Source organism: Molossus molossus, unplaced genomic scaffold (assembly GCF_014108415.1).
Source record: "Molossus molossus isolate mMolMol1 unplaced genomic scaffold, mMolMol1.p scaffold_m16_p_17, whole genome shotgun sequence".
NCBI lineage: Eukaryota > Metazoa > Chordata > Mammalia > Chiroptera > Molossidae > Molossus > Molossus molossus.
Window position 1 is genome coordinate 52330371 of NW_023425352.1, and position 70061 is coordinate 52400431.

At 53.6% G+C, this 70061-nt stretch overlaps 2 protein-coding genes across 2 annotated transcripts in view; both read left to right on the top strand.

Annotated features, from left to right (window-relative positions):
• The first annotated feature begins 567 nt into the window (after window positions 1–567).
• SLC29A3 (solute carrier family 29 member 3) lies at window positions 568–41368 on the top strand. Its single transcript, XM_036265651.1, has 6 exons — window positions 568–606; window positions 4723–5021; window positions 24634–24716; window positions 30527–30753; window positions 35739–35901; window positions 39994–41368. Coding segments are annotated over exons 1-6 (1428 nt in total). The 5' UTR covers window positions 568–605; the 3' UTR covers window positions 40649–41368.
• Window positions 41369–66968: 25600 nt separating this feature from the next.
• LOC118632089 (cadherin-23) overlaps window positions 66969–70061 on the top strand; it is a 335260-nt gene continuing 332167 nt past the window's right edge. The window contains exon 1 of the mRNA XM_036264847.1: window positions 66969–67365. The gene's annotated coding sequence lies outside the window, so the exon portion shown is untranslated. The remainder of the gene's footprint in view (window positions 67366–70061) is intronic.

The window sequence follows — 70061 nt, forward strand, 5'->3', positions numbered from 1 at the left end:
GGCGTGGTCCTGAGGGCTGTGTGCAGCAGCCCAGCTGGCCCTGCCTCAGAGAGGATGACAAGGAGAAACTTCCTGGTGCTGGCCTGGCACAGAAACCTGACGTGAGCAAAAGCTGGGTGGCTGGGGCCAGCTCGGGCTCTGGGCTCCGGGGCAGGAGGGGGTCCCTGAGGCGGCACAGGAGGGGGGATAAGCAAGGGGATCAGGGAGGAGTGGGGGGACTGCAATCAGTGGGAGTGCTCTGCGGGACTCTGGGGGCGGGGGGCAGGACAGGGGCCAGAGGGGTAGGGCTGAGACGATGGGGTCCGGCTGCAAGGAGGGGGAGGGGCGCGCTGCGGCGCCTCATTTCTGCACCTGTGAAATGGGCAAATGGGCGCGGGGAGCGGAGAGAAGATGAGTTTGCAAATCCGGAAGCGCGAGCTTCGGCGTCGGGGGCGGGGCGAGGCCGGGCCGGAGGCTGCGCGGGGGCGGGGCCTGGGGCGGGGCCGGGAGGCGGGGCGGGGCGGGGCCGGGCGCGGGGGCGGAGCCCGGCCTGCGGCCCGGCGGAGCCCGGAGTCGCAGTGGCCGCGGCGGCCGGGGAGGCACGGCGGCGTCGGCGCGGTGGCGACAGTAAGTGCCGGAGGTCGGGTGCGGGCCTGGCCACCGACCAGCTCTTTAGGGTCCCGGTCGCCCCTGGGCTCCCGCGCTTGGCGCCCGCCCCCCACCCCACGGGCCCTTCTGGAGGCTACTTCACGGGAGCTCGGGATTCCACCGGGCCCTCCTCTGCACACCCCCCGTTGTGTACCCCGCAGCGTCCCTCCGCTTCGTCCCCGCTCTCTGCTGCCCCACTCCCACTGTCCTCTCTGGGTCTCATCTTCTTTCTCTTCCAGATTCTCTCCCCTCCTCCTCGTGCATTTCCTGAAACTGGACCTCACCGTCTGGATGTGGGGGGCCTGGGAGTGGACAGCTCAGCCCAAAATACCCACAAGGTGTTTGACTCTAGGGCCAAATTGGGGAGCCTGGGCCTGGGAGTGTCCACAACCCCGAGGCCAGTTCTTCCTTGACCTCAGGGTGGCGCCTTGTGTGGCCCAGCAATGCTTTCCCAATAGGTTAGCTTCCGAGCCCCCACCCCACTTCACAAAGGAGGACAATGAGGCACAGAGGGGAGTTTGACTCAGCCAAAGTCAGAAACCTGCTCGGAATCAGCACCCAGCGCTATGGTGGTCTGCAGGGGCTCCAGGCCCCACAAGTTGTTGCTGCTTGGTTTTTTGTTTTTTTTTAATCCTCACCCAAGGACATTTTTGCATTCATCTTCAGATAGAGCCGGAAGGAGAGAGGGAAAAAGAGAGAGAAACATGGATGTGAGAGAGACACATTGACTGGCTGCCACCCACACGACTCCAACCGGGGCTGGGGACAAGCTGCACCGGGGGTACCTGCCCTTAGTGGAACCGAACCTGGAACTCTCTGGTCCACGGGCCAACGCTCTAACCGCTGAGCCAAACCGGCCAGGGCAGTTGTTGCTTCTTTGTGTGGGGGCTGCCCCTTGCCCCCTGTCACCCAGTAAGGGAGCAGGGCCCAGTGTGGCCAGCCCCTGTGGGTGCTTGAGAGACACACCAGCCAGTCAGCTCTTCCTGGGGATGCTGGGGCTCTTCCTCACCTTCCCTTTTCTTTTCAATCTAAAAGCCAGCAGCTAGCTTTTATAAAGAGTAATGAGACTTTGCTCACTCCAGTGCTCTGGCCTGTGACCCGCATTAGAGAAAATTCCTGGCTCCTTCAGAATCTTGGTCAAGGCTGAATGATCCTGGACAAATAGATACCTGGAGCTGAGAATTGGCCCTGCCAAGTGTGAGCCCAAATACCCCTGCTGTTGGCCCCTGCACCCGCCCTTGTAGATGGAGCATCTGGAAAGAACCACTTGCCCTTTGTCTACTGTCCTACATGAATCAATTTTTAAACACTAATTGAGAAATTGTGTGTGTGTGTGTGAGCACTGTCTGGTTAGTTAGTGCCGATGCCCTGTGAATCAAGGCTGAGAAAAGGCTCTGCTCAACCAGGGGAGTTTAAAATAGACCGCCTGCTGGCTTCAGGGTACATGCCACCTCAGGTGACAATATCCTGGCTGCACAGACTACATTCATTCAGCAAACATTGAAGAAGGTGCCCTGTAGTGCTGCCTTCCCCGCAGCTCAAAGCTCTCTTGCCAGAGGCCTTCCTGAAGGAGGCCTGTCTGCATCTGGCGCCTGCAGACCCAGGTTCACATTGCCAGACAGCCTGCTCCCAGGGAGGCCCGGGAGGCCCGTGGACCTCAGACTGTTTGGCTGTGTAACCTCTTGCCATTCGGTAGCTGTGTGACCTTCGGCAAATACTCGACGTTTCTGAGCCCTACTCTTCATCTGTTAAATGGGTCTTAGAGTAGTACCTGCCATATTATTAGGCTGTTGTCAGGCTCAAGTGCTAGGCACAGGCCTTAGCATGCAGGACGACTGGATTTAATTTTAACTATTGGGAGTTCTTGATGTTTAAATGTGGGACAAATCAAGTGTCTTTAAGGCCACATTCTTTGCATCTGAAAAAAAAAAAGGAGGCAATAAAACCTGTCCTGCCTAATTCCAAGAAATATTGTGAGGCTCTCTTGAAATAATAGGGCATTCTTATCTCACCAGGAAAGAAAGGCCCCAATCTGCCTGGCTTGATGCTCTGAGTTAAGGCTCAGCTTCCCATGTGAGCCGAGACACATTTATTTATTGATTAATTGGGGAGGGAGGAAGCTACTGCAGAAGGGACTAGAGTATCCCATCGTCAGCTTTGTGGGAGTATTTTCCATTTATCAAGCTATTGCCACATTCCGAGTGCTATATAGAGCATAGAAGCTACCTTGTAGTCAAATTCAGCAGCCAGCCAGCCAGGTGACAAGCCCATGATGGCAGGGAACATGCTGACCTTTGTGTAACACCCCTACCATGGGCCAGGCATTGCTGGTCAGTTGGAGTTACATAACCATTGTAAAAAAGCTGAGGCTTTTGTTAGAAAACAAAACCAGCCCTGGCCAGTTTGGCTCAGCGGTTAGAGCGTTGGCCTGCAGACCAGCGAGTCTAATTAAGGGCATGTACCTCATTTGCAGTTTTTTGTTTTTTTGTTTTTTTAATGTTTTTTTTTAAATCCTCACCTGAGGACATTTTTAATATTTTGTTCAGATAGAGTGAGAGGGAGAGAGAGAGAGAGAGAGAGAGAAACATCGACGTGAAAGCGACACATCGAGTGGTTGCCACCCACACGACCCAACCAGGGCTGGGGACAAACTGCAACCAAGGTACGTGCCCTTAGCGGGAACCGAACCCGGGTCTCTCCGGACCGCAGGCCGACGCTCTAACCGCTGAGCCAAACTGGCCAGGGCTCATTTGCAGTTTGTCCCCAGCCCCAGTTGGGGTTGTGTGGGTGGCGACCAGTCGATGTGTCTCTCTCACATCGATGTTTCTCTCTCTCTCGCTCCCCACCTCTCTCCCTCCCACTCTATTTGAAGATAGTGGAAAAAAAAAAAACCAAAAACAAGATTTGCTGATGGGGAAATTGAGGCTCAAAAGCGTGGTAACTTGCCCGAGGCGATGTAGGTCACTGTTACTGGCAACCTAGAACCTTCCCTTTGTCTCAGGAGCTACCACAGATAAGGAGTGGCTGTCTCCTGGATGTGATGACTAGAGGAGGGCCCAGACAGGCGTTTTAAACCCAGGCTTGGCCATTTACCTGGCCTGTGACCATCCACTCTTTGGACCTCTGTTTCCCCACAAATGAAGTGAGGGAGTGGACTATTATGTGTCGCCAACTGGCTTCTGGAGGCTCTAGACACCACGGGCTTTTTTTTTGTTTGTTTAATTTTTTTTCTTTATTGATTTTAGAGGAGAGGAAATGAGAGGGAGAGAGAGATAGAAACATCGATGAGAGAGAGCATCGATTGGCCGCCGCCTGCATGCCCCCACTGGGGATCAGGCCCACAACCTGGGCATGTGCCCTGACCAGGAATCGAACCAGCGACTTCCTGGTTCATAGGTCGACGTTCAACCACTGAGCCACATCGGCTGGATCACCATGGGCTTTTAAAAGAATATTGTTCAATTTGAATGACTTTATTTTTATTTGTAGTTTTATTTTTGAACCGGTAGTACATTTACACACTTCAAAATCCAAAAGGCACAAAAGATGTGAGGTGAAGTCCCCTCCTTCCCAGTCCCCACCCTTCCTCCACAAAGGCAGCACTGAAGATATACAGATGTGTGTATCGTCTCCCTACCCACCCTAACCTTGCTTTTCTGCACAAATAGTAGCTTATTCTACACCTCTCCTGCTCCTTACTTTTCTCACATAACGTTGAAAAGAGTTAAGAGAGCATTCTTTGTCCGTCAAGGGTCCTAGTACCTTCTTAGGGCTGCATAGAAAGCAAATGCTTGAGACCAGCTTGCCTTTCTGGATTGATTGCCACAAGCCCCACTATGCCACATTGCCTTAGTCCCCGCCAGCCACACACTTGTTTGCTACCTGTGTGCCCTGCCTGGGGTGGGGGCTGACCCCTGAGGTCACTTACAGTCTGACATCTTATCTTTCTCCCTGATCCTTAAATCTGAAACTCTCTAACCACGCTTTGGTGACTCTGGACCCCAGGATGGACACATGGTCAGCTTTGTAGGATGGGTGAGTCCCCCGCTTCAGCTTCTGATCACCTGCCCTATCTCTGTCTCTCTGTTTCAACAGTGGCCTTGATCTCCGAGGACAACGTTCATCAGAGTTCAAACTCCACCTATAGAACCGCAAGCAGCTCTCTCTCTGCTGATCAGGAAGCGCTGCTTGAGAAGCTGCTGGACCGCTCACCACCCAGCCTGCCGAGGCCCAAGGACCGCTTCAATGGTGCCTACATCATCTTCTTCAGCCTGGGCATTGGCGGCCTTCTGCCATGGAACTTCTTTGTCACTGCCAAGGAGTACTGGATATTCAAACTCCGCAACTGCTCCAGCCCAGCCCCAGGGGAAGAGCCTGAGGACTCGGACATCCTGGTAAGGGCATGTTGTTCCTCCTGGGAGGCGGGGGGTGCATGTGGCCTGGATGGGGCAAAGGGCAACTTTACCTGGGTGCACCACACCAGGAAGGTTCGTGGCTTGCTGAGGATATACGAACTAGGGAACTACATGGAATATAGTAGAAAGAATTCAATTCAGTCCTAAGACATGCTTTGTGTTGTGCATGAGGCCTTATGCTTCACCTGACAGGAGAAGATGGAAATGGATAAGACATAGCCCTAGCCTTCAGATGACACAAACGATGATTCTCTGTAGTATGGTAAACCCAAGAATCCAGGGTCCATGCCTCTAGAGGTTTGATCTGGATCTACTGGCAGGTTCAGCTGTGAGTTGTAGAAAATTCCAAAAGAGCAGTGGCTAAACAAGATGGAAGATACTTTTTCTCTCATGTTCAAGTCTAGACGGGGCAGTCCAACCCTTGTACGATGTTCCATGTTGTCAGGAACCTAGTTGTTTCACCATGTGTAGCTTCTGTGTGCAAGGTCACTTCACAGTGCAAGATGGCTGTTGTAGCTCCAGCCATTACATCAGATAGAAAGAGGAGGAGAGGCATAAGGAAACTCCTGGAAGTAATGCACATGGTGTTTGCTTACATTGTATTAGTCATGTGACCACATGAGTTGCAAAGTTGGGAAATGTAGTCTTTTCCCCAGAGAACCATGTACCTGCTAAAGCGAGTGGTTGTATAGTTATGGAAGACGGGGAGGGGGGTGGAGGATGAAGACCTAGGGATAAATAATCTTGTCACTGAGAGAGAATGCTGTGAATCAGAGCAGGTGGATTAGCAGAATAGGGAGAATACATTCCAGGTGGAAGAAAAAGCCTGGGCAAAGGCAGGGTGGGAGAAAGTTCAGGTGTGTACGAGGAACAGTAAAGCATCTAAGTTTGCTGTATGTGAGATGCATGAAAGAGAAAAATAAGGCTTCAGCTCATTGCCGGGGCGTGAAGTCGTTGCCTGGGCCTTGAATGTCAATGTGAGGAGTCTAAATTCTGTTTGGTTGGCAGTGGCACCAAGCCCTGTCCCGCCACCTAGGGCTGCTCACTTTGTAGGGTGACTTTTCCCTTGGGAGGAGTGTTAAAGAAAAAATTATTCTGCCAATTGAGGCTTTACTCATGACTATTGCAACAAAGGAGAGAGATCAGGCTCAACTCCAACTACTCAAGGACAAGTGGGGATTTATAGCCAAGGAGCAGAGTGAGGGGGGCGGTCAGTGGATGGAAAATTACTAAGAGGGGCCACAAGGCTAGGGAGGGTTCTTGCTAAAAGCAGGCCGAGGACATATACACCAAGGTATGGGGTGAGGAACTTGATCAAATATCAAGGGAGATCAGATATCAAGAGTGGGGAATTCTCAGTAAACTGACTTAGCAGGAGTCTTGCTAAGACTGGCTGGGCAGCCCTGGCCGGTTAGAGCGTCGGCCTGTGGTCCAGAGAGACCTGGGTTCGGTTCCCGCTAAGGGCAGGCACCCCGGTTGCAGTTTGTCCCCGGCCCTGGTTGGGTTGTGCGCGTGGCAGCCACTCGATGTGTCCCTTTCACGTCGATGTTTCTCTCTCTCTCTACCTCCCACTCTATCTGAACAACAACAACAAAAAATGGAAAAAAAACGACTGGCTGGGCAAGCAGAAGGCAGGATGGGGGTGGGGTGGAGGCAAGGGTGCTCTCTTGAAAGCTCTTGGATGGGGAAGTGGGGACCTCTCTGAAAGCATGCCAGACTGGGGGGTTGCTAGCTGCTCCTCCCTTCCAGGGGTGCCCCAGGAGATAAGAAGAAGTTACCCTAACAGACCTTAGTCATACCCTCCAACTGGCCAGGAGGTGGCTTACCTCCCCTTCCTGAAAGCACCTTTGAACTCCCCAACCTAACCCCAGGAACTTCCCTCAGTTTGGAGGATTGAATGGGACACATCGACTGAGGTCTCCCTGTTTCAAGGATTCTGCCAGGGCTTCACATCAAAATCACCCAGGGAGCTTTCAAAAAATCCTAATATGGGCCCCACTGCAGAATTATGATTGAATTAGTTCCCTTAATTCCGACACCTTATGAGGGCCTGTTTCTATTAAGCGAGGAATTCATAGCTGCCTCCAGGCCAGAGCAGTGCAGAGAAACCCGTTTCCACAGCTGCAGAGGTGTCGTGGGAACAGTGCAGTTAGAGCCTCCTACCCAGGTGTGGTCCTTGGACCAGGCACGCCTGGAGCTTGTTAGTGACGCAGTCTCGGGCCCCATCCCAGGCCGCTGAGACAGGAGCTGCAGCCTGACAGGCCCCCAGGTGGCTGACGGCCACCTAGGGTTGGAGAAGCACCGGAGTGCATGGCTTCTGGGAGCAGCCCGCATGGTTCCACTCTGCCTCGGGTAGTGCTTAGCTCTGGCCCCCTGTGCTGCCTCATCTTCCTGGTATGTAACAGGAAGATAGTATAGCAGCGACTCCTTAGGGTTGCTGTGCGGATTAAGTAAATTACTCTGCACATGAAGCACTTAGAACGGGCTGGCACCATTGCTGTGAGTGCTGTCGAAACATTATTATCGTTATTATCATTCGGGGGATGCAGCCCTGGTGTATTTCCAGATGCCTGGCTCACCCGGCTGCTTTATGATCCACTTTTATTTACCAGTGACTCAAGCGTCCCAGCTTTCTGCTGGCCTCAGTAAATCACCCAGCCCACTTGGGCTTCCTCCACAAGGTCCCTGTCTGGCTGGGCGGGTACCAGCCTAGGGTGGCCCCTAGAACCAGATTATGTGTGCACCTGCCCTGTCCGTCACCCGTGTCTCCACCTCAGCCACTGGAAGCAGGATGTCCCCGAGCAGAAGAGGGTGTGCAAGCACGTCTCTGGGAGCCGGCCCAGCCTGTGCACTGTGGACGTCCGCTGCCCAGCACACGTCTGCCGTGAGCTGTTTTCACTGCAAGGCGATCCCTTCCCAGCTGCAGGCACTTAGCATTCCAGGCCCTGCTACGATGCTTTATTGCCTCTTTCCAAGTGCTGGCAGGTGCAAATGTAGTACCTGCGGCTGCCCAGAGCTCCTGGCTCTTGGCATCGGAGATGAGAGACCTGTCACCCCTCGATTCATGGCCGGGTTTGGGAAGCAAGCATGCTGGGGCGTTTCTGCATTTTGCAGGCCATTTTTCTTTGCCTAATTCCCCATTCCTGCCACCCACCTCCCCAATTCTTTTCTCCTCTCTCCCTGATTTCCCTGTGAGAGGTGGCTGGTCTGCTGTATCACCTGAGGGCCACTTTGGGGGAAGAAGGGGGAGAGTCAGAGTCAAATGGGTTTGTCTCCAGCCGCCACCTGCAACTCAGTTGGCTGTGGGTCTGGATGTTGTTTCTTTCCGTACTTTCCTTTTAATATTCCCAGGGATGGATGCCATTGGCTGGCCAGTTTGACTCGGTAGAAATGTTTGCACAGACCCCCTCTTCCCAAATTGTGTCACTGTCAGGGTCACCTGCCATCCCAGGCTCATTTCCTCTGACTGGAATCGTTTGGGGGATGCTTTAGAAAGCATCCTGTTCACTGAGCCCCTTTGTCTCTTCTCTGGGGTAAGGACTTTGAATGAACCCACCACAGGCCTGTGGACTCAGAGCCAAACAAATTACCGCATAAATGAGGAAGAATTGATATGAGAAATGGTGCAGAGGAGCTAGGACAGCCTTTATCTTCTGAGCCCCACTCTGCGTCCACCGTGCTGGGGGCATTTAACACATTGTCTGTAAGTAACCTGTTTCCGACAAGAGGCCAGAGCTCGGAGAGGTTTAGTGACCCGCCAGTCACACAGCGAGGAAGGCTGGAGAGAACCTCACGGAGAGTTTGCATGGATAGATGATTATAAAACCGGTCACGCTCAGAGAGTGATGTGGAGGGGACTGTCCTGGAGACAAGGGCCCACACCTCGCCCCACACGCTGACTCTGCCAAACACTCTTTCTTCGTATGGAGAGCCTGCCCTTGGTCTACCACCCTGGAAACCCAGTGCCTTGGCTCTACCCCTGGATTCTGGACCCAGCTTCCAAGCTGTCAGCGTCTCTGAGCCCTTCCCGCCACCACCCCCGCCCCCAGGTCTGGAGGCCATCCCTGAGCCTACCGTCCCCTTGCCCTCTCCTGGCCTCGTGGAGGCCTGTGTGGGCTGCCCCTGGCCCAAGGGCTGTAAGCTGGAAAGCCGCCTCTGTGCCCAGAGAGCAAAGGGACTTCCTGGCCATTTCCTGCCACAAGGCCTCCACGGCCCCTCCCAACATGTTCTTCTTCTGTACGTTGGCCTGTCCAGGGCTCCTCTCTTAGGACGCTGCGAGACATGGCCAGGTCATGGGTGGGACTCACAGCCGCACGTGGTGTCAGCAGGGCCAGAACCCAGGCTTGGCAATCAACTGCCGTCCCATCCATCCCATGACCAGAGGGGCCTCAGAGGCCTAGTCCCAGGGCAGGGGCAGATGCCTCTCTTACCCCTGGGAACTTCACTGCTGCTACTCTCTGAGCTAGGGGCTCCCCTCTGGATTCCCGGGCCCACTGTACTTCCCCATTAGGGTCTCAGCACACAGCTCATGGCACTGAGCACTGACTGGGGGGCACTGCTCTCAGAGCTTTGGCAACATGATTGTATGAACCCGCAGGAGCCCGTGAGCAGGAACTGTGCTTACCTGTGACATCAGTTCCTGTCCACGGTGAGCACTGCTAGCTCTCTGGGGCTGCGAGTCCGGCGTTCTCATTGCGTCCTGCACCACCGCGTCAGTTACTGCAGGGCTGGGAGGAGAGCCCCAGCCAAGGAGAGGGTGACGCCGGCCGGTGTGGCTCGGGTTGAGCGTCGGCCCTGCACCAAGAGGTCACTGGTTCGATTCCCGGTCAGAGCACACGCCCAGGTTGTGGGCCAGATCCCCAGTGGGGGGCATGCAGGAGGCGGCCAGTCAGTGTTCTCTCTCATTGATGTTTCTGTCTCTCTCCCTCTCCCTTTTTCTCTCTCTAAAATCAATAAAGAAGAGATATTTTTAAAAATTTTAAAAATAAAATGGTGGCATGGCTCTTCAAAGGAACAAAAGAAGATCTGGGGGTCACAGTGGCCACCCCCCAAAGAGTTTTGATCTTTTAGGTGGGTTGGCGTAGACATGAAGTGGGATTCCTACAATAAGAAGGGGACCCAGGTTGACCTGGTACAGCAAGTGGGGGCCTACCCTCATTTGCAGCACCTTGCTCCTGGCTCAACCCTTCAGTCCCCCAAAAAAGCAAGACAACATGACTAGGGAGCTATTCTTATGACTAAAACCAGACATCCCAGTTCGGAGAAGAGGGGCTAAAAGAAACCAGGATGAACTAGTTTAGAGAAGAGGAGACTGGAAGACAGATTATCAGAGGTCTTGGCAGTGACCTGCTGGGACCCAGGTGAGCCCTGGGGGAACTCGCTGCAGTGCAGGAGGGTCCCTCCTGGAGGATCAGAGCCGTCTCCTGCTGGGAATCCGAGGAGTGGCTCTCCTTGGCCTGGGCTATTGCAGAGCGGGGGCTCCTCACCGGGACCCTTGCCACGTAGTGAGCGGGCTCTCGTGCTTGTGGAGCCTGAGTGCTGTGGGCTCGAACCCCGCGCCGTGGCTGGGATGATTTCCTCTGCTAAATGCTCCTTTCGGGGGAGCTGTGGGCTCCAGAGCCACCTTCCTCTTCCTCCCTGTTGGCCAGACTCCTGGAAAGGAGCAGAAGGGCCACTGGGGCCCCGAGGTGGATGTCCTGGCACCTGGGGTGACACAAGCGAGAGACAGGGAAGCCCTGAGGACAGGAAACCCTCTCGGGAGGCTCCTGGGCTCTGCTCCTTCGTGCTGCTGTCGCTGGGAGGACCCGCCAGTAGCCTCTGTGCTGGGTCAGGCTGTGGACTGAGACCTGCTCCAGGAGTTTCAGGAGTGATGGGCAATTTACTTTTTAAAAGTTCTGTGCCCAGGCAAAGCTGGATCTGTCTGTCTCACGGGACCACAGAGTAGCCGGCTGGGAGAGCCCAGATGGCCACAGGACTTCATTCGGCTCCGTCCTAGCAGTGCCCTCACGGCTGTGTGGCTTGGGCTGGGCCCTGTGGCCCCTGGGCCTCTGTGCAGACTTCCCCTGGCAGCACTTACAGAGGCTCCAGACACCCTGGGAGGGAGTTCTGACGTTTACTGCTCTCCTCCACGAGGCAGCTGCGCAGAATCCTGATAACATTCGCTGCCTTCACCACGTGCCGGCCACTGTGCTACGGGCGCCGGTTCCTGAATTCCACAGTACGTGGTAAGCGACTTACTGGGTGCCAGAGGCTTTGTTTTCATGATCTCTTGTAGTCCTTGCTAAGCCCCAAGGGGCGGGTATTATTATGCCCATTTTACAGAGCAGGAAACCAAGGCTCAAAAAAATGGAAGTTGTTCCCAGGTGCAAAGCAAGTGACAACAGGGACTCACACTGGGCCACCTGCACCCATGTTGTCCATTCTCTGAACCCTGTGCTCCATGTCAGTGTTCATGTTTTCAGGCTTCTTTTGACCACATCGCACATGTCACCTAAGTGAAATGTGCGAGACCTTTGTGTCCATGATGGAAACAACAGTCTCATGAAGCAGCATCTATGCTTTAAAAGTCTCTGATTGTAGATTTCAAGGAGGAGCAAGTGATCATCTGTGCCGATCTTATAAGTGGCTTATGTGCCTCCCAGGCTGAGGATGGAGAGTCTGCCTTCGGATTTAACCTTGTGTAGGTCCTTGGTGGCCTTGGGAACAGCGCCACGGGAGAAGGGGCAGAAGCTGGACCCGTGGCTGTGAGCAAGAGGATAGGGGAGGGGACGTTGGAGAAGCAAACCTGGAGAACTGTCTCTAGTTTTGTTTTAAAACTCATTCTAGAAAGGAGTTATATGGAAAGTGTGGTCAAGAAAGGTATCCATTTTCTGGTTTTGTGGTGTTAATACGAGAGAAGTAGCAGCCAGCTTGTGTGGTCCAGCAGAGAGGGAGGAATGGGTGCTGAGGAACAGGAGGCCCCACAGTGAGTGAGGTTCGTGAGCAGAGGCCTGGGCTCAGGTGCACATGGAGGGGTCCCAGAAAAGCATGCACACAGTTCATCTTTAGGAACAGAGAGGAGGCAGCCAAAGGGAAAATGAAATACGATGCTGGTCCTGACCTGTTAAGGGAATTTCATGTCCGTTAGTGGGTTGCAATCTATTATTGGAAAAACCCTGCACCACCTGTTTGCTTCTAACCTCACAGCCACGAGGGTGCGTTTTGCCCTCACTCTGCAGAGCAGGAAAGTGGAGGTAATAAGTAACTTGCTGGTGCCACAGAGCTCTGAAGGCAGGAATGGGGCTTCAACCCAGGCGTTTCCGAACTGGCATCAGATTTCCTGGGGCCCTTCGCAAATACCCAGGTTCCCGGACCCCTCCCTGCTGGCTCCTTCTCCCCAGTGTGGGTGGGCCTGGCCACAGTGGCCAGCTGGCAGGAGGGCAGGCATCTGGGAGCCGCTGCCTCACTGCCACGTGCTGTCCCGTGAGAAGCGCACACCGTCCTGGATGCAGATGGACCACGGTGCTCCTAGCGTAACTCCGGACAGAAGAGGGGTACAGACACCATTTGTAACACTTTTAAGAGCAGAATTCCAAAGGATGGTGCTGAGTGAGACACCCCTTCCCACCCGCCTCACCATGAAAGCTTGTTAAAACAGGATTTTGCCTGAGCCCTGTTGTCCCAAAAAAGGAGATGGCAGGTTGGCCCAGGGTCTGGGGTTGGGGCTCTGTGCTCCCTGCACAGGGTGGAGGTGGGTGGCTCCAGGTGGGGAGGGCGGGTCCCTCCCCGCAGCTGTCCAGTGGCTTAGGAGAGAGAGCGTGGATGGCGGCTCTAAATCATTTTTAAAAATTAGAACCAAAAGTGAGTCATTTTTTTTTATTCCCTTGTTCACCCTCTGATTCTAAATGCAGACCCAGCCAGCATGCCGTTCCCAATAAATATACCTGTGATGGCTTTTCCTTCTGTTTTTAGCTCTAGCTGAATCCTGCAGAGGGAGAGAAAAAACCCGACTTGAAACGCTGTCAGTCATGCCGTTGGTGGCCTCAGACTTCTCAAATTCTCTTTTTATTTTCTCCCTGAGCGCTTATGGCCCAGTCTCCCCACCTGTGCCTTGCTCCCTGGCCCTCCTGGGCTATCGATCGCTCCCCCCTGCCTTCGATTTTATTTCCTCCCACACTCGTCCTTAGAATCCAGAGGCGATTTCCTCGACAAATTAGAACATGGCCTGGGCCTTAAGTGCTCATGTGTCTCCTTAACGTGATTGATCATCACAAGTACCCAGAGAACAGAACCACACTGGGTCTGTGCCAGGCACCTTCGTTACAGGGATCATTGTCTGGGAGGGGTCTGAAGGGGCCCTTGCTGGCCTCTTGGGGGTGCTCTTTGTGGTGTGTGTTTGTGATGTGTGCGTGTGCGTGTTGTGTGCATGAGCATGCGTGCATACGTGCATGCATCCAAAGCCTATGGCAGCCAATGTGGTTTTCGACCCACGTGGACCTCCAAAGACTAACAGCCTCCTCAGAGGGGAGAGGGCATGTCTGCTGAGGAAGCGTTGGCTCAGTCTACTAAGGGCTCCCTGTTTTGGGTGGTTCTCATGGGTTTCCTTCTGCAGAGAGCAGCCAGAGCGCCCAGACCACCTCCTCTTTACTCACATGCCACAGAGCGTGGTCCCTGTCCTCCCACAGTTTGCCTTGGGACACTGACTCATGTTGGCCCCCTGGGAGCTGCAGACGCTGCCCCGAGGAGACGGCTGTGCGGGGAGGGGGGGTTTCCTGGAAGGCCACTTCCTCCTTGCCCTGGCACATGGTCAGGCTGCAGAAGAGGAAGGACAGGCTGGCCCGAGCCTCTGCAGGGACCGAGCCTCAGACCGGCTCACCCCTCAGAGGTCGGGATCCCTTGTGTGTGGGTTCGTGGGGCTCCCTCTGTGTCTGACCCTTCCCTCTACCTGTTTTTGAGCCACTTTTCTGCTTACTAAGGTTCCAGCCTGAGGGTATGAGGGGAGCAAAAGGATAAAAGTCAGAGGCCAGCTTGGCTTTTGCTAGGGAGCCTGGCGAAGGTGTGACGGAGGAGGGGTGGAAGGGTGGACAGAATGATGTTTCCATTTCCCTGCTCACCCTGCGCAGTAGAAAGATCTGGGATTCAGGAGAGCTGGGCTGTTTCTGACTTGGTCTCAAAGGTGCTGGGTGACGGGACTCCATTTCCTCATGGAAGAAACTAGATCAAGGGTGGCACACTTTCTCTGCAGAGGGCCAGACATAAACATCTGAGGCTTGGGGGCCACATGCTCTCTCGCAGCTACTTGACTGCCCTCGTGTAGTGGAAGCCGCCACAGACGATTCGTAAATGAGCGGAGTTACAGTATTTACAAAAAACAGACCTGCACATTGGCCCCAGGGGCAGTGGCCGCTGACTCCGGGACTAGAGGCTCCCTGAAGGGTCCTTCCCTGGTGTTCTGGGATCTGCGATAGAGGCACCTGCCCTGCTTCATTTCTCCTCCTAACACTTATCACTGCCCAACGCATTATCTGTCTACTTGTTTGTACGAAGTCCTCTGTGCCTGGAATGTCTATTGAGCTCAGCGAATATGGGTTGATGAGTTAGTCTCTCGGTGTTTGTGGAGGGTGTGTCGTGTCTGTGCCAGGCTGGCGGGGAGAGGGAACAGGGGGAAGACCCTCATCCCAGGGTGCTATGCCAGGGCCCCACACTCAGGGGTCGTTATTGTACTGGGCATGCCCAGACCGCACCGTGCAGACTCCCTTCCCTGACCAGTCAACAGCACACCCACTTACTCCAAGTAGGAGTTGAACTGGCAAGTTAGGGGTTACCCTTATTTCCCTCTGTCCTTCCATCCCTCATTCAATTCATCAGCAAGTCCTGTCAATTCTACCCCTTAAATGGCTCAAGTCCATCCAGGTCTCCCCCTTACAGCCATCACCCCGGCCTCAGCCTCACTGGCCACTGGCTCCCAGGGCACCCCCTCCAGTCAGTTTTTCATAGAGACTGCAGAGGTGACCTTTTTAAAACATAAAATAGAGAAGCCATCCACTGTGACAAGTAGGGCACAAGCTCCGGGGACAGAGGACTGAGTTTGACCTGTGTGACTCTGGGCAAGTACCTGACGTCTCCCAGCCTCAGTTTCCTCGTCTGCAACAGGAGTCTTCCCTCCAGGGGTGCTGTGAGCCTCAAGGGAGTGAAGACGTGGGAAGCACTCAGAGCAGCAGAGCGTGGGGAGGGCTCCGCGAATGCGTGCTGGTACCGTTGCTCAGCTGTTCAGGGACCAGCCGCGGCTCCAGCCCAGGCCGGACGTCCTGGCCTGGCCCCACTGTCTCCCTCACTCTCTGTAGCACACTAAGCCCCTTCCTGCCTCTGGGCCAGTATGCTGTTCCCTCGTCCGGGTGCGTTTCCCTCACCCCTCGCATAGCTTATCACTGGGTCTCCGTCCAGACTTGACCTCCTCGGTGCCTTTGCCAGCTCTCACTCCCTTGCCAACATCAGTCCCGTTAGGCTCTGTTCTCGCCACGATTGGGTTTTCTTTTCATTTTATTATGATAAATACAGCCCCCTGCCCCCCGTTTGCTGTTTACTTGTTTTGGTGTTTGTTTTTCCCTCCATCAGCAGAGCACCATGGCGTCCTCGGCCTCTAGCGCAGGTTGGGCAGCTGTAAGGTGCTCAGCTGTTATGTGTGCAGCAAGTGACCGAGCTCTCGGAGATCAACTGCCTTGAACATTTCTCGAGTGAATAAGTGAAGGGATAAGTGCATAGCCACTGCCATTGGCTTCCCTCCATTCATTCCACCCACATGGACAGGCAACCCCTCTGCCTCACAGTGACCATGGCGTTTGCCATTCAGAGGGCTTCTTGACTCCCTCATCCTGCTGCCCGAGACCGTCCCTCAGTGTCCCCTCCCACTTCCCGCACCTCCACCTGCCCCGCCATTTAACCTAACTGGGGCCCAAGGTATCCTGTAAAGGTCTGAAGGAGAGAGGACAGTACGCTGAGCAGCTCCAAGGAGGGGCCAGGAGGTGAGGTCACAGGTGGAGAAGCAGGTGTCGTACCTGGGCCCCGTGAGGCGGACAAGATAGGACAGCTGGGCTGGGCTTGGAGTGGGGAGGTAGAGGTAGCCAGCCCAGGAAGGAGCTCGGGAAAGGCGTGGAGGGAGGTGGGAACCTGGTGGGTGGCTGGCACCCAGGGCGGGCAGGGGAGCTGTGGGGGTGGGGGAACCTAAGCCATAGTCAGATGATGGGGCTGTGGTCCCGCATGATTGAGCTGAGTGGGGCTGAAGGGGCAACCAAAGAAAATAGCAGGGGGGCACTGAGGAAATGGGGGTGGCCAGGAGCCTTGGGGAGGGGCACTCGGATTCTTAAAGGCCTTTGTTTGGGAGCTTGGAGCTGGAGCGCAGCAGGCCATCCAGGAGGGACGCTGGCAGACAATGAAAATTGTCCAGAGGCGGGGACAGATACAGCCATGGGGGTCTTCGGAACCAGGGGATGTGGGCATCCCACGGCAAGACTGGGGTACAGGGGGGGAGGAAACTAGGGCTGGGGCTCAGGACACACCTCTGGTGGTAGAGAGAAAAGAGGGGGCTGGGGCTGGGGGAGGGGGGTTGTGAGTCCAAGTGGGGAGCATCCCTGTGACCGCAGTTACCGGGCACCACAACCCACCTGTCTAGAACAGCAGGAATTTTATCCTCACAGTTCTAGAGGATGGAAGTCTAAACTCAAGGGGCAGCAGGATCATGCCCCAGCCCTGCACGCGTGTGCACGCACACATACATGTACATACGGTAGGAAGAAGCGAATCGCCTCTTCCGGGTTCCGGCGCTCCCCAGCAGACCTCGGCGTTCTTGATGGGGCCACGTAGCTGACTCCCTCCTCCGCTTCTGTGCTCACGTGGTCCTCTCCCTGTGATCTGCCTGTGTACCCCCTTAGGAGGACACCCGTCACTGGATTTAGGGTTCACCCTGATCCAGTGTGACCTCATCTTAAATAACTATATCTGCAGAGACCCTACTTCCCAATAAGGTCACATTCTGAGGTCCTGGGTGGACATGAATGTCGGGGGACACTCTTCCGCCCATAAAGGTGGGGTGGCGTGTGTTGTCAGGAGTGAGGGGGCTGAGACCAGGCCTCGGTTGCGGGTGGGCTGCAAAGAGGACCCTTGGAAGGAGTTTTCCCCAGAGCAGCCTGGGAGGGGGTGTCGTCAGCAGTGGGGGCGTGTGCTGCTTTTTTAGGGAAATTGGAGTGAAGGGAAGGAGGGGCCTGGTGGCCAGAGGCTTCGAAGTCAAAGAGGGTTTTTCCTTCGCCCGAGGGAGACCTGAGTGAGCCTTTTGGCAAGAAGAGGGGGAAGGAACAGCAGGGAAGGAAGGGGAGGGCTCACGGTGCCCATCTCTAAGGAGGCAGTGTGGGCTGCCGGCTGAGCACCGTCTTGCCGAGAGGAGAGGTGGGGGGCCCAGAAACCCTCACACAGAGGGAGCTCATTCCAGACAGCCTCAGGAACTCGGCTCCTCCTCTGGTGAGGGGGCCACGGAGATAGGAAAAAGGATGGCAGCTGGGGAGGGCCTCCAAGCTATTAAAGAGCAAGGGTTACAGTGCCCACGAAGCGCAGCCCTGGAGATGGCATGGGGCCGAGCACCAGAGGGCTGATGGGCGCCCCGGTCCTCCGAGTGGCTGGGTCTCTCTGGCCAGCATCTTCCTAGGGCTTACCTGTCTGATTCTTACCAGCTTTGGTCTGCCTTAGGCCCCTGGCCACTCCAGCACACCTTGGTTCTGGAGTCCTGTCTCCCTCACTGTCTGGCCCTGGGATCAGGCACTGCCCCTCCCCCCTCCCTGCGGTCCTCTCAGTTCTTGCATGCCCCTGGGCACACACCGTTGGCTTTCTTGGGCTAGTGCCCCAAACATGGGGCCTTGGAACATGCAGATAGGATTTGACTTCACCTGCACCCCTTATGGGGACACTTCTTGGCCTGCCCAGGAATGACTTTGCCTATGCCAGGGCGAAGGTGTCTCCCCTGCAGCCACCCAGGCCGCGGAGCTCGGCTATTGGAGGGCAGCAACTTTGCATTGGCAAACTATTCTCAGCTCCAGCCTGCTCGCTGCTACCAATTTCACGCCCCTGTGATCCAGGTAACGCTTTGCTGCCTCGAGCTACCACCCCCAGGCTTGAATCGCTTTCTGCGCCCGCAGGAGCCCCTGCCTCTGCTGCCTCGGGTGAGGCTGGGCTGCACCGAGCGGCCTCGCCAGCCGCGGCGGCACCAAGTTAGTCTGCCGCAGCTCGTGACTAATTCGCTGCACTTATTTCAAAGTGCCCAAATGGCATTCAGGAGAGAGGAAGCTTAACCAGGGCCTGCCAGAGATAAACGGGCTCATTTCAGGGCCTCCCTGCCCGCAGAAACCTCTTTACCTGGACTCTGAGCCCGGAATTAAATTCTTCCAGAAGAGACGCTTAGCACGAAGCCTCTCAGCGTGGTGGAGGAGAGACCCGTTCCCCATCATCAGACGGGCCTCACATCTGGCCAGCTGGCTCTGGTGGGCTCTTAAATTGTGTTTGAAGAGCATCTTTTCCCTTCCTGGTGTTCACAAGCTGGGCCAGAGCGACCGATGAAAATGAGTTTTCTCTCTGCATTGAAAGTGATCAAGTGCCCGTGCCCAGGCCGCAGGCGGCTCCTCTATGCCCCTGGCCCCTGGGGGGGCCTCTGGCACTGCCCCCCAGGGGTCCAGGGTCTGTCCCTAGGCTGGGTTGTGAACCCCACCCCCACCCAAGCGGGCGTGGGGGCTTTGCTGGGCTTGCAGGCAGGAGGGAGGCTGGAAGCCTGCCCGGTGCTTCCCAGCTATAATATCCTCTTTAACATGGTCTGTGCTTGTCAGCGGACCGTGTCCATCCATTTTGGTGGCTGACAGAAGCGAACGCTTTTCTTTTAATCTGTTTTTTCTTTCTAACACTACTCAGATCCACAGGCCTGTGGAAATGCCCAGGAGAATGGACAGTGGGGTTTAAGGAGAAGAAAGGGTTAACAGGCAGAGGAGAGGGAAACTCCCATCATTTGCTGGCTTGGGCAGGTCCCCTGCACTTAAGGGCTGAGCAGAGGGAAGGTGCCATTCTGATGGAGCCTGCAAGCTGGTCCCTCCGCACTGCTGGGAAGGCACGTGGACTGGTAGCCCTGGCCACCTGTCGTCCCAGTGACATCCTGCAATGCCAGTGACAGTGGGCTTGTGTGTCTGTGAGGGGACAGCCTCAGCCAGAGCAGTTTATGGAGTGGTGTAAATATCTCCCCACACGCATCAGAAGGTCCTGCCCCCAGCACTCGCCAGGAATACACCTCTGTGTAGCCACCACCTCTTTTAGCCTCGGGCTTCTCTTCTGTAAAGTGGGAGCAGTCCCAGCTCTGCCGCGCTCCTACAGGCTGTGTTAAGAGCAGCCCTGGCCGGTTAGGTTCAGCGGTTAGAGCATCGGCCCGCAGTCCAAAGAAAGAGCAAAGGCACTGGGTCTGTTCAGGCCACATGTAAGCGGTTTTGATCAAAGGTCAGTACCTGGTACTCTGCGGGGCTATCATTTCCATGCTCGGGTTACCTGGCAGGTGCCCGGGATGACCTTTGATGTTACTGCTGCCAGTGGCCGAGTGCGGAGCCCTCCTGAGCCCAGGTAATTGCTGAGTGCAGGGAGCGAGTGAAGGGCAGGGAGACTGGATGAGACTTTCAAGGAGCAGTTTTCTGTTCCTCAGAGCTGGGCGTTGCTTCACATCAGGTTGGAGAATTCAGAGTGGTGACTGAGGGGGCCACTGTCTCTCACTAGCACCCTGAGGGGCAAGGTGGGGGAAGTGACTGTTGCTGCCTCTGCCCCAGCTTGTGCAGATTGAACAGACCGCAGTCCGCTGCTCTGAGCCCAGCAGATTCCTGTTGGTGTGAGGAAAGCCTCGGGGTTTGTTCCGTGGAGTCCATGGTGACAAAGGAACACTTCTCCTCATTGATTTTTAATTAATTTATTTTTCTTACAGATGTTTCTCCGTTTTCCCCCTTTGAAAAAAAAAAATTTTTTTTAATCCTCACCCAAGGATATTTTTCCATTTATCTTCAGATAGAGGGGGAGAGAGAGAGAGAAACATCGATGTGAGAGAGACACATTGACTGGTTGCCTCCAGCACGACCCCGATCAGGGCCAGGGACGAATGCAACCAAGGTACATGCCCTTGACCGGAATCGAACCCAAGACTCTTTGGTCCGCGGGCCGATGCTCTAACTGCTGAGCAAACTGGCTGGGGCTGTTCCCTCCTCTTGGAGTCCCATTTCTCTCTTCACTAGCACCCCACTCCCCATATCTGTCTGGCAGACTTCCCCCAGTCCTCCAGGGAACCCCTGTAGGAGCGCCCAGCCCCTGCCCCCACACCTGTATCCATGTGCCACAGCCGTGGGAATAGGCCAGACCACATGCTGAGGGCACCAGGCACCTGTCTGTTCTATTTTATACACCAAATGCCAGCATGATGTTGGACACACAGGGCTTGCCACAGCTTCAATAAACAAAGGATGGGTTAAAACAGTGGTTCTCAACCTTCCTAATGCCGCGACCCTTTAATACAGTTCCTCATGTTGTGGTGACCCCCAACCATAAAATTATTTTCGTTGCTACTTCATAACTGTAATTTTGCTACTGTTATGAATCACCATCAGAAATATGTGTTTTCTGATGGTCTTAGGCGACCCCTGTGAAAAGGTCGTTCGACCCCCCAAAGGGGTCGCCACCCAGAAGTTGAGAACCGCTGGGTTAAAACAGGAAGTGATAGGCAGTGGCCTTCCAGCCAGACTGAGGGCCATGGGGTTACCAGCGTCTGGGTCCCCCACCAGCTGGGGAGGCCTTGTCATCTCACAGTGTCCTGGTCACTGCATCCACCTGCCTCCCAGCCCTCCCTTCTTGCTGAATGACACATGGGCTTCCACCTGCAGTTATGCAAGAGCCAGACTGACCCCAGGGTGGCCGAGCTTGTGTGGGCTATGTGAGCAGGGTGCCCTGTGGCACAACTCGGAGGGGCTCCACTGTATTACAGTCCGCAGGACGGTGTCCCCTGGGGCTGTGCGGAGCACAGCCTCTGCTGTCACACGAGGTAGCCCAGTGCCCTTGCCCTCCACTCCTCCGTGGCCACAGCTGGCCTTTGGATCCTTGGGGTCACCACTAGAGGAAGAGGCCATGTTCATCAACCATATTGCAGGGCCCTGGTGGGATAAATAACAGCAGAGCCTTTTGAGGGAAGCTCTCCGGGGTCAGGCCCAGGTGGCGAGAATTATCCCCAGACATTGCGTGACCTGAAAGCACCCTGTGGGATGGCCGATACGGATCGCTCTAGAGGAACAGTACTCTTACCGTTCTACTCGCAGTGAGTTTAAGCAGTACTCAGTGTCTCCGTCTTTCCCTGAGCACGATGGGAGAAGGTAGCCCCAACACCCTCAGAGGCACGTGAGATGAACTCAGGAAGGAAATGCCAAGAACTGGATGCAGGGTCCCACTGGGGATGCTTCCTCCGAGGGGTCTGAGCCGCACCCTCTGCGGACGCCGTCCCGGGAGCGTCCTGGGGAAGTAAGAGTGCAGGGGAAGGGAAGTGAGCCGGGGTGGGAGGGAGAGAGCGAGCGGCTGCGATATTTCTGGGCCGGCCGCAGCTTCCAACCAAACACAGCTGGCTGTTCAGGTTCCGAAGATACCACGAAGATACCACGTGGAGCCACCACATTTCAGGACGGTCTGTTGGGGGAGAGGAAGAGCCAGCAGTTTCTCTCTTGTCTCCTTCCCATCACCTGCTTCTTATTGGTCAACGTCTGCCACATGAGACTGCCACCCCACCCTTCAGAGTGTCACCTGGCCCCTCCCCAGCCACGGGAGCAGGTGCAGCCCAGGCACACAGAGCCACAGGGGTCTTTCCTCTCTGGGGGAGCGGTGGCAGTGGCTTTATGACCATGGGACCGAGTAGCAGCACAGATGGCCTGTGGGGCAGAAGCGGGAGACCCAGGGTGGCACATAAACTAGGTTCAGTTTCTAAACCCATGCATGCCGCTTGCACACGTGGTTCTGATTCCAGCCGAGGACTTGGCGAGGGAAGGCTCCGGGGACTGATGTAGTCAGAAGCATCACCTGTGTTCCCCTCAGGGCAGACGGACTGGCCTTCATGTCTGGCAGGAGGCTGAAAAAGATCATGATCAATTGTCCCTGTTTTTGTTGAGGAACTGAGTTTTTTTTTTAATAATAGAGATTATTTTGTATTGATTTGAGAGAGAGAGAGAGAGAGAAACATCGTTCTGAGAAAGAAACATGGATCTGTTGCCTCCCGCATGTGCCCCAACTGGGGATCAAACCCACAACCTGGGTATGTGCCCTGAACAGAATCAACCTGCCACCTTTTGGTGCACGGATGACAGTCCACCAACTGAGCCACACTGGCCAGGGCAAGGACGTGGATTTAAATTCCACAGAAAGGCTGCAATTTCAGAACATCTGATTACTATGAACTCAGCTATCTGAAACTCATTAATTAGGAGTCTATTGCTGCTTCGCAGAATACTATAAATTCAGTAGTAGCTTAAAAGAACACACATTTATGATCACATTGTCTGTAGCCAGGAGTCTGAGTGGAGCTTAGCTGGGTCCTGAGCTCAGCGTCTCAAACGGCAGCCATCGGGGTTGGCCAACACCGCGGTCTCGTTGGAGGCTCGACTAGAAGAGGATCGATTCCATGCTGATTTGGGTTGTGGGCAGAAGTCAGTTCCTTGCAGTTGTAGGACTGAGAGCTTCAGTTTCTTGCTGGGTGTTGGCCAGAAACCACTCTCAGCAACTCGGGGTCACCTGCAATCCTTGCCACGTGGGTTTCCCCAGCATAGCCACCTGCCTCCCCCAAGCCATCAGAAGACATAAAAAAGTCCAGTAAGATGAGTGCTACCATCTCATGTAATATAGTCCCATACACATCATCAAACACTGTCACCTTTGCTGTTTGCTCTTGGTAGAACCGAGTCAGTCACAGGTCCTGCCCAAACTCAGTGAAAGGGATCATACCAGGACGTGAACACAGGTGGCTGGGATCATGGGGCCATCTTTAGAGTCTGCCCACCACACCTCATTTTGCTAGAACTCTATTTGCAAGCAAAAGCAGCAACTAAGTTAAAAAAAACAAAACACTTTTTTAAAAAAATCAGAAATTAGGTTTAAGAGAAAAGGCCCACGGGACGTGCTGAGTCGGCCACATCAGCATCTGCAGCCCCCATCTGTACCAGAAGAAAGATGCCCAGGGTCCAGTCCGTTCTGCCGCCGGCCCCACACTCATTTCTCCACCCCGCGTGCTCTTTGTGAAGCAGAGAAACTGGCTTAGTCAACAGAAAGAGCATCATAGCCTTACTCAGATCTCAATATTTAAATTTTCCAACATCAAAAGAACAATTTTCTGTTTATCAATAAACCAGAACATTCAATTACCTAAGAAATCCTCATTCCTAAAACGTCAGGCAACCTGAGCCTGCTCAAATGAACAGACAGAGGTTCTGCATCCCGTGTGATGGTCACGCGAGGACTTGCCGCGAAATCAGCAGCCACTGAGCGGAGGGCGCCTCATTGGGGCGGTCCTGGCCCCCATCTGCCCCTCAGGGCCTCTTTCCATTTCTCCCGCCTGGTGCCTGCCTGCCTGGCCTCGCGGGGCCCAGGCACTGTGTCCCCTTGTAATTGACTGAGAGCCTGGGGCCGTCCAGGCTCCACCCAGCCCGGCAGGGAGGAACAGTGACTAGCACTTCGAAGGAGGAGTGCTGTTCCTCAGGCTCCTGGTCCTGGCCCCCATGCGCTGTGATTATCCTTTTCATTGCAAGGCTGCGTGACCTTACATTCAAGGTGCAGGTTTCAAAGCCCAAAAGCGTTCCGCAGGCTTGAAAAGGCCTCCACGTCGCAATCAGACTCCCAGAAAGGAGAGATCTGACCTCTGTTTCAAGGTCTGACTCAAATCCCTGGTCCTCTGGGACCTTCCCCCAAACGCACACCCATTCCCATTCTCTCAGCCCTCATTCCACTCCCCTGCCCGGACTTCCCTCAGAGCTCACGCTCCTACCTCTGGTTTCGTAAAAAATAAAACAAAATAAAAAGCCACACTCTTAGCATCACTTCCTGTGGTGGTTCGAGATGTGAAGAAACCTTCAGGTCCAGCCTACAGCCCCGGGGTCACTGTTCGGGAACAGGCGGGAGCGCACGGTACAGCGAGGCAGCGATTTCCAGCCCTTTCCCCACTGGCCCTGAACCAGTCACTCGAATTCCGCGGCACACCGACACATACATTTTTTGCCAATCTGACAAAAAAAAATATTGGTATAATTTTGATTAATTCTCACCTGACAATTTTTGGGTTGGCTCTTGACATTTTTTATTTGACAATCCTTCCTTTTGTCCCTGGCACATAGCACAGCTCATACTGGTGTCTGTGTGTTGAGTGACCAGTGAGTGGTCCTAGGCTGGAGCTGGGGCAGGACCATGCCGTTTTGGGGTGTCACCTGTAGGGATCTGAAGACAGTAGTGAGAAGCCCCACCCAGAGGAGCCCTGTCTCTGCTCCGGTGGGCCCCTTCCCCATCCCGAGTAACCAGCCTCACTCTGTGCTTGCAGAACTACTTCGAGAGCTACCTGTCCATCGCCTCCACCGTGCCCTCCGTGCTGTGCCTCATGGCGAACTTCCTGCTTGTCAACAGGTAGGTCGCTCCCGTCCTCGCTCAAGCCCGGCCTTCACTTCCAGCCTCTTCCACTTCCCTTCTCTGCCTGCTTAGTGGCCACCCCGCGGGGCCAGGCAGCGCAGACTCCTCCGTGAAGACTGAGAGCTCAGTTACCGGGCCCTGCGGACGGAATGCCCGTCGGGGCGCTGGACTTGCACTTCCAGCCACACGCTGCGACAGCGGCAGCAGCCAGCACGAGGCATGTAGGGAAGTGGGTTTCTTCCCTGTTCCTCTCCAGGAGCCTGTCTGTCCACAGCTGCCGGACTGTCGGCCCTGCAGCCAAGGGACACCACCTAGATGGGGGCTGGTCCAGGGAGCAGGTCCGGCAGAAGCTGGTCTCCCAAGCGTTTCTGAGAGCTGTTTGAAGTGAAGAGCCTGGCATCCCACAAACCCGGCTCCGGCTGTGGGAATGGGTCACCTAACTGCTCAGTGCTGAGCTGGTAACACCAGCTCATGTGTCAGCTACTCACAAAGGGATCAGTGGGGAGCCTGTAACACTGTTAGTGAGGGGCTGGGAGGAGCCTCCCTCTGCGTGCACCATGGAAGAAGGAATGATTTAGGAGACAGCCAGAAAACTAGTGTGGCCCTTAGACCCCCCTGGGTGGCTGTTGTCATCATTCTCAGTTTAGGGTTACAAGGCAGCGGCTCTAGCTACTTTGCCTGCATTTCCCCTAAGCGGCCGCTAGGTGATAACAGTGGCTGCGTCATGATTCATAAACCTGAACTTGGGCACAGCCTACTGAAACCTTAGCTCTCTAATGGCGAATCTGTTTTTCCTAACTGCTCAATGTGTAGTGATTGCCTGGATTTCGGGCTGAACAGGCATCTAAGGCAGGTGTGGCTGTGGGGAGTGGCTGTGATGGATTAGTGATGTCTGCTGTGAGTACGGGACAAGGGAGGGCAGCACAGGAGCTCCGTGTGTGCCGAGCCTGCGCAGGCCAGTCTTGCCGAACATTGTGCTATGCGGCTAGTCCAGTGATCCGTTGTGTAAAAAGTACCCCAAAGCATAGCGGCTCAAATGACCAGTAGTGAGTATCTCTCGTGGTTCTGGGAATCAGCAGGCCCGGTCGGTAGCTCTGACTTGGTGTCTCTCGAGTGGCTGCAGCTGGGACCAGAGCTGCTGGGCCTCCTCGGGTACTCCTCCCCTCTGCTCCCTGCCCCACGCCTCCCCCTCCCCCTCCCCCTCCCCCTGCCTCCGCGCCCCCTGGAGGAGGTGGAGGAATGGCACCAGGAGCAGAGCCAGGGGTTCCCTCAGCACTGCCCACCCCTGGAGGGCAGGACTGGGCCCCCCACAGTGGCTCCAGAGAAGATATGAGGGCAGGAAGAGGGTGGAAGAAGAGGGACAGGGAAATGTGACAGACCCACGGAAGCCTCTCACTGTCCACTCTCCCTCCAAGCCTCTCATGATCCTCTCTGTCCACTCAGCCGGCCGTGGGACGGGTTTGTCCAGCTGGGCTAGCCCAGCTCGCATAAAGGAGATCCCCTGCCCCTCATTGATCTGGAGTTGTCACCTGATCCCTGACGAGGGGTGGTGCCTGGAGATCCCCGTTATATCACTTAGGGTGCACAGCGCCCAGGACGGAGGCTGTGACATTACTGGTTTTCCAAGTGGAAGTCCAAGACATGCCCAAGACCACAGGGCCGGCAGGGAGCAGCCTGGCCGGGCATGTCGCCTGGGTTGGCCTCTGTGGTTGTGAAGCCCAGAAGGTCGGAGCCATCCCAGGAGGGCTCGGCAGTGGCAGGGGGGCCACCTCAGGGCCCTGGGAGGAAAACCTCTAAGAGCACTGAGCCCTCCTCCCCTGGGGGCCTGCTCTCCTCTGACCCTGGCACAGCCTAGCAGGGGGCTTACCACCTTTTCTACAGGTGGGGAAACAGGCTCACAGAGGTCACTTGGCCAGTAAGAGGGTGGAGCCAGGATCAGAATGGGGACCCTTCTCCCCCACCTCTGTGCTTGGAACCTCTGGGCCCCCTGCCTCCTAGTTCCCCAGGTTTCCGGGGCCTCCTTGCCGCCATCCACACCTTAGACCCTTCAAGTGAGGGCTTGTCTCCCCTGGATTCCAGCTGCGGGAAGGAGGGAAGGGTCTGTCTGCAGTGGGACCCTGGCTGCCAGGCAGCCCCTCCTTCCCCCAGGTTGGGGAGAGAGCTGGTACTGAGGGCTCAGCATTTCAGGCTCCTCCAGGAAGGTCCAGCCTGCCCCGGGGCCTGCCCTTGTCCTTGGCTATCGGGGAGGGGTGAGGGCTGCGTGGGAAGACGGTTTGAGGCTGCTTTTTTCTTAATGTGCAAGAGTGAAATGTCTCGCGTTCTCGCCTCCTGGAGAACTCTGGCTTTCTCTGATTGGCTCATCCATAATCTCCAAGCATTTTATTATGTTCAGTCTGCAGCATCATAAATACTTATGAGGAAGATTTACATTGGGAGACTTGTGAAGAAAGCAGTGCCCTGGGGTCCCGAGTCCTCACAAGCAAGGGGCTGGGGGAGCAGGCAACCCTCTCCGAGGGTCACGTCAGTGTCCAGGGTCTGGAGCAGTCGTCTGGGCCATCCCCTGTTCTAGACCACCGACACCAGGGTGACACTTGTCAAGACTTTTCCTAAAATTCCAGCAGTGCCACCAGGCCCTGGGCCGCTTTCCCTGCCCGGGGTGGGAGAAACGGAGTGAAGCCAGTGTGCCCCATTAGTGCATGTGGGGCCGCAGCACCTGCCATAAAGCCTTAGGAGCATCGAAAACTGCCCCAGGCGAGATCCCGGCCCAGAGGGGAGGAGAATGGGTTGTGTAGCCGTAGTTAGCAGGCCAGGAGACCTGTGCAGGTCAGGGGCCTATATGGGAGGCTGAGGCCAAGGTGGCTTGCATTGTTTTTTCAATGCATGTGGCATTTATTGCCTCATCCCTCACTCTTCCCTGCTCTCCCCCCCTGAGGGTGCTGGGTAAGAAGTCCCCCCGCTCGCTCCAAAGCAACCATCCTGTTCAAGTAACCACCTACCTGTAGTGACAGGCACAGGAGCGCTCCCGCGAGGCCCCCAGAACTGAGGTGCCCTTGCCCTGCGGTGCCAGGGAGGAGCGGGTGGAGGCCGCAGCTGTCCCGAGGCTGGAAACGCTGCAGGTGCTCGGAGTCTGAGGGGCCTGAGGCAGTGCCTGGGAGGCCGCCCCTGCGCTGCTGCTGCCCTGCTGCCCATTGGTGCATCCAGCAGGCATTTGCCAGCAGCCTGCCAGGCCTGTGCGGCCCGTTCTTGTGTAGCTCCTCATACCTTCTAGTACGTCCTTCTTTTTGCTCCAAGGAACTGTTAAAACCTTCGGGGACTTGCCCCAGCCTCTCTCTCCACTCGAATTTCTTCAGGTCTAGAACCATCAGCTGGAAGGGACCAGCCTCTTCTTTGAGATGAGGACACTGAGGCCCAGAAAGGTTGACTGCTTGCTTAGGGTCACACAGTGAATTGGTGGCAGAGCTGGCCAGGGCTCCAGTCTCCTGATTCGGGCCCTGTGCCCCCGCTGGCTCTTATTTGGGGGTGGATACGGCAGTTTCAACTGCCAGGAGAGGAGGGCGCTGTGTGGCAGGGGTGAGTGTAGGATCACGCTGAGCGTCAGAGGTAAGGCCTGAGCCCCAGCCTCCAGGGCACTTGGTGCGCCCTTACAGAGCCACTCGGGGCCCCGGGGTTCCGTGCTCACCAGCTCCTCCAGGCCTGAACCCCTGCAGACCCTGCGAAGATGTGTCTCAGTGTGGGGCTCCCCACAAACAGACCCTGAAACAAGGATCTTATTTAGAAGTAGTTTATGTAGGAGGGAGAGTGGGGAAGAGACAGTAAAGAACGCCTCCTAACCAGCGCAGGAGGGTGACCAAGCCTGGCCTGACAGGGAGGCGGAGGGAGCATTGCGGGAGGCACGCCCGCGGGCGGAGCTGGGGCTTCTGCCCACCCACTTCCTGGGCTGTGGTTGACTTTGCTCTTAGCAGGCGATAAGTACCTGGCACTTGCAGCCTGCTTTCTAGAAAGAGGGAGGAGGGCACATGGGTGGGGCCCCCTGAGCTGTACGTCCCAGCGAAACCCTCATGTACCTCTTGGTAAAAAACAAGAGACACGGAAAGGATTTTCTCATTCTTCACCTGGAAAGTTAAAGTAAGGTCTGCCTCCAGGCACTGCGGGAGCTGGGCTCTGCGGACCTGGGTTCTAGTCCCAGCTCCCCACAGGCGCACAGCACCCCTGCACTACCTCGGGCTCCCTTCTGCCCTGCGAAAGCAGAGGCTGCTCCTCCAGCAGCTCGGGGAGCTCAGGTTAGCCTGGGGCCACCAAAGCCCTTAGAAACATCCTTTCTAACTTTCCTGTAAGTCATTTCACACCTATCTATGTACATATATTTTTTTCTACCTTTCAAGTCTTTTTTTTTTTATTCCAAAAAAAAAAAGATTGTGTATAACTAATCTGGCTTTTCTCCTAGCCCTCACCCCACTGGCTATCAGGAAAATTAACTTCCAATCCGGTTTAAAGCTTAGTCTAATCTGATGATTTAAACAGCCTCTTCAGATGATGTTCTCTGTCCCTGGAATAAGAATGTGCAGTTTCTCAGAGAGTCAGCCTTCCGGGCTTCTCCCTGAAGGGCGGGGGCTGGGTGGGCGGGTTGGGGGCTGGGAGGAGTGTAGGGCTGACATTTGGGGTGGGAGGTGGGGCCGGGGGCTAGCCCTGAGCTGCACGAGCTGGGCCTCAGCTGCTGTCCACAACAGAGACCGTCCCAGGAGAAGCCTTGCGCCCTGGCCGTGCCCTGGACCACCCTTATTTTCTTTGTTCCAGGGGAGGCGCTAGAGTGTCGTTCTAAGAGCACAGACTGCAGCCAGACCTCCTGGGTTCATAGCCAAATGACCTTGAGCAAGTTCCTTAGCTTCTCTGAACTCAGTATCCTATCCGTATCTGTACGTGTGGGATAGGTGATGCCCTCTGTAGAGCTGGGATGAGAATTCAACAGGTGAGCTGTAGAAGGTGCTTAGAGGAGTACCTAGCACAGATTAAGTACGGAGTGTTTGCTGCGACAACAATGACGGTGACAATGCCTCCCCCCACTACTAAGTTTTCGGGGATGCAAACCCAGTGGGTGGTTGCTCTGGTCAGCTCTAGGCAAGGCCAGCAGGAGCTCAGCCCTGTGGCAGGAGCAGGGGGCTTGCCTGAGAGCCTTCATGCCCTGTTCTGAACCTCACAGCTAGACAAAAAGCAGCAGTGGGCCCTGGCCGGTTTGGCTCAGCGGTTAGAGCGTCGGCCTGCGGTCCAGAGAGACCCGGGTTCAGTTCCCGCTAAGGGCATGTACCTCGGTTGCAGTTTGTCCCCGGTCTTGGTTGGTTGTGTGGGTGGCGGCCACTCGATGTGTCCCTTTCATGTTGATGTCTCTCTCCCTCCCTCCCTCCCTCCCTCCCTCCCTCCCTCCCTCCCTCCCTCTCCCACTCTATCTGAACAAAAAATGTCCTCGGGTGAGGATAAAACCAAACAAAACAAAAAAAAGAAGCAGTGGCCGCCAAGCATTGCCCTGAGCCAGACACTGCTCTCTGCACACTCCCCTGCGGAGATCCTCACCCCTGCAGGTAGATCCCTGTTCCTTCCTGTCGTCCAGAAGCAGAAGCTGAAACCAGAGCAATTGAGTCACTTATCCAAGGCCACACAGCGAGTGTTCTGGGAAGGGCAGGCTTCAGACCAGGCCTCCTGACTGCAGATGGACAGCCCGTCACTGAGCTCGCTGCTTCCCTTAAGAATGCTCACCGAGCCCCTGGCCTGGAGCCCCGAGGGCTCCCTGACCACTTCTTGCATCCTCACCCTAGAGTCCCAATTCATGTTCGCGTGCTGGCCTCGCTGGCTGTCATGCTAGCCATCTTCGTGGTGATGACCGTGCTGGTGAAGGTGGACACCTCTTCCTGGACCCGCAGCTTCTTTGCCGTCACCATTGCCTGCATGGCCGTCCTCAGCGGCACCGCCACCGTCTTCAACAGCAGTGTCTTCGGCATGACAGGCTCCTTCCCTATGAGGAATTCCCAGGCACTGATATCAGGTGAGCTGCGGTCCAGACAGCCCGCCAGGGTCGTCCTCCCGGGCGGCACGTGAAGGAGCCAGAGGTGAGCATGTGACCGCACTTCCAGAAAGGGAGGTGTGTATTACCTGTTTGCACGTCAATTGTGTAACAAAGCACCCCAGAACTTAGTGGCCTAGAGCAATAATAGTTGTTTCTTTGGCTCACAAGTCTGTGATTTGGGCAGGAGTTGGTGGGGCCGGCTCTCCTGGGCTCCTCGAGGCATCAGCTGAGACAGGTCGGCGGGCGGGGGATCCACTGTCACGATGGCACGATCACCTGGCTGGCACGTGGGTGCTGGCCGTCGGCCGGAAGTGCAGCCAGGCCTGGGTCTGGGGCCAGGGCTCCTCCTCACCTGGGCCTGACCGTGGCTGCGTGGGCTTCCCCCTGGCATGGTAGCGTCGCGAAAGCGAAGATCCCAAGAGACCCGGGGAGAGTGTTACCTCCTTTTACGACTTAGCCACTTAGGGTCACTCTCACCGTAGCCATCAGCCCACCTGGATTTGAGAGCAGAGAACACAGACCCACAGTCTCAGTGGGAGCGGATGGAAACTATACTGTCAGAGCAGGTGGAGGGAGGAGTCACTTTGGGAAACAGTCTGCCTACCAAGCACATTTCCTGAACGGCATTCCTTTCTTTCCTCCCTCCTCCCTCTCTCCTTCTGTCCCTCCCCTTCTCTCTGTTTTTCCATTCCCTCACCCCCGCCCTTCTTTTCTCCTTCGTTCCTCCCTTCTCTGTCATTTCCTCCTTTCTGGTTGTCTAGAAGACCTGCTGGGTGCCAGGGGTTCAGAGATGAGCACAACTCGGCCTCTCGAGAGCTGCCAGCCTAGTGAGCCAAGTCCCGTTGCCCTGACTGGGGCACGCCGTGGGGTGCTGACGCGCGATGCGGGCCAGCCCCTGTGGCTGACCTTTGGATGCTGCTTTAGCCCTTAGCAGTTCGGTTCTGTCACCCAGATGTCCCAGCGAGATACAAAGGAGCTGGGTCAGTACGAATCTGCGCTTTCCCAGGAGACCATGACCCCGTAAAGCAAGACTGGGCTCCGCTGCTCTGGGCAGTGTCTCCGCACAGCCGCCGTGTGAAGGAGCGCTGTGAGCACTTGCCCCCTTGAGAAGACTTTCACAAGGATTCTGCTGCGTGTTCTAATGAATAATGCCAGGCAGTGTGTGGCAGGGATGAAATACCTCAACAAGTGTGAGTCCCTGTCCCACTGCACGCCAGTGCCAGGACCGCGGTGGATCTGCGGTTTCCTCCCGAGCCCTGGTCCTCAGCGCAGCGCTGGAGGCGTCAGCGACCCCCGGTCGGAGTCAGGTGTGGCTCAGACCTGTTTGCTGTGTTCCACATGGGATTAGGCTTCGGCTCTATCCTGGGAAACCCTCGGGCCGAAGGTAAAATACAAGTGGACCCATTGCGGAGTGTCCAAGTACAGTCAGTACGTCCCTAGTGCTTCAGGAAGGCATGTCCAGCCCTGGCCGGCTTGGCTCAGCGGTTAGAGTCATCGGTCTACAGACCAAAGAGTCTCGGGTTCGATTCTTGTCAAGGGCACGTACCTCGGTTGTGGTTTGGTCCCGTGCCCTGGTCAGGGTTGTAAGGGAGGCAGCCAGTTGATGTGTCTCTCTCACATTGATGTTTCTCTCTCTCTCTCTCTCTTCTCACTCTATCTGAAGATAAATGGAAAAATATCCTTGGGTGAAGATTTAAAAAAGAAGAAGGCATGTCTAGGCTGAAGGAAATGGCCACCAAGTGCTGGGTTTAACCCTCTGCCACCCCATCTCGGAAATGGCCACCAAGTGCTGGGTTTAACCCTCTGCCACCCCATCTCGGAAATGGCCACCAAGTGCTGGGTTTACCCCTCTGCCACCCCATCTCGGAAATGGCCACCAAGTGCTGGGTTTAACCCTCTGCCACCCCATCTCGGAGAGAAGCTCTTGTGTCCTCATCCCCCTCCATCCTGCTGGAAGATGTATTTTCCAGTGTAGCATCGACCTTGCTCACTGCCTCTCGGGCCAGTTACTAAACACACTTTTATGTTGCAAGAGCCCTTCAGGTTCATCTCGACACCTGGGTTCTTCCAGAGAAGGGGCACGCTCCCTTTTCAGAAAGTCCAGTTTGGAAAAGTGTGGCAATCCAGTACTCACACTCCTGTGTTAATTATCTGGGCCCTGAGCCACTGTCGTCCCTATGCAGTGGGCACCCATCAGCCTGGGAAGCCTTGGGGTCCCCTCTCCCAGAGCCCAGCGCCACCTCACCAGCCCGTTTTTCTGTCCAAAGGAGCCCATCTGTGAATTCTGCCTGTGTTGCATCTGAGGAACAATTCATCCGTTCCCCACTGGTTTTTTTTTTAAACCCTCATTTGCATGTATTTCCATAACTGATGAGATAGAAGTAGGGAGCCACGAAGGATGGAAGGATGAGCTCCTGGGGGCCTGGTTTGTTGTTGATGATAACATTGTAAATTCTCTGCAACTTCGGAAGAGAGAGGGGCACCGACAGGCAGTGATGCTGGCTGTCTTCCTCGGGCCAGCGCGGAATGTCTCACCGAGCTTAACCCCAGTCCTACGGAACGCCCAGGTGCGGATTACAGCTTCTCAGGAGTTGGCAGCCTCCTGGCAAAGGGTTTACCTGTTGTTGCTGCTTTGATGTAGGAAGGACAGAAATAGCCAAACATCTAATTGAGAATCAGAGAGGATTTATATGATGTTTCTCTGCCAGGTACTCTTCTGAGCACTTTACATGTAATAATCCTCTTAATCTTTGTAACAGCCCTAAGAGGTGGGTTTTATTAACATCCCCATTTTAAAGATGAGGAAACGGGGGGCGGGGCACAGAGAGGTTGAGTGACTTGCTGAAGGTCACAGAGCCAGAAGTGGTAGAGCCGGGATTGGGCTCAGATGCTCTGGTTCCTGACTCCATGCTCTCAATCACGATGCCAACTTTTATCTCTGCCTTCCTTCAGATCCAACCTGTGGCTAACAGAGCTCATACTGAGAAGGTTGGGATCATCCGTCAGTGCCATGGGCAGGTCCCTAAAGCCACAGAGATGTGGGGCAGAGTGTGGGTGAGGCAGTGAGGACGGGCGTTATGGTGGACAGCATGTCCCTCCCCCACTTCTGCTCCACGCAACAACGGGCAGAAAAGTGGCACCTGGCCAGAGCCGCCTAATGAAACGACAGCTCTTCATGCCTGTGCGGAGCAGCTTCTTGCTTCCTTGAGCATCGAAATTCATTCCTTCAGCCAGTCGGTCCAACACAGTCACCAGGCACTTGCTGTACTGATATTGACGGTGTGTCTGTGTTCAGGGCTTTCTCTGTTCCTCGCCCCGCTCCCCCTCACTACAGTCTCATGTGATGACAGGGTGAGGAGTAGCCCCATTTTCCAGGCAGACAAACAGAGGCAGAGAGGAGTAAATGATCTGCTCACACGTATAACACGTATAACCGCTGATTCTGGGCCAGCAAAAGTTAATTACCCACGGTGGGAAGGATTCAGCAGAAAAAGAAGATACATCCCTTCTCCCCAAACAACTGCACGATCATGGCCAAGGGAACTGGCATTTGTTGAAAGTCTGCTTTGTGCCAGGTCCTTTCTGAGCATCACCTCATTCAGTGCTCAGAGCAGCCCTGTGAGGAAGGTGCTGTTATCCCCATTTTACAGATGAGCAGACTGGCTCCAAGACGTCACGTCAGCACCCAGGTCACAATGAGCACGTGGTGGTCAGGGATGTGAAGTACATCAGCTTGGGTCCTGGACCCCTGGTCCACCAGGTTCTGTAGCCTCCTTTGTTAGGTGGCCACATGGGTCACAGGTCAAGCCCTTTGCAAGAGAGAACATTCCATGGGGTGGAGCAGTTGTATGCGAGTGTGAGTGTGTGTAAGAGTGTGATACAGTATGTGTGTGAGTATATATATGACTGTGTGTTATGTGTGTGTGGCTGTACATGTATGATAGTGCATGCATGTGAGCATGTGTGTGTATGTGATAGTGTGTGAGCATATGATAGTGTAGGTGTATGTTGGTAGTGTATATATGTGAATGAGTGTGCGAGCATATATATGATAGTGTGTGAGCATGTATGATAGTGTAGGTGTATATGGGTAGTGTATGCATGTGATTGAGTGTGCGAGCATGTGTGTGATAGTGTGTGAGCATGTATGATAGTGTGGGTGTATGTGTGTAGTGTATGTGATAGAGTATGCATGCAAGTGTACAAGCATATATGTGATAGCATATCTGTTTGTGTATGTGATAGGGTGTGTGTATAGTGTGTGTGAGCATGTATGACAGTGTATGTGATAGGGTATGTGTGTGTGCATGCACCCGTGTGTTCACACGTGTGGTGCCACAGCTGCCTTGGAGTACGAGGTGAGTTCCCTGAGCTGTGGGTGGGTGGCACTAGGGCTTTGTAATGCACAGGGACTGCCCAGTCAGACACTTGGCCCCGGGCAGCGGGGAGCTGGTGCTTGGACACACCCTGAGCCTCCTCCCCAGTCTGGCCGGTGGAGGGTTTGAGTGGAAGAGGAGCTCTCTGAATCTAAAATTTCTGACCCCACCAGAAGGGCGATAAAAAGAGACGGAGGGTGCCCTGGTCAGTTTGGCTCAGTGGTTGGAGCATCGGCCTGCAGGTTTGGTTCCCGCTAGGGGCATGTACGAAAGAAAAAAAAAAAAAAAAAAAGGAGACGGAGGGTCAAGGGTTGGAGGTAAAACCAGAACACAGGCAAAACCTTGGAGGCCACTTGCCGCCTCAGACAAGCCCAGAGAGAACCAGGGCCGGGGCCATGCGAACCGATGCCCTCTTCGAGTCGGAGCGCTCCCGGCCGCAGAAGGAGCCGGCAGTGGAGAACGCAGCATTTCTTAGCAGGCAGAAACTGCTTTGATTCTGTTGAACTTGAGCAGAGAGGAGGCAGGCCTGAGGTGCAGGGAAGATGGAACCCCCTTGAGCTTTTTCATGGTGTCCTGTGCTCTCTGCAGGAGGAGCCATGGGCGGCACCATCAGTGCCGTGGCCTCCCTGGTGGACCTGGCATTGTCCAGTGATGTGACGGACAGCACCCTGGCTTTCTTTCTGACCGCGGACGTCTTCCTCGCACTCTGCATTGGGCTCTACCTGCTGCTGCCCCGGCTGGAATATGCCAGGTGAGGCCACGCCTCTCGCTCTCTCAGTTCTTCTATGTGGTTATATCTTTTCATTATTTACTGGCATTCTATTATCTAATTAGGTGGCATGTTTGTTTCCTTGTTTACTGCTCATCTCCCTGCTGGAGTGAGCTCCCTGAGGGCAGGAATTGTATAGATTTTGTTCACCGCTGTGTCCTGGTGCCTCAGCTGTGCCAAGCTCATAGTAGTTGCTCAATAAATTGGCTGGCCAGTGGGTGAGAGGTCTGCTTGGTGCCCCACCCTCAAGCAACTGGAGTTGCGACGGGGAGGGCAGGCGATGGAAGTGGGCCTGAGCAGTAAGAATGATGAATAATAGCTCTGTTCACTGAGCACCTCCACTGCCCCTGCACTGCGCTCAGCTTAGCCCCATGGCTCGTCCCTCATTATACTCATGCACCTGCTCCTTGTGGGATGCAGCACTATGATCTGTCGTGACTGTTACCATTCACATATGAGCAAACTTGGCACAGAGAGACTGAATTAGTTGCCTGAGTCACACAGCCTGTTGGCAGCAGCATCAGAATTCGAACCCAGCTCCAAACCTGTCTTTTTAACCACTATATCTCGGGGCGTCTTTCCACCCTGCAGGACCTCTCTTCTTGCCTTAGTATCTCTTTTGCTTTGTCTTTCTCGTTTTGTTTTTATCCTCATCTGAGGACATTTTCCCATCTTTGTTCAGATAGAGTGGGAGGGAGAGAGAGGAAGAGAGGGAGAGAGAGAAACATCTACATGAAAGGGACACTTCGAGTGGCTGCCTCCCACACGACCCCAACCAGGGCCGGGGACAAACTGCAACTGAGGTACGTGTGCTTGACTGGAATCGAACCCGCGACTCATTGGTCTGCAGGCCGATGCTTTAACTGCTGAGCCAAACCGGCAAGGGCTCTTTTTATTCTTTTTAAAATATGTTTTTACTTATTTTTCAGAGAGAGAGGAAGGAAGGGAAGGGGTCCCACCAGGGATCAAGCCTGCAGCCCGGGCATGTGCCCTGACCGGGAATCAAACTGGCAACCTCTTGGTGCATGGGCCGACAGTCAGCCGCTGAGCCAGACCGGCCGGGCTCTCGTTTCTTCTTTCTTGCTTCCTGCTGTTCTTTAAAACAACTCTTGACTTTTTCTCGTGTTTTTTCAATACATTTTCATATCCATTATCTTAATTTGATGTAGAAAAGGCAGGAATCATTTTCCCCATTTTACAGATGAGGAAACTGAGACAGAAGAGGCCAGGCGACCGACCTTGGTCGCAGTGTGCAAGCCAGCAGAGCTGGGCAGAGATCAGGTCCTGGCTCTGCCCTTTCCACAGGAAACTGATTTGTGTGGTGGCAGTGAGCTAAGCCACTCCCTCATACAGTCCCTTCACTTACTGTGCATGAAGACCGTGTGCAGATACTGTTTCTCCACCCACTTTACAGATGAGGAAACTGAGGCTTTGGAGAGTTGAGAGACGTGGCCAGGCGGCCCCCCTGGTGAGCGGAGGCAGGCGTGTGAACTCAGAGCTGTTTCTGGAGCAGCTCTCTTTCCACCGCATCTCATAGCACTGGCTTGTGACTTCGAGGGTCTGTCCTCATCGTTCATTCCTCTGTCCCTGTGAGAGAGTCACCTCTCTAATCACCAGAACCTCAAACCAACCGAGGCAGGTTGCTTTCCCCAGTTTGAGAATTATTGTAACCTCAGCAGCCTCAGGAGGATAAAAAGGGCCCAGCAACCTGACGCTGTGTCCCCAGGCGGCTGCAGACCCATGAGCTCGACCATCCCCCCCTGCTCCTTTAAGGCTGTCACCAGGAACTGCGCAGGTGTGCTCCATGATGATGTCCCTGGCTGGCTCTCTGTCCCCCAGCACCCATACACTGCCTGGCACCTCTCACTGCTTAGTGAATTACTCCGAGTCATGGACTGAACAGAAGGCACCCACCACACCTTCTGCTGTTTCCCATGTGCTGTTTTCAGGGTGCTTCCCGTGATCTGTTTCCAGGGGGTGGCCAGCCTTCCTGTTTGCCTGGACCAGAGGTGTTCTCAGGATGAGGGGCGTTCAGTGCTGACACCAGGACAGTCTCAGGCAAACCAGGACAGTTGTCACCCCGGATTTCAGACCCACCTTGATAGGGTGAGATGAGCCTGTTAGATTTGGAAGAACTTATGAGGAAGAGCTTCAACCAGAGGAACTTGGTGGGAAGATTCCTCAGACAGACTCAAGGCAAGGACCTGACACTGAGTAGAGGGAGAAGTAAGAGCATTTCTTTCCCTAAATAGTGATTGTGAAACAAGGAAGGGGTCAAGGCCAAAGCTCCTTCCTCAGGATCACATGGAACTGTGATTCTGGGGAGGAATCCTCCCACCGATCTGCTGCTTATCTATAGGCCCTTAGGACAGGAGGATGGCAGGCAGGGATCTCAGACGTTCATGGCTGCAGAACCCCCCGTTTTGCAGAAGAGGAAACTGAGGCCCAAAGAGGGGAGGACCTGGTTTAAGGTCACACGGGGAGGCAGAGCAGGGCTGAAGTCAGAAGCCAGTTATCAGCACGCTGCTGTTCCCACACCTCAATACAGTCAGCTCGTGTCTCTTGGTTTTCGGATATCTGAGTCCCAGAGAGGTTGAGTGACTCAGACAAGGTCACAGAGCAAGCCTTTCTTCTCCGATCAGAGTAGCAGAAATCAAAAGGATTGGCAATATTCAGTATTGATATAGGGGGAAAGACACTTTTACAGGCTTATTTGTTCTTTCAAAAATTATATTTTGAAGGTTATTCTGTGCCTGGAGATTTAGGTGAGATGGTTCAGTGCTGACACTGGTGGACCTGGCATCGTTCATTCCTCCTGTCCCTGTGAGAGAGTCACCTCTCTAATCACCAGAACCTCAAACCAACCGAGGCAGGTTGCTTTCCCCAGTTTGAGAATTACTGTAACCTCAGTAACATGGTTCTTGCCCTAGGGAGCTGCCTTCTAGTAAAGGAGACAGAAGATGAACCAGTAAACCAACACGATTATAAATTGTGGTCCGTTTTAAAGAAATAAACAGGTGCGGTCATAGAGATTAAAAGGGTGGGGTAGGTGGGTCAAACAGAGTAAAGTATAGTCCTATCTGTTTGGAGAGCAATTCACTGATACTTGTCAAAGTTTTAAAGGTATAAACCTTATGATCCAGCAGTTCCTTCCCTGGAAATCGGCCCTACTAAAACCCTAGTATGCACATGCAAGGATTTATGTATAGGGACAGCAATGGCACCATTATTTGCAGCAGAGAAAAACTGGAACTAGCCTGAATGTCCATCAGCAGGGCAGCAGCCGAGTGTATGTTCATACAGTAGAATATTGTGCAGCAATGCAGCAGACATAGAGCCCGTGTCCCTGTGTGAAGGACGGCCACACGATGCTCTTTAGACAGCTATATGTGTGCATTTATGTGTAATAGTTATGCATGTGTCTAGGCAGTTATATGATATATTTATATAGTGATTATATATTTAGGAATTACACGCTTGCGGAAAGTTTTACAGTATGTACGTTTGATGCTACTTTTGCTTAAGAAACGTAATGGGGGTGGGATGGGTGCGGGGTGTTTGCACATGCGTGGAACAATAGACACCGGGCTTCTGATGATCGGTACCTCGAGGAGTGAGACCGGAGGTGAGGGTTCCCGTTCGACTACATCATTTCTCTTCTGTGTTATTTGGGTTCATTACATCAAGCAAGTATTATTTTTATAATTTTAAAATTTTGTATTTTTAAATGCTTTTCTATCTCCACTCCCCACTCCCAAAATAAACAAAAAACAAGTGAGCTGAGACTGGAGTCCAGGCTCACCATGCAGTGGTCAGAGCTGGTTTCCTCTGTCCCCTCGCAGAACAACGGGATAGATGGAATCCAGCCTCTCAGGCAGTACCAGGCCAGGCCGGCCAGAGGTTGTGCCAGCTTCCCTGTGGCCATTCTGCAGCCACATACCATCTGGGAGCATCCTGGGGCTGCAGGACATCAGGGGCTTGGGCTGGACACACTGGGCCTGAAGGTCCCCTGCCTTGTCCCTGGAAATCCCGTTTTCTTTCTGGGCCCTCTGACCACGTTCCTTCTCCCCGCAGGTACTACATGAGGCCTGTCTGGCCGCCCCCCCTGTTTCCTGGTGAAGAGCAGCCATTCCAGGACTCCCCCAATGGCCCTTTGGTGGCTGCCAGACCCAGCTTCTCCCCGACGCCACCCCTCCGCCCCATCCTGAAGAAGACAGCCGGCCTGGGCTTCTGTGTCATCTACCTCCTCTTCATCACCGGCATCATCTTCCCTGCCATCTCCACCAACATCGAGTCTCTCGACAAGGGCTCGGGCTCGCCGTGGACCACCACGTTCTTCGTCCCCCTCACTGCCTTCCTCCTGTTCAACTTTGCTGACCTGTGTGGCCGGCAGATCACAGCCTGGATCCAGGTGCCAGGGCCCAGAAGTAAGGTGCTCCCTGGGCTGGTGCTGCTCCGGACTGGCCTGGTCCCTCTCTTCGTGTTCTGTAACTACCAGCCCCGTGTGCACCTGCAGATGGTGGTCTTCCCGTCCGACATCTACCCAGTGCTATTCAGCTCCCTGCTGGGGCTCAGCAACGGCTACCTCAGCACCCTGGCCCTCATCTACGGGCCAAAGATTGTGTCCAGGGAGCTGGCCGAGGCCACAGGGGTGGTGATGTCCTTTTATATGTACTTGGGTTTGGTACTCGGCTCAGCCTGCTCTGCCCTGCTTGTGCACCTCATCTAGGAGGGGGACTGGTGAGAAGGTCAGTGCTGCACTATGCCTGGGAGCTCGGTGAGATGGGCAAGACCTGCCGGAGGGCTCAGGCGGGTGCGGGGAGAGCAGGAGTTGGGCTCAGTACAGAGAGCAGAGCATACCGGGGCCACATCTCTCCCCAGGGAGCTGGGGACATGTGCTGCCTCTGTGCTAGGCAGAGACCGTCCCGACACTTGAACAGAACACTCCTGAGACTTTCGAAGACCAAAAGCCATCTGAGTAAGACACCGTCACACAGGCACAGCTTTCCCGGCTGGTGGCTCCATCCCGCCTTGCCGGGGAGCCTCTCGGGGATCGTGTTGCCAGCGTTGGACTTAGTGACGCGCCAGACCCAGCCTTGCTCCTTCCGCTGGCAGCAAGATGTGAGAACTCTCAGCCCTCCCTAACCGGACGGTCCCCCTGTCCAAGACCCAAGCCTGTGAAGACCCTGCGTTCTGTGGGTGAGAGCACCCACCGCCTACAGGGACACCAGGAAGACGGGAGCCCTTCGTGCCTTACACCTGGGCTCCCGAAATCTTCCCAGCACCAGAGACCAAGCCTGTCAGGCCTGTGTTTTCAAACAGGGATCTTTAGAGTGGTCTGTGGCCTGCATCAGGTCTGGGTTTTGACAGTGATGTTTACAACGTGGTCATTGGTTAAAGGGCATTAAAAAATACCTGGGTATTTATTGAAGTGTCTGTATTAGTCAGGGTCTTGGCAGGAAAGAACATACTCAAATGGGTAATTCGAGGATATTTAAAGAGTGGATATAGGACCCAGGGTGTCACATCTCACCTGTGACCTACAAGAGGTAAATTTGCTCCTTCCCTCCTTCCATCTCCTTGGAGCTCTTCCCGGCCCCTCTGGCCTGAACCACAGCCAAGGGGCAGGCGCAGACGATGGACAGTGGACAGAGAGGCAGGGGGTATTCAGCTCGGGGCCTTGTCCAGAGTGGGGCGCTAGCCCCTCCACTATCATAGGTTCATTGGTTATTAACATCAGTAGAACTCTGCAGCTTTGATCAACAGAATGTTGCTTTGTTCTGGGTAGTTGTGTATTTTGAAGCTGTTTTTTCCAAAGGTGACCCTCAGGTCTGTGGCCCCATTTACATTTGCGATCGCCTGACATGAGTAGCCACTTGTATTTTTTTCAGGTTCCTTGAAGGCTTCTGCAAGGCTGTTCCTTGGAGCAGGCTGGCTTAGGAATCAGAGAGAAAGGAAGTAGATCAGACCAGGAGTTCTTTCCCAAGGGATGTGCAAAAGGAACAGAGAGCCTGCCCCCAAGAAGCGGCAACCCTGGAGCCGTAAGTCAGCCCGCTCCGGCGCGCTGGCTCTCGCATGCCCTGCAGGCCGCTGAGGAAACGGGGGTGCAGCCCGGAATCTGCCCAGTGGCAGCAGCTTCCGTCCCGTCGTCTCAGGCCAGTACCACTCCGTCTTCTTGGGCCAGAGAATTAAAGAGGACACCCTGGAAAGTTTTCTTGAAACTTGATACCTAAAAAAATATATCAAAAAGCATTTAAAATAAATTCTTCCCTCTTTCCTCCCCTTGCAGGAGCCTGAACCCTCCCCCTCGGTTTTTTCACCTACTTGAATGCTGTAGATCATTTGGGGCATCCATCTGGCTGGAGACTCATGTCAACCTCAGGTGTTGTACAAATGGGCAGTATGTCTGCTTTCGAGTAAGACCGCAGTCCCTGAGCTCGGACCTGGAGCCCACCCGGAGCTACGAAGGACAGTGGAGTCTCATGTTCCACTAAAGGGGGGAGCCTTCAGAAGTAGAGGGGATGTCCTTATGAAATGGTCTGAAGTGAGCACGGAGAGCCGCGGGAAGAGGGGGGCAGCACCATGCGTGCTGTGGGGAGCTGAGGTGACCAGGCGATCCAGTGCCAGCGACACTGGGGGAGGAGGGTGTTCCGAGTTGGGAGGGGCCAGCTGCTTAGCTGGTGGGGGATTCTCCGGCGTTTTTTGCCCACTGTTCTTTGTTGCTCACCCAGGGAGGGAGGAAAGAAATGAAAATGCATCTCCAAGCAGAGGGCAGGCAGTGGGGTCCAGGCGTCCGTCGCCCGTCACTGTCAGCAGCTCACGGGGCTTGGCTGCTGCGCTCTCGTCTTGTGACCCAGGCAGCCTTGTGGAACTGGCTCACGTGTTGGGGGAGTGAACAGAACTGGCTAAAGAGAAGGGGGTTTTCCAGTGAGAGAGGTGGGGTGGGGGTGGGGATCCCTGCGAGTTGCCTTTGTCTTAGTTCTTGGATGTGGTCCAAGTGGCAGTTTCTCGTTCATGCCCTTGTGTATTCCCAGAACATACACGTTTCATTTTCCTTTCATTCAACAAAGAACATCAGAGGCAGCCAAATTAGCTGACTCTTCAACTGGTGGGTGACAGGTAGTTCTAAGGAAATGCTTGTTCCGGACTTGAACCCAGGCAGGTGTTATTGGCAAAGACCCCTCCGTTCTGCTATCTTCAACCCAGTGCACCCCAGAGAGGACCTGGGGCATCCTAATCAGCTTGGACATGATGTAGGAGGAGGTCACTGCAGGACCCTGGCCTCTGAGGCCATGTCGTGCTTTTACAGAGAACTCCAAGTAGAAGACAGATTGTACCGCAGTGGACATTAATTGAACGCCCAGTGCATATCTCAACTTTGCGGGCTTTCTGAGTGAAAGCATCTAGTCTCCATTTTGCCATCATCATTTCCTGGTGGCAGACTGTCTGTGTCAGCTTGGCCCTATGACAGTCACTGCTGCCCTCCACCCACTGGCTGAGGTTCCCAGTACAGCTTTGACCCCAGCAGGATCCCAGGAGGAACTTCATCCTACCAGCAGGTGGAGGCAGGGACAAGGCACGTGGCCACGGACCCAGGGTCCAGGCAGCCTCTCCAGCTGCCCAGACTCCTGCCCGCTCTACCCTATGATGGTGCTTCACCTGCATGATTTCTCCTATCTGTAGATGAGCACAGTGAAGCTCATAGAAGTTAAGGGACTTACCCAAGGTCATTCGGTTCCTAAGTGGCAGATCAGAACCAAACTTGTAAGTTCTCATCCACCCTGCAGTCTTGCCCCCCTGGTTGAACCCTGACTCTTGGTTCTTGACACCTGTCATTCCTATTCCCAGCTCCATAGCTTAGCTGGAACTTTGTGCCAAGTATATGTCTTGCCCAGCATGCTGGCACTGGCTCTGGCCTAAACTGATCTGATCAGTGCCGCTGGCCAGACCCCTGTGGACTGAGCTCCCATTGGTCCTGATTCTGGACCCACCATTCCTTCTTGGGCTGCTTCCAGGCCCTGCCCTCCTGGTCCCACACCCCTCCTCCCCCAGACCAGCCCCTGCTGCTGAGGTCGCCCAGCATGGCTGCGGCTGCTGGACTTGGCTAGGACGCAGGGTTGAAGAACACAGCAGTTTGGGATAAGGAAGCCTTGCTCCCAGCTCCCAGGCTCTGGCTCTGAGTCACACACCCTTTCTGAGCGTGTTTCCTCTTCTGTAAAAGGGATGACAAGAGGTCCTGAAGTTGTGGCTGCTGTGCCAGTGAGCCAGCCTGCCACCCCAGTCATGCCCACTCCCCAGCCCAGGCGGCCAAGCTGCGCCAGATCTCACAGCCTTTGTGACGTGCACACCTCTGCTCCCACCCACGTGTCCGCCACTGGGGAGGTGTGAGGCAGCCTGAGAGGGTGGCCTCAACTTCAGGCTGCAGTGGACTCGACTCCAAGGAATAGCAATGAGGACGGCCGTGCATTCTGCCCCAGCATGACTCCAGTCAGCCGACCCACCGGCCCTGTGCACTCCACCAAGAAGTGCCCTTGACCGGAAGTTAGAGGGAACTCTGGACCTGCAGCCTCAGCAGGAAAAAGGGGCACCCCAACACCTGCACTTTCATCATGAACATGTGGCCAGGTACACAGATACCCCCGTGTCCCATCATGGTTCTAGAGTCTGCTCTCTGTCGCCACACTGCCTAGGTGCAAGTCCTCGCTACTATCTGCATGACCGTGGGCAAACTCAACCTGACTGTTTCTCATCTGATGATAGGGGCAGTTGTAGTGTGGTCTCAGATCCGGTTGTGCACATTAAATGGTATAGTGGGGGTGTACCTAAAACATTTAGCATTGAGCCTGGTGTGTAATCAGTGCTGATCACCAGCTCCTAGAAGGCTGTAAGTTCGGATTCCCCTCCTTGGAGAACCACTGCGCTAGACTGATGAGGGCTTGTCAGGAGCTGACGCCGGCCCAGGGAGAGACAAGGGCTTCGTCTGCTCTGCTCCAGTGTAGGGCTCAGGACTGGGACGTCTTTATAGTAGTTAATGCGTTGTGGACACTCATCTTTTTTTTTTATCCTCACCCAAGGACATTTTTGCATTTATCTTCAGATAGAGTGGGAGGGGGAGAGAGAGGAGGAGAGAGAGAAACTGATGTGAGAGAGAGACATCGACTGGCCACCACCCACATGACCCCAACTGGAGCTTGGGACTAACTGCAACCGAGGTATGTGCCCTTAGCGGGAACCAAACCCAGGACTCTCTGGACCACAGGCCGATGCTCCAACCGCTGAGCCAAAATGGCCAGGGCTCACTCATCGTTCTTAAAAATGCTCACAGATTCAGGGTAGAGCCTTGGGGTTTTAAGTGCCAAGCTCGTCTTCTCCACTAGCCCCTGAGGTTGGCACCCAGTGGCTTTACTCCTCAGTTGCATTTTCCTACCTGCTCCCTTCACCATAGTCAGGAGGGAAGTAGTGGGGGGGGGGGGGGTCCGGTGAAAAAGGGTGAGGCCAGAGAGGCAAGTCAGACTCAGCCCACAGCTTGGAGTCGACAGGTGGGGAGTTGTAGTCTCACTACTCCCAGGCATTCCTGTTCTTGGGGAGCAGCAGCGTGGGGGTGCAGGGTTGCCTTCTGCCAGGTGCCAGGTCACACCTACCCATTCTCTAGGGCTCATTAGCTGCTTAGGTGGTGGTAACTGTTTTTCATTTTGCTGAGATTCAAAAAGGGAAATGAGCCATTACCAGAGAGCAGCCCTTTTTGAAACAGAAACTGACACTGACTGCATTTTCGAATCACATTTTGAGAGCTAAGAATGCAGAAGTCTGGCCCTTGCTTTATCGAAGTTGTCTTGCAGAGGGTTGTCTGAGCCTTGCCTTCTGCCCACAAAGCTGTGTGGGAAGGGAACAGGAGGCGTCGAATGTCAGTGTGCCAGTCCCGTCAGCGCCACCCCAGCTGGTATTTAATGGCCAGCCCATGGCTCTTGTGAGGATGTCAGGAAATTTCCCTTTCCTTGTTTTTTGTGGCTCAAAAGCCTTAGGGTCTGCCCTCTTGGGTAAGGGCTAGTCACCTTGATTCTTGAAATAGGGGCAAGTCAGAGCTCGGGGCTTACAATTAGGGGACTTTGGGCAAATCACTAACTGCTGAGCCTCAGTTTCCTCATCTGTAAACTGCAAAAGGCATACAAGGTATTAGCTCTTGTTATCATTAAACCACCCATAGATCCACTTGTGCCCCATTCCACGGGGAAAGGAGGCTCTAGGACCAAGGAGACATGACAGCCTGGAGCTCCTACACCTTACCCCTTTTGGACCATGCTCTGGGTACCTGGCACTCCTGAATCTCCTGCCTAAATGAGCTCAAACCTGCAACCAGGAACCGGCAGGCTCTTCCCTAGGTCCAGCCTCCAAGGGCTGACTGCTCAAGGCACTTCTAGACTCATGTTTGCAAGTGGTGCTGAGTCGGGACATACGGGCTGGGTGTCCACATGTGCACACAGGAACCCTCTCCAGATGTGGCCTGGGCCATACGTTCCAGAGCAGCACTCTAACGCAGGGGCTCCCCGTTCACACCTGACCTTCCAGGCTGTCAGAAAGGCATATGTGTCAAGGTAGCAGGAAGAACATATTCTACTAAAGTGTGTTTTATTACTTTTATCTGGAAACGTGGTATATGAGCCTCCAGTTACTCTTTCCCTGGACCTGCAAATGCTCCTTTTTATTACTACAAGTGTGGACTCCACTCCCTTCGAGTCGCAGATCTCCTCATTTTCCTCTTTATCTGGGCCTCTTCTCCTGCCTCTCCTGTCTTCTTAAATATTCAGAGCCGTGCCTTATTTGGAAGTGTAGCTAGAATTAGTAGAAATTTGTAGAGATTTCAGGGGCTCCCTTTCTTCTCTCATTTAAAACAATTCTCATCCACTAGAAACACAGGACAGACCAGGGGCGGGGATTCTGGTCAACAGTTGGCCTCCTAGGCCGTTTCCAGACAAAGGGTGACTACTTTAGGATGAGAAGACAGGGCTCCATTCTGCTGCCACCATGGTAACCTCTAAGCCACATGAACAAGAGGACACTAAGAAAAGCCATAGGCTGTCTTGCAGGGGGGGGTAGGGAAGGCCCTAGAAGCCTTGGTTTTTGTGCAGGGAGCTACTACAGGAAGAGTGGTGCTGCCCGGTCCCCCATCCTGGAAGGGAGCAAGGTCCTCAGCTGGCAGAGGGGAAAGTGGGTGGGTGAGAGGTAGCAACTAACTTCATGCCATGAGTTGAGGCCCTTTTGGGTTTTCCTAACTCTCCCTGGGCTTGCTGCTGATGGTATTGTCCTCCACGTCTTGCTCCACATAAAACCCTTTCCTGATGTTCCCTTCCTATTCAGACACCCTTTGCCAGTACAGACTCTGAACCGGAAGTGGGTTTGCTTGCCGCCAAGCGTTAAGTCTCCCTCACCCCAGAAGTAGGACAGAAATAGTTGCCTTCTCCCATTTGCCTCCTGTGTTCCTGGGATGATGCAACAGCAGAGGTTGAATAGCCTTTGGGCACATCAAATCCTGCTCAACTCTTTGTCTCACCTGTGCCTGGGGTACCCTCATATAGATAAGGAAAGCATGAAGGGAAAGGTGGACCCGCTAGAGCAGTGGTTCTCAACCTTCCCAATGCCACGACCCCTTAATACAGTTCATGTTGTGGTGACCCCAACCATAAAATTATTTTCGTTGCTACTTCATAACTAATTTTGCTACTGTTATGTCTTAGGCGACCTGTGAAAGGGTCGTTCGACCCCCAAAGCGGTCACGACCCACAGGTTGAGAACTGCTGCACTAGAGGGTATCTCCTGCTCCCCACCTGCCCCACAGACCCTAAGAGAATCAGACCAAATTCTGGATATTAGACAACATGACTGTCTCGGCACAGTTTCTCTAAGTGTTGCAAGTGAACTGCTGGGACTGTGCTGGGTGACCGGGTGCTGCAGGCCAGGGCATTAAACAACAGAATCCTAGCATATGGAAGGTCTTCCCTTTTCAACTCTTTCAGTCCTGAGTACCCACAGGACGAACTTTCAGTTTAGGGCTTGGATGTCTTCAACACTGTTGAAATGTGCTGTTCTCCTTTTTAACAAAAAGAACAGGTCTTGCCTGCTAGAATTGAGGATGTATTATTTGTACTGGTATTTCCTTTTATGGTTTCTTGCCATCTATTTATGACAGGTGATACTGGTTTTCCATTAATGATATAATATACAGTTTGCTTTTATTTATGTATTTATTTAATCCTCACCCGAGGATATATTTTTTTTCCCATTTATCTTCAGATATAATGGGAGGGAGGGAGGAAGGGAGAGAGAAACATCGATGTGAGAGAAACACATAGACTGGTTGCCTCCCACATGACCCCAACCAAGGCTGGGAACCAAATCGCAACTGAGGTACGTGCCCTTGACCAGAATCGAACCTGCGACTCTCTGGTCCACGGGCCGACACGCCAACCACTGAGCCAAACTGGTCAGGGCAATATACAAGTTTGCTTTTTAAAGTAAGTGTAAGTAAAGCAACTGAGTTAAAGAAAATTAAAAAGGTACAGGTGGCACTTGAATATGACAAATATCGTTCAGGTTTATCATTTTAGAGGCAGGGAAACAGACCCAGGCAGGAGACCCCAGGTCCCAGCATAAGTGTCTCTGACATTTAGGAAAAACAGACATCTACCTGCACTGAAAACTGTGGGCTGTTCTTGAAGGTCGTGGGCTAGGTAAAGCTCCCTTTAACTTTAGACCCCATTAACACTCCTTTCTAGGCTGGTGTTTTCACTATTTTTATTTTAGCCAAAAAAAGGTGAGACTTAATTTACGGACTGTCCCCTTTAAACTTGGGGCACAAACCAGGCCATGTCAGAGGCTAAGGGCTTCAGCCCTGGAGCTAGCAAGAACTAGCAGAGAGGAAGGGCTAAAATAGAAGTGGAAAGAAGTAGGAAGTAGAAGACACTGGCAGCTTCAACTTTTTAAGGACCTGAAACTCTGGGGTGGGCATTTGGGTCTCATTGTCCCTGTGCAAAGTGAACAAAGCAATCTGTCTCTGGCAAAGTCACTTTTTAATGCAGGTATTAACTATTACTTGTTACCACGACTGATGATTTGCTCACTAACCTTGCCTGAGCCCTTGGCAGGTGTCTGGCCCTTGGCTAAGACTTGACATCCTCTCATCAGTCCTCACAGGAAGCCTCTAAGATAAAATCTTGGGTTCTGGCTTTGAACCTGGGGTTGGAAATCTGGCCTGGCGGAGCTGTGTGACTTAAGGCAAATTAAATCCCTCCCTGTCTGTTTCCTCATCTCTCCAAAGTGGGTAGAATCTCTTCAGGTCAGAAAGCTTCAATAATAGAATACGTGTCAAGGGCAAAAAGTAAACAGTCAATAATAATGTCAGTATTAAGCATTATTGACATTATCAGTACCAGGGAGGCAGAGAAGCTTCTGGAGGTCATCTACCCAAGGTTACAAGGCGGAATCAGGTTGGCTAGACTGGCGGGATGGATGCAGGGTTATGTGGACGGGCCTCCGGGCTCGGGGCCCAGCACAGGGTGGCGTGGCAGGGGCTCCTGGAGAGGCCCAGGCCGCCCGGCGGGCGCTCCGAGCTCCCTCTGGGCCTCAGCCAGGACTTCCTAGGGGCTGAATGGCCGGACACTCACACTGCTGTGCGGTGACGGGCGGGAGGAGGCGGATCCTGCCCCGCGAGGCCATCCAGCGCGGTGACATGCGGCGATGCTGGCCCGCGGCACTCAACTCCGCCGGGAACCTCTCCCAGCACCGCGCCTCGTTGTCCACAAGGTCTCGGTGGAGCCGGTCCACCACCCGCGACAAAACAGCTCGGAGCTCGGCTTCCGGTAGCCGCGGGGCATGCTGGGAGGCGGGCCTCATAGCCAATCCCCGCGCGGAGGCGGGCAGTGGTTGCCCGGCAACGGGTCCCAGGTTCGGTGAAGGGGCGGGGCCAGTAGAGCAAGGCGTGCAGGTGTGGAAGCAGGTTAGGGAAATGACCTGCCAATTCCAGAGAAAGCTACCTTTTCCTGTGTCCAGTTCCTTCACTCTTACCTGGACTGGGAGGAAAGAGAAGATCATAAGGCAAATGATGAGAAACGAGAATAAGCCATGGGAACTAATAATAAAGATATTCATATTGAGCATTTACTGTGGGCCTGGCTCTTTACAGGGATTATTTAATTTGATTTTGTAGGGAAAGTATGATTACTGTCCCGATTTTGTAAATTAGTAAACGGAGGTTTAGATAGATGAGACACCTTGCCCAAAGTAACTCAGCTAGAGAGTCGCAGAGTTGGAATTTTAATCTAGGTGGTATTAAACCCAGGTGGTCTGTGTTCTTAATGAATCAAGCAGTGGACACTCATTTCAACTCAGCAAACATTAATCAGTGTTCCTACTAGACCTGCCTGCAGGGGCCAATCCAGCTTTTATGGGGAATGCAGTTTAGACAAACTGGGGAGACCCTCTTTAGGAAAAAGAATAACAAATTGCAGATATAAAATTAGGCACGAAAAGAATATTTGAGCAGACTGAAAAAAGGAATAACAACAAAATACTTTTGCTAATTTTACAAAAGATATGACTATCTGAACACATTGCTAGAGCCCAGCACAAAGGCATCCTTGACCCTTAGTTCCCATTAAAGGACTTCAATCAGACACCAAACTACCTTGTAGGCTTCTCCCACCCTGCATTCCTATCACAGGCCCTCCCCTAGGGGGGCTCTAGAAATGGGATTAGTAGGGCTTTATGGTGCAAGCTTGGGTTGCCAGGGAAATGAACTGAAGTGTCAGAGTTAATGCCCTTAGAAGCAGTCCTCAAAACGGATGCACACAAAGTTGGTGGCCATACACCCCACCCCCGCATGATCCAGGAACAGCTGTGTTAACAGTGGAGGGAAGGGCACTGATGAGAGCACAGGCCTCAATTTTTGGCTCTACCTGACTTTGGGGCCTTTTTGTTCTTTTCTTTCTTCTTCTTTTTTTAAAATCACTCAGAGCCTTGCTTTACTCATCTGTGCGGGGGGGTGGGGGGGGCTATTCCACTCCCCTAAGGTTGTTCTAATGACGGAGTGCTCATGGCAGACAAGCAATATATACACATGACAGGCATGAACAGTGATGGGTGCAGGTTTGCAACTAGGGCCTCACTCTTCCATTCATCACAATGATGAGGGAACCTGGGGCTGATCTTGGTTCTCCAGGAGCCCGGTCTGCCAAGACTGCTGGTGATACCCAAAGGGTAGTGCCTTCTCTCTAGGACACTGCCAGCCCACCCTGAAGGGTGAGAAGAGACAGAAAGGCTTACTTTGGAGATCACTAGGTTTAGGGATGCCCCAATGCTTCGCCCTGCCAAAAACTGACTCCCCGATTGAAATCTGGGTGGTTTTGAACCTTGATGGTCTGTGTTCTTAATGAGCATGGACAGTCATTTTAATGCAATAACTTTTCACATTATTTTCTTGTCCTTTGTGGCACTCATCATGAGTTGTAATTATTTGTCTGCCTGTGTGTTTTTAAAACACTTTTATTTATTTTTTATCCTCACCCGAGGATATTTTTCCATTTTTTGTACAGATAGAGTGGGAGGGAGAGAGAGAGAGAAACATCGACGTGAAGGGACACATCGAGTGGCTGCCACCCGCACGACCAACCAGGGCCGGGGACAAACTGCAACCGAAGTACGTGCCCCTTAGCAGGAACCGAACCCGGGTCTCTCCGGACCGCAGGCCGACGCTCTAACCGCTGAGCCAAACTGGCCAGGGCTAAAACACTTTTAAATAGAAAATTGTAAACATTTACAAAAGAAAATATACTACATGGCCCTCGTGTACCTGTCACTCAGCTTCAACAGTTACTACTCAGGGCCTTGTATTAATTTGAGGCATCATATTAATTCATCTGTAAATAATCTTTGGTATGTATCTCTAAATAATTTGGGCTCATTAATAAAATATAATCACAATACTATTATTATACTTAAAGAGATGAACAACAACTCCTTAATATGTGATTATTGTTAAATGTTGGTCTCCCTCCACCAGGCTGAGAAGTTCATGAGAGCTTTCTCTCTTGTTCTTAGCTATATCCACAGTGCCTGAGACCTAGCTGATGGTTGGTAAGCATTTGTTGATGGATGAATCAATGAATGGGAGAAAGGCAAATGATGCTGGGACCCGCCCTGCTCTCTGTGGATGCTGCTTCTGTCCATCCGTCCGTTGGACCTGGGGGTGTGATTGCTGCCTTGCAGATGGAGCAGCACCTTGGAACCATAAGCTTCTCAGTTTCTTTCCCTCCCAGTCTGCCTTGGGCTTAATCTGGCAGCAAGTCACTAATCCTCTCCTGATGACTTCAGCCTGTTCCCCCTGTGCAGCTAATTCTACCTTCCGACTTAATCATCATACTTAGCACTTTCAATAAAGACTTTTCATCTTCAGAGCCCTGCTCAGGCATTAGCTGATTATTGTAATCTCTCTGACTCCCAGGGCATCAATCAGGATGGCAGGGGAAGGACTGGGGCTGCCCTGGCCTCTTGGAGCCTCAGTTTCCCCATCTGTAAAACTAGGTGAATATATCTAATTGTTATGGTTGGTGTAGGGATTAAGTAAAATGAAGTACAAAGTGCTTGTCCCCTGACACAGAAGCTCTTAGGAGTGACTGCCTTTTCTCAGTGCAATTCAAGGATTAACCCTAATCAGAGAGCTGAACAGCTCTTGATTTGAATCCAGCCTTCTCCACTTAAAGGGAAAATTCCTGAGCCTCAGTTTTCTTGTCTCTAAAATGGGGATAATGGTGCCTACCTCTCAGATTTGCTGAAAGAATTAAATCACATGATATATGTATTGGTTGTGCTGAGCAGGTAGGGCACCTAGTAAATGCTAAATAAGTACCTGTGGTGATTGCTATTCCCAGGAGGAGATGGAGGCGGGGCAAGGAGAAGGAGGCTCTGGTGCCTTTGGGAAGGTGCCAGTTACATCTTTTCTCCTCAAGGTGTACAGGCTGATGGAAGATACCTATTATGCCACCACTGTATCTCCAGCCCTTCGTCTAGCTGTGTGGTCAATAAACAAGTAAATTAATTTGGTAAAATGGGGACAGGGATAAGGTACAGGCACACTACTTTGTTGTGCTGTGTTTTATTGCACTTCACAGATATTGTGGTTTTTACAAACTGGAGGTAAGACCCTCCACCAGCAGTAAGATTATGACTCACTATATTGCAGTGGTCTGGAACAGAACCCGCCGAATCTCCAAGGTATGCCTGTATCGGAACAGCACTGGACAGTTTATAGAGGACTTTCAAGATCTTTCTTAGCTCCCAGCCCGAGGTAGTAAACGAGCCAGGGATTGTACCCCCGAGCCAGGGATTGTACCCCCGTGCTACAGATGACCAAACAGGCTCAGGGAGAGAAACCCTAGCTGGAGCCACTCCCACCCGCTCTTGGGCGTGTCTGGAGGCGTGCTCTTAGCATTGCCCTTCAGAGGAGCTGGTCCCCTGCCTCTGCTGCAGTTACAGGTCTTCTTGGGACCTTCTAAAGCTGCATGGATTCTGCCTGCCACTCCTGCCTCCCACTGTGCCAGGTAAGGGGCTGCATCCCAGTGTGTTTGTTTTTAATGACTGAGAATTTCAACAGCAGGGCTGCCATGAACAGTGTTATGTAAAGTGCTGAGGTCCCAGAAAACCTCAGGGTATTGCTCTTGGGTTCTCAAAGAAATAACCTGGAGGACTGGCTGTGAAAGATGGACATGGGTTTACTAGGACCTACATGTGCACCAGTGGCGGCCACCTGGTGGAGTTCATCGCCACACTGGCTGCCACCAGTGAAATTGAACCATTAGGTCCCATCCGGCCTGCAGACAGGCCACACTGCGGGCAGCTGCTGGTGCTGTAGTTCACCACCACCCAGACTTTCCCAGCCCCCGGTTTGATAGAATACAGAGAAAAACAGGGCATGCAGGGGAGGGGACAGGCCTGTGTGAGATCAGAGCTGCTAGCTGTTTTCTTGACGGAGGAGCTGGCCGGGCTCCCAAGGCCTCACGGCCCCCTCACTGACGGCCTTCATCATCTTCCCACGGAGTGGGAGGAGTAGTTGAAGCATGTTTCCACTGCGGTTGTACAGTGTGCAACCCCAGGGGACAGACACCATTCTCCATGACAGCAATGAAGCACCAAGAGGTAAGTCCCACTGTGAGTTGGAAGTGACTGCGGGATGAGGTGGGAGACCTCGCCCTGCTTCAGCTGGACTTGGGTCAGGAGCGCTGCCCCAGGAACCAGGGCTCCTGGGCGCCCCCTGGTCCAGTGCAAGTGGCAGGGTCCATGTTCAGAGTGAGGGCACCTGCAGGCTGATCTCCACCCTTCTATGGGAGAAGGGTAGGAAAGCCCTTGGAATTGAACCCTAGTTTTGAAACTTGAGAAAGTTGAGGATAAGAGCAAGACTGAGCTTTATATACTTTATATACTATATTACATAGCTAAGTGATACTTTAATCTTGATGGCAAAGCCCTTTGGAGAGGCATCATCGACCCACTGTACAGATGAGTTAACTGGGGGCACATAGAAGTTAATGAACGTGCCCAAAGGGTCACACAGCAAGGAAGTGGCACAGTTGGGATTCAGACTCAGGCCTGTTCGACTCCAGGCCCTACTGTGTTACCTCTAGTTGTAACTTGCATTTTACAAGGGAGGTAACTGAGGCTCAGAGAGGGGCAGTGCCTTATCCAGGGTCACACAGACAGCTAGTGGCAGATCAGATAATTACAACATAAATCTAAGCTCTCAGTTCCAAAATGAACCCAAAAGTGTACCTGGCCCATCAGTCAGTATTTGTTATAGAAGCAAGTCTAGGAAGGGAAACCTAGGATGGCTAGGGATAGGGACCCTGGGGGTGTGGAGCAGGTGGTGAAGGGCAGGCACCAACCCTCCACAGTTTTGCCCATAACCTTCATAGCGGTGGAGGGGGGCGGGGCAGGTTTGGGAAGAGTGAAAGTTGTCATGCAGCTCTCAGCCTCTAGGTGGCACCCACACTGCAGAACGGGACTCCCTCCGGAAGCCAAGCCGGAGGGAATTGATGGTCCCCAGATGCCGGTCTGTCCTTAGAGTTTTCAGGATGCCTCAGGACAACAGCTCCCCACCCCACCCCGGGCCGCCTCTGCTTTGGCTTTCGCAGTAAAAGGTTGGCAGCGCCCGTACTGGGAACTCACACCTCAACCCCTAGCCTCCATTGCAAGTCATCCTTGGGCCCCTGGGTGGGTCCTTCCCAAGGGATTTGGGGGTCATCCAGCTGCTTCCCATCTGCTTGACCTTGGGCAGTTTGCTCAACCTCTTTGAGCCTTACTCACTCCATCTGCAGAGTGGAAGTGGTTTTATTTCCAGGATATTGAGACGATCAGATGGAACATTTTATGGCCTGTTGCAGGTGCTCAACAGATGGGAACTCCAGTAAGTCCTCACTTAACATCGTCCATAAATTCTGAAACTTTAAGTGAAACAACAGATAACAAAACCAATTTACCACAGGCTAATTGTTATAAACAAGAGTTAAGTTCCGAAGGCCTCTCATCAACGTTACAATGAAACATGATTGGAGGACCTGCTATTATTGGGATTGTTCACATGAACAGTGCCTATTTTTTCTTAGTCTTTTGCACTGCGTCCATGGCAACACACCTTCCCCATCACCGCGACCTCTATCACCCTGTGGCCTGGGACAATATAGAGTAGTGATTAAGCAGAGGGCTCTGAAGTCTCACTATTTGGGTTCAGATCCTCACCTCTACCACTTCCTGTGGGGCCTTGGTCAGTTCCTTAGCTTCTGCACTGCAGATTATGAGTGCTCACCACTGTATATTCGCCCCCCCCCCACCCCCGTTAGGTGGGAGCCATGTGACTGACTAGTTCTGGCTGGGGAAATGGGAGCAGAGTGATGTGTGTTTTCCAAGGCAGTTAAGAGCCTATGGACCACATCCATCCCTTTCTTGCCCTGCCACCGTGACCTGTGTGGCCACAGGGACATTTGTTTCAGAGAGCACATCTCTAAGATGGAAGCACCTCGAGTCTCTAAGTCACAAACCAAGCCACCAGCACTGCACTATGTATGAGCACGAGGTACGTGGTAATTGCCGCTGGGATTTCGAGGTTCGTTTATACTGCACTGTAACCTAGGACTAGAACTTCACCGATAGAGCTTCCTGTGCCTCGATTTTCTCATCTGTGAAACAGGGGCAGTAATGGGACCACTCACAGAATCGTTGTTGTGAGGATTCAAAGAGATCATAAATACCACCCTCTTAAGATGTAAAATTTTAGTTTTTCTTACTTGTATAGAAAGATACAGAAAAGCATGAAATAACCTTAGACTCTCAGAGCAGGAGGGATCCTGGGAGGACCTTAAACTCACTCTTCATGGTAAGATGTGAAGACAGAGGCGCAGGTGGAGAAATGCCTTGTTCAAGGTCATTCAGGCAGAGAGGGGCTGAATCCTGGGTCTTCTGACCTCCCTCTGAAGCTTGTTCTGTAGCATCTTATGATTTGATTGGAAACAAGACAGACATATTATAAAAAGATCTTAAAAACTGCATGCCATGCCCTGGCTGGTTTGGCTCAGCAGTTAGAGTGTCAGCCTGCTGACTGGGTTGTGGGTTTGGTTCCCAGTCAAGGGCACGTAACTGGTCAGGGTTGTGCAGGAGGCAACCAATTAATGTGCCTCTTTCACACTGATCATTCTCTCCCGCCCTCTCCCTCCCTCTCCAAAAATCAATGGAAAAATATCCTCGGGAGAGGATTAACAGCAACGACAAACAGAAGGCATACCTCTCATGCTTGCGGGGTGGTGAGGTAGAGAGGATGCTGAGTCAGAGGAGGACCTGGGCCTCTGGGAGGTCGGCAGGAAAGGCTTCCTGGAGGTGGTGGGACTCGAAGAATGAGCAGGACAGGGCAGGAGGCAACGGCAGGAGACAGGCCAGGGGACAGGGAGGTCCAGGGGGCAGGTCCAAACGGTCCCTGGCCGGTTCGGCTCAGCAGTTAAAGCATCAGCCCACAGACCAGAGAGTCCCGGGTTCGGTTCCTGCTAAGGGCACGTACCTCGGTCGCAGTTTGTCCCCGGCCCCGGTTGGGGTTGTGTGGGTGGCAGCCAGTCGATGTGTCTCTTTCATTTCGATGTTTCTCCTTCTCTCTTCCTCCCTCTCTCCCTCCCACTCTATCTGAAGATAAATGCGAAAAAAATGTCCTCGGGTGAGGATAAAAAAAAGAGAGCAGAGTGAGAGTGGCTCGTAGACCAGAGGAGTCAAGGCGCGGTCTCTTCAACCGTCCACTGAAGAGGGATGGACAACACCCACCCCCCCATTATAAAGAGCACTGCACTGAACATCCTTGTACTGGCTTCTAGTATCTGTGTTTTTCCCAACTGAGATAGAGGCTTTGTGGAAAGAGAATTTGGGGTGAGGACTGAAAGGTGTGCTGGGCCTGATTTCTCAGGGCGAGAGGGTTGGGGGCTTTAAATGCCACACTAATGCTTCCACTTGATCTTCAGGTCAGGACCTCCAATTCCAGCCATTTCCTAACACATTTACCAGTTTGGACCCATCCACGTGCCAACGATGCTGTTACTGACTCGATTTAAATTTTCAACCCTCATTTTCATCCCTTCTTTCATTTTAAAAACATATCACCACCATGAAGGGAAAAAAAAGTACTGATTGCAATAAATAAAAGAGAACTATAAAATTATATACAACAGTAATAACACTATCCTATTAAACATAGCCAAAGTCGCCTACAAGAGGCTGCAGGATTCTCTCACGTTAACGACACTCGCACACACTGAGACGCTCGTCTTTGCGAGGTTGTATAGACGAACACAGAACTGAAAATTCTGGACGAGCTGTCTCACTACTGCACGCTATTCAGAGGTGCCCTGAAGAAGGGTTGCATCAGTCCGGACGCACCCTGCAGACTGAACCAAAGGGGAGGCCCCGTCCTCAGACGACTGTTACCAATAAGGGAACAGATCTTTCCTGTGCTGGGTTGATGGCAGTAGGGTCCAGGGCTGGGGGAGCGGACCAGCTGCTCACAAGCCTTCCTCTCTCTTTACTGGACATTAGGTTTTCTGTGTGTGGCTAATGGGATCAGGGTGGGGGCTCGGAGCCTGGAGAGAGAAGGTCTTGCTTCCCGCCCCTGGTCCAGGCTTCAGACACACCCTGGGCATCAGCTTCTCTCTGCACTGCCCTCTGCAGCCAGGGCTGCCTCGAGGCACGTGACCCGTGCAGTCACGCAGGCCCTGTGTGTGGAAGGGCCCAATGCGGTTCCATGCTCCGCTGTCACCGTCATTCCATGGAGTGCATGCTGGCAGATTAGAAAGAGGACGCAGGCCCTCCGTGTACCAATGTAGAAAGCGCTCCAGGGACATATTTTAAGATAAAAAGTCAAGTTATAAAACAATATCAGAAGTATGACTCTGTTTATAAACAACGGGTAATTTTTTAAATACACGCACACAACTTCATTATTCCATTTCCCCTCTTTTGGCTGGTTATACATCCATTCACCATTCTTCCAGGGTTAGCCTGGAGATAAAGCAGGCATCCTTGATTTATTAATGTTTACCACACACTCAGATTTTTACCCACTTCCAGGACGATGCAAGGACTTTAGCATATTCTAACTCCATTTACCCCCTTCCTGACTCGTGTGCTATTGTGTCGTGAATTTTAATTTGCTCTCTATATTTTAAACATTAGTTTCATTGTTTTATGCAACTAAGATGCATTTGTATTTGCCCGTATTTCCCTTTCTATTTCTCTTCTTTCCTTCCTGAAATCCAAGCCTCCATCTGGGACCACTTTCCTTCTGCCTGAAGCATACCCTTTATATTTATTTTTATATTTGAGTCATTCATATGGTTCAAAATGCAAAAGTACAGAAGTGTGCCATAATAGATGTTTCTCTCTCCTACCCCTGCCCCCAGCCAAAAACGCTATATTCCCATATGCACACAGAACATTACTTGGAAGGATACACACCAAATTGAGAACAGTGGTTTGTCTATTTGGCCTAAAATGTTTGAGATGATAATGTATTCCTGTCTCCTGTGGGTAAAGAAAAGGAGCCAGGGCCCGGGACAGGCGGCCAGGAGGCCCAGGCTTTTCTACCCGACGGCCTCTCGCTGTACCACAGTGCACACGGCTTCTCTGCCATCCCCGTCCTCATCTGATCCTGGCACAGCCCACAGGCCGGCAGGAGCAAGGTCCCCTGATCCGGGGCTAGCTGAGACCATGGCTCCAGGGTACCATTTCATGTTCATCAACTCACTCAATCCTCACAACAACTGTGCAGGTATTGTCACCATTTTACAGATGAGCAAACTGAGGCAAAGAGAAGTTAGAGAACCTGCCCAAGAGGCAGAACCAAGATTCAAACCAAACCCAACAGCCCAACCTCGGAGCCCAAGCTTTTACTGACCCCATTTCACAGATAAGGAAACTGAGGCCCAGAAAGGGTTAGCCATACATTCAAACCCATCCGGTCAGGAGCGGCAGAGCAAGAACTCACATCCGTGATTTTTGGGATCAAAGTCTACGCCCTGCTCCTGTCCCCAGACCACTGGTTTTGTTCTGCATGTTAGAATCATGCAGGGAGCTTTAAAAAATGCTGTGTCTAGTTATCAGCCCTGACCAATCAAATCAGAATCTCTGATCCTATTTTTACACCCCCCCTTCCAGGACCTTGAGAACCCTTGCCCTAACCACCCACAGGTGGAGAGAGCTTGGAGTCCGACCGCTTGGGTTTAGTTTAATTGACTTTGCCCCAGGGACCTTGGGCAAACCGCTCTCACATTTCTGTGCTGCCTCAGTTTCCTCATCTGTCAGACTGGATCATCACAGTGTCTTCTTCATGTGAGGACTGAGTGAGATAATTCATGCAAAGCCCTTGGGAGAGTGGCTGGCACAAATCAGTTTTAAATAAATGCTAGAAATAGTATTGCCGTGATTGTTATTTGCTGTGTAGCTCTGCGGAGAGCCCAGACCTCTGTGTCCTCGGGTCCTCCATGTGAGGACCTGGTGCGGTGTGGACCGCATGGCCTCGAGAGGTGTCTCCCAGCTCCGCTGGGTTCGTGTCAGGGACAAGCTGGCCGGGTCTCAGGCCTCCTCTGTCCGCACCCTTCAGAAGCCCAGCTCTGCCCAGTTTTTGCAGAGGCTGCGGCAGGCGCATGCTGGAGGAGAAGCGCGCTTCTGTGGGGTGAGTCCAGTCTGATTGCGGAGCTGACGCCCCTCCCAGCTGGGACGAGCTGAGCGGCACAGAGAGAAACTTCTGGTTGTAGGGTGGTGGCTGAGAAGGCTCCTGTTGCCCTGGAGAAAGACAGAAGGCCTCGGACGGAGGGCCTCTCGAAGAGGCAGGGTGGGGGAGGCCCTGGCAGAGCTGGGGGCTCCATGCCGGCTTCCTCCCAGTGCGCAGGGCACTTAGTGCCAGTCCTTGCCACCAAGCGCCATTCTGCAACAATGCATAATTCATGCCCCCGTGTGCCAATCTGTGCCAGCTTTAATTAGCTTCTAACTTTTTGTCATTCATTTGCTATGAACACCTTATAAATAAATAATGTGTGGGGAGCAGAGAGCGGGGCAGGAACGTGAGGGAAGGAACCCGGCTACTTAGGCCTCGTGGGGGAGGGCTAGACGGCTAAGACAGGGGTCCAGGGAAGCCATGCCCCTTGGGGTTTCCTGAGGGCCCCCGACTCTGCAGCTGGGTGGCCCCAGCCCACCTTGTTCTCCTTCCAGCCTTGCTCTTTCACAGGCTGCGTTGAGCTGCCACAGCTGTGCCAGGCTCCAAGGGCCCACAAACCAAACAGGAGCACACATGTTTGGTTTATGGTGGCAGGCTCTGCCCCGGGAGAGGGCCAGCGGGCTGGGGACACAGGCAGGAAACAGAAACAGCTTTCACCGGCTGGGGGGGGGGGGGGCTGTGCTTCATGGGGAGGTGGGGAGGGAAGCTGTCGCGAGGACACCCAGAGGAGAGGCGTGCCTGTGCTTCAAAAACAATAATGGACCCTTGTGGGGAGGAGAGCTTGCATGGAGTTTGTTTTGTTTTCACCGTTTACAGAGCACTTGAATTTGTGCATTTTCTCTTTCACCCTGAATGGCAACCTTGGGAGGTGTTCAGGGAAGCTGGGGGCTGTCAGGTCCGAGTATAGTTGAGGAAACTGAGGCTCCTACTATTAGTTAAGACCAGTCCATTGCATTCTAGGCCCAGGAGCTCTGCCTTTCCAGGGGAGGAAGCAGGGGCAGGAAGCCCCCAGTGGGGCTGGGGGCTGAGGGCCATCCAGTCCAGTCCCAGGTGATTTAATAGGCTTTAGACAGCAGGTGTGGATTCCCCCCCTTTTCTTCTTCCGTCCCTCCCTTCCTCCTCAATCACTGAGTGTGCCAGTGAGCCAGCTGATCACTTGCTGTTTGGGGGATGCAAAGACAGTGAAGGGGAGATGTCCCTTCCTCTGAGAAGCCAGCCCAGGCCACCCTGAGACCATGCATTGTCTCTTCCTCTCCATCCTTTAGCTTATCATGCTTTGCTATTCTTGTGTCTTCACTCCAAGCCTGCCCCACACCCCTCCACCTGCAGTGTCACTTGCTGTGTGACCCCAAGGCCCCAGGCCCTGGCATGGCATACAGGGTCCTCCATGCCCAACCTTGCTCGTCTGCTGAGACGTACCTCTCACCTCTGCCTCGTGTGCCTTGGTCCACCACAACCACTGCGCCACGTGAAGTCTCTACACTGTTTGAGGCCCCTGTGACTTTGCACACATCCGGCCCCCCGGGCCTCGGATCTCTTGCTGGCCTTGTCTTGCCAGGTGCACACATCTTTCAAGGCTCCGCTGAAGTGGTCCCTCCTGCTGGAAGTTGTCCCCAGACTCCTTGGTTAGGGTAGACTACACATTTCTGGGGTCCCTCTGTCACTGCTGAACCTGGTCCTGGCCTCAAGAATGGCATTGTCCTGTGCTTCCTGATATTTGTTTCTATCTCTCCAACTGGACTGTTGTCTTTCAGAGGACCAGAATGACGTCATATGCTTCTCTGTGTCTTAGCACCCAGCCCAGAGCCTGGCACATGGTGGACCCTCAGGAGTTCATTAGAGGAATGAACAAAGACAGTTCCTGCCTTTGAGGATCCTAAAATTGAAAGTGTCTCTGAGCTAAAGATGAGCTTGAACCACTGCAGAGATGTGGCCACCTCTGGAAATACCTGGACAATGTGTTCTCAGATGGAAGGAGACACTACATCAATTCGCTTCTTTCTTTTTTTTCTTTTCCTTTTCTCTTCTCTTTTTTTCTTTTCTTTCTTTCTTTCTTTCTTTCTTTCTTTCTTTCTTTCTTTCTTTCTTTCTTTCTTTCTCTCCTTCCTTCCTCCCTTCCTTCCTTCTTCCTTCCTTCCTTCCTTATTTCTTCCTTCCTTCTTTCCTCCCCTCCCTCCCTCCCCCCCTTCCTCCCTTCCTTCCTCTTGCTCTTTCTTTTTAGATTTTGGAAAAGGGGAGGTAGAGGTACTCTTTAGGGCTGACCCCATGTCATACTGTGAGCCCCTGTAATCATCAGGAGATCATCATATGGTCCATACCAGGCAGAGTTCTCATGACTGCAGCTCCCCTAGTAGGAGAGGGGGTTACATGGAGCTGGGCCCTGGCAGTTAACAGCTCCGTGGTTCTTTGCGGCTGTCAAGGTGCTTTCGCACTCCACCCCAGGATTCATGATCTCAATTACAGTGGGGACCAGAGCTCAGAGAGGTTAAGCAATTTGTCCCAAACCCATACAAGGTGGTAAGAGGGGCTTTTTAATCACACTGGTCCACCTTCCTCCATGCCCCAGGTGCTTAGGTGAGGGGCATGTTTTCTAAGGAAAGAGAGGTGGGGAGAACTCCGAGAGCTGTTGCTGGACAGTCCTGAAATGCTTGGAGGAACGGAAACCCCAGCCAAGCAGAAAGGCTAACACTCTGGGGATTAATCACCTAGAAACAAGAAAGGAGTTGGTTCAGAGTAGAGCTTGGCTTCTTTTCCCCAGCTCGGCGTCTCCAGCAAATGCTGTCGTACCGCCGTTCGCTGCTTCACGTGCAGGACAGCAGGGCTGCTGCTCACCTCCAACATGGACACTCTGCCCTGGCTGCCGCAGGCAGAGTCCGTGTGCATGCTCCCGGCCTCCGCTCAGGCTGTCCCTCCCCCTAAGGCTTCTGCTCTTGCTGCCTGTGAAACTCCTGATCATCTCAGCAAAACCAGCTCCGAGGTCCTCAAATCCAGGCAGCGTTTCTGGGCTCACCTTTCATGAGACTCCATCACCCACTCTCCTCTGGGCTGCCTCTCGCTTTGCCACACCTACCTTGTTAGATCATAACTGAGCTGTATGTCTGCCTCCCTTTTGGACTGGACCTCAAAGACAGGCTGGAGGTTACTCGCGGCTCTGTCCCCAGTGTGCGCTTCAGACTTGTTCCTCTCACATCCATTCCTCACTCTCTTCTGCAGTGATGTGTATCATAGCAGGGCTGGCCCTGCAGGCTGCAATCCCCAAGCTCCTGGTCTGCTTGCTTCTGTCTGGAGTCAGCCAAAGGGAGGCCCTGGTGGGAGACCAGAGGGCTGGGGAAGGAAGCCTCTTCTGTATATTCAGGCTTCTGCAGTGTCTCTGGCCATAGCGTCTGCGGTGCTTCCAGTTCCCATCAGACGGGTCCACGGCGGTTCCATCTTCCAGTGCATGGCCCAACCTGCTTCTCCTTTTGGCCTCCAGCCTAGGGGAAGTGCAGCAACTTCTTGCTGTTGCTGAACTCTGGGTTATCTCACCATCCTCTGTTTGAATTCTCAGTTTTTTTGTCACTGTGACCAAATTCACTCTGAACCCCATGCCTGTGACACACTCAGAGTGGTTCTGTGGGCTGGTTGCACCCTGAGGGACACCCCAGTCCTATCACGGTGGTTGGCACAGAGAGGGCACGTGACAGATGCTCCTGGAAGGAAAGCAGCTGCTAACAAGTTCCTGTGAACAGAAGCACGATGCCCACATCATGGAGCTGGGAGGCTCCTGAGCCCAGGGCTGTTTTATTCACATGTAAAATGATTGCAGTTCTGGGAGTCACAGTTTGACAGATAGATGGTGGCAAACCAAAAAGAAAAACATATTTAAGATTTGAGAACTTTGCCCTGGCCGGTTTGGCTCAGCAGTTAGAGCATCAGCCCGCGGACCAGAGAGTCCTGGGTTTGGTTCCAGCTAGTGCTAAGGGCATGTGCCTCGGTTGCAGTTTGTCCCTGGCCCCAGATGGGGTTGTGTGGGTGGCAGCCAGTCGATGTGTCTCTTTCACTTCGATGTTTCTCTCTCTCTTCCTCCCTTTCTCCCTCCCTCTCTATCTGAAGATAGATGCAAAAATGTCCTCGGACGAAGATAAAAGAAAAAAAAAGATTTGAGAACTTTGAAAGAATACTCCATCTAGCACTTTAATTTTATGAATGAAAAACATGAAGTCAAGAGAGGTCCGGTGTCCAGCCCAAAGCCATCCAGCTAGAGAGTAGTCTATTATTCAGAACCCAGACCCCCCACTGCTGGCTCCACCACCTTGTCTGAAAATGTGACATCCGGGGACCTGTCACATCTTATCTCTAGTCTCGCCCCTTGCCCTCAAGCTCCAGACTCCTGTTTCCAATGGGCTACTTCATATCTGCATTCAGTCACTGCACAGGCCTCTCACACTCAATATGTCCCAAGGAAACTCTTGCTCATCTTCCCTTGGTGGCCTTCCTCCCAAGATCCCATCTCAAGGGACAGCACCTTGTCCATCTACTTCCACAAGCCAGAAACCCGAGGGTCTTCTTGATACTTATGTCTATCTCACCCCAGAATCACTGCCTCTCCAAGTTTTGTAGATTTTTGTCACTTCTCTCTACTTCTGTCACTATTACCCCAGTCCAGGCCTCTGTCACCTGAGGAATTCAATAGCCTACAAAAATGTGAGCACCAAGAGGGCAGGGGTTTGGATGTCTTCACTTGGTGTGTGTGAGTCTTGTTCACTGATGTATCCTAAGTGTCTAGATTCACAATGGTTAGCCTACTTTTTCTGTGAAGAGTCAGATAGCAAATATTTTGGGTTTTGTGGGACATACAGTCTTGGTTGCAAATCTTGAACTCTGCAGTTGTAGCATGAAAGGAGCCATAACTGGATGGGCATGTTGGTGTCCCACTAAAACTATTTACAAAAATGGGTGGCAGGATAGATTTGACCAGAAGTCTGCAATTTGCTGACCTCATGATCTAGAAAAGTTTCTGGCACACACTAGATGACAAGTACATATTTGGTCTCCTCTTATCATCTACTATCTCCAAATTAATTCCCTATTTTTCCAACAATAAATTAGATCATGACATTCCCATTCCTCAATCTCCATCTCAATCACCTGCTTCAAAGCCTCAACTCTTAGGATAAAGATCAAACCAGCATTAAAGCCAGTATGCCCTAAACAGTCTGGCCCCTGCTCCTACTTCAGCTCACTATCTTTCCCACCCTCACTCCCATATATATGCCAGCTCCTTCCCACCACAGGGCATTTGCACATGCTGTTTCTCTTCCCGAAAACTCCACTCTCTCTTTCCATTGCTCATCCTTCAGATCTCAGATCTTACCTCCTCCAAGAAGTCTTCCCTGATCCCTTTGGCCAAATGCCATTAAAACACTCTTCTTCCTAGCACTGATCTGGCTGTAATTTTACCTGTTTATGTGTTTCATTGATTAACGTCTGGTTCCATTAGAGGAGCGCCAGGAGGCACAAGGACCAAGCCTGTTTTGTCCTTTGTTCTCACAACCTATTTCAGTTAGCACATAGTAACAACTAAGAATGAATGAATGAGCGAGTGAATGAATGATAGAGAACTGGAGCTTTGAAGTCGGACAGTTTCTAGGTTCAATACCTGACTACCATGCAAGCAAGTCGCTTGCCTCCCTAAAGCCCATTTTCTTATGGTAAAACCATGATAATGACAGGACCTACCAGAAAAACTGTGCTGAGAATAGATGAGTTAAGGTGGGAAAAGTCTCAGCCCAGAGCCTGGCTCCAGGCAGCTATTGTCAATATGTTGAATGCAACAGTGACAGGTCCAGAAATCCTGCCATATGAGAAACAGTTAAAAGAACTCAGAATGTTTAGCCTGGGGAAGTAAAGATAAAGGTCAAGGAATGACCCTCTTCTACTCCCGGAATAGGACTGCTTCTGAATCCAGAGGTCTGGAAAAGTCAAGAAGTTTCTATCACTATAGGGTGTAAAGAGAAGTTGAGAGACCATTATTCAAGGTGCTGCAGAAAGGTTTCCTGCATGGGTGAGGGTGCTCAGGTGACCTCAAGGGTCTTTCCGATCCGAGGTCCTTCACTGTGAGCACTTGGAGGCATTTTGGGCTTGACGGAGGGAGCGCGTGCAGACGGGAGCACACGGTTGGAGTGGGTTTGAGAGAAGCGCGGCCCAGCAGCCCCAAGGACCAACCGGAGGGGCCTAGCTCCACTCGACACAGCGACTCAGAGCAGAGAGGGGGCGCTTAAAGCCAACAGATGGCTGAGGCTCACCTCGGCCGCGGTTAGGCTCGCTGGCCTCTGCTTCCCAGGAGCGTTTCCCGATCCGCCGAGGCGCGAAGCGGTCGGGAGGTTGGCAGCGCCTCGACCACTCTGGGTGCCCCTGTCCGGGACGGCTGGCGGCCCTGCGGGGCACGGCTCCAGCACGCACCTGAGGCCACTTTCGCGGGCTTCTCCCTGGCCCCGTGGAGGATTCGTCGAGTTACCACAGCAGCCGGTGCCATGACATCGGCAGAGGGCAGCTTCGCCGGCACTGAAATATTCATGCCCTGAGCGCGCGGCCAGGGGCCAGGCCCGCGCCCTTCCAGCGGTCCGGGTCCCCGCGGGGCGCCGGGACGCTGGCGGCCCATCCTATAGGGGTGGCCAAGGCGAGACCGGCGGGCGGGGCCTGGGCGAGGCGGGAGGTGAAGGGAGGAGCGTCAGGAGGCGGGGTCTGGGTGGCGGGGCCGAGCGGGCGGAGGGAGCGAGGGAAAGTTGATCGCGCACTTGAGCGGCGGCAGCAGCTCAGGAGAACCGGGCGCGGGTGCGGGCGCGAGGCTCGGCGAGAAGACGCGTCCGACGGCGGCCGGTCGCTGAGCCGGGCGGGGCGGGGCGGCCTAGCCCCGGGCATGGAGCTCGAGGGTGCAGAGCCCCGGGACGCTCGGAGCGCGCCTCGCGTGCCTGAAGTTGCAGCCAGCAAGCGGCGACCGGCGAGCGGACGGCCCAAGGGGACCCCGGAGCGGCTGGCGCGCCGCCGATGAGCCTGAGCCTGAGCCTTCGCACCGGCGGCGAGACGCGGCGGTGGCCAGCGCCGGAGCAGGCGGCCCGTGGGGGCCGAGCCGGAGGACCGCGGAGCCCGAGGCGCGGCGCGGCGCCTCCCCGCACACGCACACGGTACCAGAGCCGCGCACCGCCCTTTCCCTCCCCGCTTCCCTCGCGTTCAACGCGCGGTGGGCCTGCCGCGCGGCGGGAAAGTTGGAGCAGCGGGGTTGCGACCGCAGCCGCTGAACCACTTGTTCCCGGCGCGGCCAGCCCCCGCGGCGAGCACCGGGGCCTCCTTCCATCCCGGTCCCTGGCCGGGGCCAGGCGCGCGGCAACTTTGCTTCCCCGGAACTCCAGTTCCCTCCGCGTTGGCTTTGGGGGGACAGGCACTCACTCCGTTCCCCATCCCGGTTCCTGGACTCGCAAACGCGCGAGCGCTTGCCACCCCCTCCCCGGCCCCCCGCAGAGGATTTGGGCTGGTGAAGGCGAGAATTTCGGGGATAAAGAGGGCGTCCGGATCCATTCCCGTCCCCTTCTGCGCCCTGGATGCCCGTTTGGACCGTGAAATGGGGCGGGCTGCACCCTCGCCACGGATGGGCAGTGGCGTTTGAGGGACCTAAAGTCCCGTAGCTCTCCCCTGCCCTCATCACCTCTCAGTGCCCGCAGGGGACCGACCCCGGAGGACTCCTGTAACCTCGCCAATCGGGACAGGCCCTGGGAAGACGCTCCCCTCGCGGAGCAGGGAGCCTGTGCGGCTCGCACTTCACCTCCCGAGTCCCCTGGCAGACCGCTGGCGGTGTTGGCTGTCCCCGGGGGCCTGCACGCGCGTCTCCCCTGCAGGTCAGCCCGGGACGGGTGCAGAGCTCGTGCGTTCCAAGGAGGTGACGGCGCCAGCCGGCGGGCACTGGGTCCCTTGCCTTCCCAGAGCGGCCACCCAGAGCCTCTGCGCTGCGAGCGGAGATCCGGTGCCCTCGCCCGCTGGCCGCCTCCCCGCCGACCCCAGCACCCTACCCTGGTGCTGCCAGTGGCCCAGCAGGGGGAATTAGCCTTTTCCAAGCAGTAACACACCCCTACTCTCCCCGGTCATTCAGAAAGCAACACCTGCCTCTTTTGTGTACTTTGCCCGCCGGACCAGAATGAGCTTGACCCTTGCTTTTTTATTTTTTTTATTTCGAAATATGCTGAAGGGGCACATGAGGATTATGTGTGTGTGTGTGTGTGTGTGTGTGTGTGTGTGTGTGTGTATTGGGTGGAGTCAGACCCTTGTATAGGGAAGAATTAGGCTGGGCTTGAAGAGCCTGGTGGGGACCAGGTGCAAGGTGCTGATGAGTCAGCCCATGGTGGGAGAGCTGGCTTGGAGTTAATGTTTGGTTCATGGTGTAGGGGTAGGCACACTGTGGTCAGCACCCATGTGGGTGGGGGACCACCTGTCACTACCCAGGAGGGGCTGGGAGGGGGCCTCTTAGCTGGGCAAATGGGAATGCTTGGTGCTATTTCCGCAGGGCTGGGGAGGGTCAGAAGGCAGAATGCCTGTATGGCAGGAAGCAAGAGTATCCTGTGGCCTGGAAAGGTGGCACCGCAGAAGTGATTGGTGTGAACCCGAAGGCTCTGCTGTGGGTGGTGGAGGAGAGCAGTGAGTGGGTGGGAGGCCCAGAACTGGCATCCTGGCCTTATCTGGGCTGGGCCCCCGTGCACATCTGTCTTGGCCTTCTTGACCCCCAAATAGCTGGTCTGCTCACATCTGCTTAACAAAGGGCTTAATTTGAGGGTTATATAGACAGATGGTTGCCTCCCAAATAGCTCCCCCACCCAACAAACTACCTTACCTGCAATTTCACCATTTGAGATTCATTTCTACGAACTGAATATTTTAAAGGGCACCTTTCTGAAGTCCTAATTTAAAATGCCCATACTTCTGGAAGGTGCAGGTCTAGGGGAGCTTTGCTGCTCTGAGCGTGGCCTGTGGCCATGCAGCATTAGCAGCACATGGGAGCTGGTTGGAAAGGCAGGTTCTCCAGCCCCACCCCAGGCCTCGTGAAACAATCTGTATTTAACAAGATCCTTTAAAAAATTATCTTTATCACTGAAAATATTACAGACGTCCCTCCTTTTTCCTTGAGCGATTTGTTTGCTCAGTAAAGTTTGGGAAGCCCGGGTCCACAGGACCTTCTAGGGAACGAGCATTTCACATCCTCTTGGTGTGGGAAGAGTGTCGAATAGTGTGGTAGATAAGAACGGAAGGATGAGAACAAGACTAGAGCTTCTTTTTCTGCATGGTTGGGTTAATAGTCCACTGCTGTCAGTGCTCGGGGCTACCCCCTGCTAATGCCCAGAGGCATCTGTGTTTGGGGGACCTTTAAGCAGATTCAAGTAGCAGCTCAGCTTTCTGTGCAATTAAAACATTGTGGTGTGTGCTGCATACGGGCCAGTAGGAAATGGGCAGAGGGGCCAAGGTATCCGGGAAGTGGATGTGCTGCTCTGCCTTTAGGAGGCCTGGGGCTGGGTAGATGCTGTCCCTCAAGGGGAAGCAATTGAGTAACTGTCCTCCACATCATCTGTGCCTCCCAGGTGGGTGGATGACCCACTGGTAACAGCTCTCAGCAGCCATAGGACTTAGGCAAAGGCAGCGGCATAAATTCTAATTTGGGAGAGCCCACATAAGAGAGGATACTGACCAAGCCCCGCGCCTACATCTCAGCTGGCTGGATATCTCACTTTTGCTGCCCTGGGCCCATGGGAGGCCTCTAGCCTGAGGATGATGCCAAGGCATGGTGACAAGTCACTTGCTGGTCGTCAAGAGGAATAATGGCAACCATGAAGCCATCAAG

Excerpts from the sequence above, each read along its gene's own strand:
- SLC29A3 (XM_036265651.1), top strand. Across the intron at positions 5,022-24,633 it reads CTGAGGACTCGGACATCCTG|AACTACTTCGAGAGCTACCT; the intron begins GTAAGGGCATGT and ends CTGTGCTTGCAG. Across the intron at positions 30,754-35,738 it reads TTCCCAGGCACTGATATCAG|GAGGAGCCATGGGCGGCACC; the intron begins GTGAGCTGCGGT and ends TGCTCTCTGCAG.